Source organism: Amblyomma maculatum, chromosome 8 (assembly GCF_055883805.1).
Source record: "Amblyomma maculatum isolate TAMU_Amacu chromosome 8, ASM5588380v1, whole genome shotgun sequence".
Classification (NCBI taxonomy): Eukaryota; Metazoa; Arthropoda; class Arachnida; order Ixodida; family Ixodidae; genus Amblyomma; species Amblyomma maculatum.
The window spans coordinates 70,107,245-70,179,333 of NC_139351.1; the positions used below are offsets into that span (position 1 = coordinate 70,107,245).

The 72,089-nt window shown below is 45.8% G+C and overlaps 1 protein-coding gene across 1 annotated transcript; it reads right to left on the minus strand.

Moving 5' to 3' along the window:
- Window positions 1–1,501: 1,501 nt before the first annotated feature.
- On the minus strand, window positions 1,502–56,786 carry Cdc14 (cell division cycle protein 14). The gene is made up of 12 exons (XM_084576456.1): window positions 56,115–56,786; window positions 49,403–49,575; window positions 43,453–43,545; window positions 39,923–40,002; window positions 38,815–38,881; window positions 36,220–36,370; window positions 31,386–31,615; window positions 30,463–30,602; window positions 29,155–29,464; window positions 22,986–23,113; window positions 21,572–21,781; window positions 1,502–11,406 (listed from the first exon to the last, which is right to left on the minus strand). Exons 1-12 carry the CDS (start codon window positions 56,164–56,166, stop codon window positions 11,367–11,369), a joined length of 1,674 nt encoding a protein of 557 aa, XP_084432582.1. The 5' UTR covers window positions 56,167–56,786; the 3' UTR covers window positions 1,502–11,366.
- Between the last annotated feature and the right edge of the window lie 15,303 nt (window positions 56,787–72,089).

A 72,089-nucleotide genomic window follows, 5' to 3' on the forward strand; every position in this document is an offset into this window, starting at 1 on the left:
TGAAGACGGAAGCGGCGGTGGTGTGTGCGCTGTTTGCGGTCTCGCGAAATATATCACGAAATCGCCTCATGCCCGAACGTCGAGAATATGACCAAGAGTACGAGTACAAACGCGAATTAGTACGCTTCACTCTCGCAGTGATCTTTAACATATGTGCCCAACAACTACGGGCGCAGTAGGTCGATCGTGCACACGCGCGTTTGCGCTTTTGAATTTTCCCGCCTTGGAAGGAGGCAGAAGCGCAGCTGATTGGCTCAGTAGTTTTGCGACTTCAAGCGACTCCCTCAAACTACCCCAAACGGTCGCTGGCGACTCGTTCGCGTCTCCCCCTTCGTGACTAATCGCCCCGTCCGTGACGAATCGTGTCGCGCGACCTGCGCGAGTCGCCAGTGTGAACCAGCCTTTAGTGTAATTGGTTAAAAACGTCAAAAGTTTAGTGAAGAATGAAAAGCTCACTGATGCCAGCCTCAGAGCATGCGAGCCGCCCACCCCTCAAAAAGCCGAGCCAATCCGATCCAATATGGCTCCGCGCGCACGCGCGTTTAGGCAGCAAAACTCGCCGATCGCTTTCGCGCTGGTCGCTGCCAGCATTGTTATTACAGCCTTTTGTCGCGTACTGCTCTCAAGCAGCACTACTGCATATTTTCTGGAGTACCCACCCCACGTGCGTATTGGTTCTTGTATTTCGACAGATCAGCCATGCGTTGGCGTCAAACACAGCTTGCGGCGCGGCCACGCGCTGGCGAGACAGCACACACACAAAAATAAAAATGCTTGAAGAACATACTTTCTGTGTGTTAGCTAAAATGAAAATGCACTGCAGAATATACTGTGGCATTTTGCCTGACTTGGCGAAATGTTTTATGGTTTCCCTGACATTTCCCCGATTTTTCCAGGTGCAAAAATTTCCGACAATTCCCCAGTTGCTGGACACTCTGTAATGGCTGGCAATTTATTTTATAATCGATTTTTTGGTGGTCATTTCACAGACGTTGAGCTCAGCTAGGTTGCCAATGATTCTCTCAGGGTAGCTAGCAAAGTGGAAAGCTTTGGTGCTCTTCGCAGCTTTGTCAACGGGTGAGAAAATTTTCAACAGGTTTCAGTAAAAGCTTGCCTTTAGACAGTGAATAACACGTCATTTCATGCTGGCAAAAGAGCAGTAATAAAAGTAAATTCTGTGCTACATATCTTTCAGTCATGACCTTTTGAAGCCTGTTTTGGATAATACATTTCAATTTTCAGTTTCCATGAGAATTGAATCAATGAGATTCCGCTGTGTTTACTTGGGGAATATTGCAACAAACCATCCTAAACTGAGTGAGTGGCCTTTCAGATATATACTGTCACCGAGTGCCAATTTTTTCTTTTCCCGCATCCTTTAAATTTTTTCTTTCACGCAAGTCACCTACAGAGATGTATAAGCGCATATCAGTGCTGCCTTGGCATGGTGGCTTATGCCTTCACTAGCAATGGGCAGGAAAAAGCAGACAAAGCACACAAGTTGTGTTATTTAAAAAACTAAAATTTATTACACCGCTATACTTCTAGGACTTGGAATCTAAAATAGTACACTTTCTGTCGCCTGTCTCCGTATTGACAATATTACAACACAAAGTGCCTCATTACAAACATTGTACACGTATACGTACACGCATATATTTATAGTATAGCGAGAAGAATAAAACACATAAAACATGTAGCCGCAAAGAGAAGCGGACCAACTGCGGGCACTGAGTAAGTAGCTTGGCACACAACATAAATGAGGGGGAGTGGGCAAAGAAGGAAAGCTGCCCTCACAGAAGTATTTGTCAACATTCTTTAGACTTCCTATAGACTTTCAGCAGTCTTTTCACAAGAAATCGATAGAATGCTAAGAAAATTTTTGAAGGGTAGAGCCTGCATGGCCATGGGACTCTTGGCAGGAAGAACACTCCACTTGTTAACAGCAGGCGTTAAAGACCCAACACAAAAGCAGACCCACCATTACCGCACGGGGTGCAAGTATTATTAAATTCTTAAATACAACACCAAAAAAAAGAAGTCAATGTTCAACAGCAACCATGACAACCACCCTCTACTCTTGATCTCAGAAACCACTTTCCAGGTACGCCTTAGGGCAGACGTTACACACTCGTCATCTGCTGGCAATAGGAAAGCCATTAACACCCGGTGCGAATGAAATCAAGAGTAGCCAAGGAGGAGGATTCATGCTGATGGCCAACATGCAGATTTCAAAAAGCCACACTCTTTGGACTTCGGACTTCTTTGAGAAATAGTTGAACATTCATTAGGGAGGGGGAGGTACCTCAGAATATGCCATTCATTCCAACAGGCACACAAAGAAAATATAAGCCCATGTCAGAGACAGACTTTCTCCCAGAAACCAGAATGGATACCGGACACACTCAAAATAATAAAAATGCTTTCCTTTACCCATAGACAAATTCAGAGAGCGCTCTACATGGGTTCATTTGTCATCCCTGCCATGGGTGTGCATAGTGTTACTGACATAAGAAAAATAAACAGGATATGCATATAGATGTTACTAATGATGGGAAATAGACCCACACAGGGTCCTGTTAACACAGGCAAGTGCATCCAAATTAACGACCATGAAATTCATGATAACCATGTCGACAAACAATACCACCAGTTTTGAGAGTAATGCAAACGCCAGAGAGAACACCTGCTTCTCCTCCCCTTCCCCTCCCTTGCCACTCACCAAACGGGCCTCGTCAGAACAACACCATGCCTCTGATGTACCCCCCGTCAAAAAGTGCAATGGCATGACAGATACACCCCCTTGCATCTGTACCTTTTTGAATGTTAAAAAAAAAGAAACAACTTACACACAGGTGAATTGAGCAGTATAAAAAGTAGAAACTAAACCGGGAGACAAGTACAAAGAGGAGCAAATGTGTGAAAAAAAACTAATTCCACACTGGTAAATTGCAGTAGTACGAAAAGTAGAAACATAACCGAGACAAGGAATATAAAGAGAAGCAAAGCTAAAACCACTGGATACAAGATAGTAGAGATTAAGTGTGGATAATAAATCTGTCAGCACCCCAACCCTAGCTACTCTGCCACACCGATACACAATTCCAGTTATCTGCATTTGCGGCACAAAAGTATACACTACTTTTTTTCTCCCTTTCCACCAGTTTTCAAATGTGAAACAAGTCTTTGCTCACTTAAATAAGTTTTAATAAGGTTACCCTACATCAAAACCATTGCACCTTGTTTTTTAATCAAAACAAGAATGGGTGGTTAAGGCAGGAACAGAAAATTATGAAACTGTGAGCAACAATAACTCACTATTGCACTGAACTGGTTCAATTCATTACTGAACCAATAATACTAGTGCAGTACTGCACTGTATGGCTAAATTACCATTAGAAACTGCCCGACACAAACAGAGCATGGTTTGGTTTATAGGGTTTAATGTAAACCCTCTACTGCTGCATGATTAAGACAGATTCTAGAATTATGTTGCCCGTCGGTCACACTAAGTTTATGTTTGCAGACTAACACAGTAACTTTCTGCAAGGCTTTGTCCTTCGCAACAGTTCCATGATCTTTTAGAATGTCTGTACCTTTGCATTATTTATGTTTAGGCATATTAACTCAGTAGCGTGGTTTTTTGGGCTTGTTGGTACATGATTCCAATACACTATAGCGCAGCAAAAGACGAGGACACAAGAGCGAGAGACGAGTAGCGCTCGTGGTGTTCGTCTCTCGCTCTTGTGTCCTCGTCTTTTGCTGCGCTATAGTGTATTGGAATCATATTAACTCCTAGCTCTGTTATAGCCAAATAACATGCTTAGTAGTACCATTGACTAGGGAGAAAATAACTGCCTAATATCAAAGGCTTCCACCACCAGTCACTGTTCCTACAGCATGGATTAGTTGTAGCGTTTTATAATAAACAACAGTTTACTCCACATGCAGCTACAAGACTCTGTAGATGCTTTGTGTGAACCAACTGAACCAGCTACCTACAAATAGAGAACTGCTTTAACAAGTGACGGCCAATGAGGAATGAATGATTGATGGATGTGACAAGGCCTGTGGTGACAACGATACAAAAGTGTTAACCAGATGGGCATGCAATCCAAATGGAATCATTGCGTGAGTGATATGTACAGATGAGTGACAGTTAAAATAAGAAAGGTAGTATATCACTGGTGAAACTTAAAAAGGTAAATCACTGGTCAAGTTCAAATGTGCCCTCAGGGATGCGTAATATAAACAGAAGGAAGTGGCACCGACATCAAAAGTGATGAAAGCAATTACCAACCATGTTTCCATCCTTCAAGATGACAAAAAGTATGAACATTGAAGCCTGTGCTTTTAATTGTGATAATAATAGATCGAGCTGTAGTGAATGGTTGCTCTGCTATCCACTTTAACCCAGAACTGCCCCAGGATTGCACTCAGGTACTGATGCAGTGCTTCCCCTGAACTTGTGAAATACCATCTTGATACTCGGAGCAGCTCTAAGGTAGAGCTGGCGCAGAGTAATACCCCACCGTTGCTCCAATGTGCGTAGTGCTGTGGCAATGCACGCATGCAGTTATACACAGCAGTTATCCCTGCCCTCAGTGAAAAACTGCCGCACAAGTACAGAACTGTCTAAAAACCTAGCTACCTGCGCGTTCCAACACACAAGGAACTCTGTAAAAATTGTGACAGTACGACTCACACTTCCAAGGAGCCAAGAAAAAGTTTGTGCTGGCCTCAAGAAAATCCCTGTATGTTTCCAGTGTAATGTACTGCGGAGCTACGGATATGTCTTGGTAGGCTTGACTGTGACCAATACCGCCAACAGACAGCAAGCCTATCAGTTACGCCAAGAAACCTGTCCGATACAAAACGATCGCTGCAAAAATGGCTGTGCAAAAAAACACAGCTCGTGAACAAACCTTCACATTCTAGCAAAAGTATTTACAGTACTCACAACGTCCCACAATTCCAGGATTCCCCATTATTTCAAGTGAACTCAGTGTTCTCTATACGAAAGAAAAATTGTTAAATTACGACGACCACAACAGACATGCACCACGAACCGACCAAATCGTTGCGCAGGACCCCCATGACAACACCGAAGGCAAAACCACAACAGATTCTGACGAGGCCCGTCTAAGAGAGCGGCTGTTTGCTTGGCTTTCGTGTGCTGATAGCAGCCTTGTGCAATTCACATCTGAATCTCATGATTTAACCAGGAAAAAATCAAAAAGAACAAAACGCAAGTGTTCCACTTTTGCTCAAGGTGAAAAACAAGCACAATTGCAGTACAGACAGACAGGAAACACACACACCCAGCAAGAAAGGATACGGGAGCCATGGCATGTCACTTTGGCATAAATGAACAATGCTTCAGTAGTCAATCACAGCCGCCCTCGAGAGCGCAGTGTTATAATCGGGTGGTGGGGGGCACCGGTTGCACCTACGCAAGCCATGGCTCTCGGCACTTTGCCAAGCAGTTCCTCTCGCCCTTCAGTGGAACAACGTAGACGACAAGGACACGATTCACACACCAGAAGAACAAATGTGCGGGTATGCGGTCAACAAGTGACAGGTTAAACACGAAGAGAGAAAAAAAAATTCCAGAGGCAAAACTTCAAAAACACACCAATGATACATGTAGCCCGAGTCAACGTTTCCCAGCAACCTGGGAAGGAGGCATTCTGCTTAGGAGTCAGCTGTCAGGCACAGTTCATGTGACGTCTCCACTGCTTCAGTGGAACAAAAAAAAAGAAACCTTACACAAAGATGACGGAGGCAAGAGTGCAGACCAATGGTTGGTTCACACTACCGCCCGCCTTCAAAACGAAGTCCATGGCGCTCGCTCCATGGCGTCATTGCTGCCATCCCTCCCAGGTTGCAGGTTCAGACGGCCCTGTAGACATATTCGAGAAGCAGTCGAGATGGGTAAGGAAGGCATGATCTTCCCGCTGCAGAAACAACAGCGGCATGGTACTATACGAGAGTTGTATTGTGGCCCTGCTGCAGTGTGTACACCTGCATCAGGCACTGATGCACCATCAGTGTACACCGTAGTTGCTGTGCAGGGACAAAAATAAGTGGCAAGTGGCACATCAACGGCCTGCAGCACTGAATCTCGCCACGCCATTCCAAGGAGCGAAAATTCATCTGCCGTCTTTTAGTCACCTACTCTGCAGAGGTGGGCAGTAAAGGTGTGTTCACACTTGTGAAATGCGAAGGGTGCGCAGCCAGCTATGAATTTTTACCAGAGCGAATCAACAAAAGCTACGCTCTCACTATAATCTGGTACTGCTCGAGAATGGAGCAGCGAGTGCCTCTTTTTAAGGCGCTCCAGCCACTGGTGTCAAGTTATTGCAATCATGTTGTGGTTAACCACCATGCATTAGCAGACCCGCTAACTTGCAAAAGTGGCTGACCACAATTTCATTGCAATAGCTTGCTGGCATTGGCTGGAGGACCCTCTCTTAGGAGTACTTACTGCAATGTTGAGCTGTATCTGAAACTAGTAAGTGTAGCCCAGATATACAGCATGGTCCATTGTTAAAGGGAACGTCGATCGCATGGCATACCAGGGTGTCCAGCAAACCACTATTTTCAAAATCCCCGACTTTTCCAGGTTTTCTCTGACGAGTGAAGAGGTTTAGAAATGTAGCTGCTGATAAGAAAAAAAAGCTGTTTATTAATCATATTCAGCAATTTACATAGTCAAAAGGCTGTCATTAGTGTTAATGGCCGTTAAAACGTCGAAACTTTACTAAAAGTTAAAAGCGCACTGATGCCAGCCTCAGAGCCCACGCACGAAAGCTGCTCCGCCCGCAAATAGCAGAGCCAATCCAATCCAATAGGCTGCGCGCACACGCTTGCCGTTTTTAAGGGACCACAGCAGCTCCTTGATCGCTTTTGCACTGGCCGCTGCAGCTTCCGCATATTTTATTGAGTACTCCCCTCACGAGCGTATTGGTTCTTCTAGTGGCAGCTCAGCCACGCGTTGGAGTCAAAGTAAGATATCACACCTTGCAGTGCGGCCACTGTGGCAGCAACGCGCTCGCGAGGCAGTACAAAAAGAAAATATGCATGAAGAACATATTTGCTATGCACGAATTTAAAATGAAAATGCACTGCAGAATATATCGTGCCATTCTCCCAACTTGGCGAAATTTTTTATGGTTTCACTGATATTTCACTAATTTTTCCTGATGCATAAGATTTCCCTGACAGTTCCCGGTTGCTAGACGCCCTGCATATGCACTTCACAAAGCGCTGCCACAGACAACTGGCGAGAATGAACATCACTGTATGAATGCTGGAGAAAAAGATTGCTGGAGAAAAGTAGCCAGAGGTGGCTACTGCGCATGCACCATGTGCCATTGTTTGGCGCCAGCTCTCGCGGGGTATATTTGCAAAACGCTGCCACCACACAGTCTCATGTTCCCTTTAACAACGGACTGTACTATACGCCAAGCTTTGCGCTACTTCTGAGGGGCTGGTGGTCGATTTAGTGACTTAAAATTGAAAATGGCAAGGCCGAAAAGTTAGAGAGTGTGTGTGTGACCAAACCGGATCTGTCACTTTCAATCGATGCGACCATTTGTAACTGTTGCTTACCGACCGATGAAACGGTCACACAACCTTCGCAACTTCGAACCAAGTGTGACTGTGCTTAACACCAGTGACAAACACCGACAAAGTTTGAAGCACCTCTGACGCAGTTACTAGAAACATCCCTCAGGCCGGTTTAGAGATGGTGCCTCACTGCCAGCAGGCACACAGCTACGGTGGTGAACCTTGAGCGAACAAGTTTTCGCTGCCAAGCTAACAGGACGGGACGATGGTCACCAGGTTGATGGGAATGGGGGGGGTGAATATGAGTGACGAATCTGCAGCGCGAAGAATCAGGAGGAAGGTGTCAGTAGAAAGACACATTCAAGCAATGAGAAATGACGCTGCAGTCTCCTTGTACTTGAACGTGTCCCCACGCAATGTGAGGATGTCTGATGTAGGTAGGCCAACCACCTTCTAAAATGCCATAAGGACACCGCGGGAAGGTCAAACGGCAGTTGAACCAGTTGGCATGCCCGCACCCCTCGAGAATCAGCGAGGTTTCCGTGTTGCTGCGGCAATAGACTCCCAAAGACCCCTGGAGTTGTCCCGCGGGACAGCCTCAACTGATGCCTGTTCAGAAACAAGACGAGATTCAGTCTACCAAAGTTTGAGCTGCTGATGGCAGTCTCAGTGCAGTCGGCCCAATCCTGAAAACCAGCTGTCGTGATCATTTCAACGGTAATAGTATATTTGTGACAAGGCAAGCCATTTAACTCCCCATCAAACCATTTGGTTTGCCAACATTTGCACTGCAACTGCAAGTAAAAGCCATCATGGGTGACAGCTGACCAACTGCTCACAGAACTGATTTCCTAGCACTAATATCGTATTTTCCGGTTTATAAGACTTTGTATAAGACTTTTTGTTATTTGCATACGTTTGGTATTAAGACACACCCTTCAATAAGACGCTCCTCAATTTATTCAGGATAGGGTAATAGGACTTGACTATATATGCTTGCTCGACCATCGTGTGCAATGTGCCTGAAAGAAAATGTGTTGCGTACACATGCAAATGATAGAAAAAAAAAAAAGGCAAAGCTAATGAGCAAAAGAAGTCCCACTCAGTGAGAACAGGAACTTATTGCTCAAAGCATTGAAATGCTTCATCTTGGTTCGCAGTTACCGACTTCTCGTGACAGCGCTGAGGCATCCTCTTTGCACTCATAATCACTGCACTGACCGTCCCTGTGCGTGGGTGCTCTGATGCACGTGGCAAAACACATGCAGGAAGAAGAAACATACATGCAATGGCCACCAAACAATGTTGTAAATCTTAACTGGAAAAGAGAGTCGGCTCGATCTGGCTTGTCTTGGCAGCATGGAAAGGGCGAGGAGCATGGACATCACCACCTTTTAGCATTCTGCCAGTGAGACAGCTGTACAATTCTGGAACACTATAACGACTGTAAATATTGTAATCGCAGCCACCGCTACCGTTACCGTTTCACGATAACGTTTGCCTATGAACACTGTGCGAAACGGAAAAAAATAAAGCACATAAGACGCACCGTTGTATAGGACTCACTACCAAAACTTTGCCAAAAAAACCCCGTCTTATACACCGGAAAATACGGTAAATAGACTGCATGAACAATGGATGTTCTTCCCTACTACCTATCCTATGCCCTTCTCCAAGCTGTCTCGCTAAAAAGCAGACATGTTTACCAGCGTTTCTCTTGAAGCGACTCGCACAGAAGCCAAGTGACTATAAGACAGCCACAAAGAGTTTACAAATTACATTACCAATGCAAGGCACAACTTCTGCAATTGCAACAGTGCCTAATTTGTGATGGGCACTAATAAATAGAATCTGCTGCTAACACTGGGCTGAGAAGCCATTGCAAAAAACTCACAGCTCAAGAAGATTTGCACAGCACGAAGTTGTGTTAAGCTACCCAAGCAACCACAAATATTCACGAGACATCCACTAGAAAACTGTACATCAGCTTATGCAGATAGTGACACCGGTTGTTTGCATGCCCAACATTTTCACTTGTACAAATATAAAAATTTGCTTTTCAGGATGTTCATGTGAAAACATTACATAAACATATATATGCGCATAATCTGGATGCATATGAGAATCCATGTCTAGCGAATATCCACAGTACATCCACTAACTTGGTGTGGGCGTCAGCACAATCGATGTAATAAATAGAAAGCAACAATTAAGCCATGCCGAAATTAAAGGCCTTGGTCAAACTATTTCAACGGCAAAAGGTAGACCAAAATTGCGTGCAGAAATCATAATTGCTTTCTGATCAACTGGTTCTAGCAAATACTTAAATTTCAGCTCTATTGAAGCTGAACGAAATAAACATAGCTCAACACTGCAGCATTCAAACCAACACTGCAGCATTCAAACTGGCATGCATGAACGCATAAAGCAAAACCTGATAGTGCCAAAAATTTATGTAAGCAATTGAACGTGACAATGCGCAAATCACCGGGCTATTCATTTAGTACCTGGAACCAAGCACACACATAAAAATACTGGAAATATGCAAGTTCCTATTCTTAGTCCCCCCTACTGTCATCCACTGAACATCTGATGAATATTCACGGGCGCCAATATGCAGAGGGTGCGAAAACAGGTCTGCATGTCCCATGAATATGTGTAGCTACTTGGATACCACTCATGTTATTAAACTCGCATTGAAGGATCAGTCCAGAATAAGGAACCCCTTGTTTTGCATTTGACATAAAATGGAACTAGAGGTAACAGCAGCAGAGTGGTTTGACCACTGTGCCAAAGCCTGGGGCTTCCATTAGCTCACAGATTACATCGCACGAGCCCAGCCTTAGAATGCATCGCTCCAAGGTCTATCTGAAGTAGACTTTTCAAACAGTGCAAGCCCATTGAAAATGTGTTAAGCCTTCAACATTTAAAAAACGCGAGTTTAAAAGGCGCCGTGGCACACCTAAAGGTGCATCTGGGACTGCCGGTCATTCTGCCTTAGTTTTGACGCGCAGCAGCCATGACATCTGTGCCAAAGACATTTGAACCTTGCTATATACTACCAGAAGACTGGGTAAGAAGTGCAATGTTTAAGCAAGTGGAACATGTTACAGCTGCACACTACCAAAAAGAGATAAAACAGGCCTGTTCCAGGTAAAACTAAAATGAAAGCAGCGGTACGAGCTAGAGGCTCCAAATTTGTTAGAACGGCCTCTTCAAGAGAAAACACTAGTCACCATTTCCACTTAAGGTTAGGCCAAAGTGCAGCCTTGCTCAAAAGTTTTCAGGCTGCAAGGTTTGCCTTGAAATTGCACAATGCTGCACTTATGGGCATGCCCTGAAGACCAATGGCCTTTTAAAGCAGAGAAGCCAAGAAAGCAAGCGCTGCAGCTTCCAAAGACTTTTGGCATGTTGCCGCAGCAACAAAAACCGGGGAAAAGTTTGCTGATGGCTCAAGCGCCTGCCTGTGTCCCAAACACAGCATCCTGTTAACGCCCAGCCGACTTATGCGCACAACTTAGGTTGGAGTCTACAGACAAGAAACCACCTAGAATGGTGTCCACTTATCATCCTCCTACTAGCCCGTCTTGCCAGGATGGAAGTGGACGGGAGACACACATGCTGGTGGCCGAGGAGCAGGAGGAGAAGGAACGGGGGAGAGGGGTGTATAACAGTGGTCGTCAGCGGCAGGTGGCAGGTTGGGGGCATCTCTTGGGCCTCTTCCGGGGGGAGCGCCTGGTAGGGGGGCCGGGGGGCGCCTCCGTTGCCGCCCTCCGGAGGGCCGGCCCCCCTCGTCACCTGGGCATGCTGCCGGATGCCTGGCGGCCTGCAACACTGCAACACAGCCGCGCACCAGACACGCTTAATGTACGTGACCAACAACTATACATAAGGCCCGCTGCCTTAAGGAATGCAGAGAGGAAATTTCGGTTGTGGGTTCCCTCTTTGGATTGATATGCAGGGCATTAGTAAACATAAAATGTAGACCAAGTAAATAATTTATGGCTAAATATTTTACCTGTCACGCTGTTTTGGTTTCGACAGCAAAATGGCAACCGTGATGCAAAAGTTCAGTTAGGTTACATGACGCTAACAAAAAGAAAAATTTGGACACACTTAAGCTCCATCTTGATAGGTTTGACGCCAAGGGATAGCACAACTGAGATTTAGGAGTCTACATACACCTTCACCATCAAATTCCTGAAACCAAAACAATACAAGAGAGAAGAAATTCAGTTAATACATTACAGCTGCCATTTAGCTCTTCAACCCAAAGCCAAAACAAGGTGAAACAGAAAGATTCAGTTGGCAATAATTTGCAGCCATCACCAGGCTGCTGGAACAAAAACAATAAGAATAAATTCTCTAAGAATAATTTACAGCCGCCATTTGGCTGCAAAAACCACAACAATAAGAAGGAAGAAATTCAGCTAGGAATACAACAGATTCCCATTAGGATGAACTTGATTAAGACCAATTCTCAGATAAAATGAACAGTGCGAGGACGTGGAGAGGTTTCCCATAGAGTCAATCAAAACAAAATCCACTTTGATGAACAATTGATACACACAAGTCGGTTAAGATGAATAATCAAGGGAGACTGTGGTTCTCCGTTCTCCAGCATTTCACAAATCATGGCTGTCTTTTGCATTTCAAAGCGCTTAAAATGCACCTGCCACGGCCTGAATAGATCCGGTAACCTCATTCCTGGCAAATGAATGCTACTACTGCAGTGGGCTTCAGCTAGTTGCTCACGGCATCCATGTTATCACACTGACTGTCAGACCTCTGCATCACACGGTCAGAGGAGGCACTTAAAAGATCAATATTAATCATTTTGGGGGGATATTTAGGCCCTGCCTTTAAATGTATAACATGACAGTGTTAATGGCTCCTACCTTTGCTGGCTCCCTTTGCTGATGCTCATTGACATGCATGCATGCATACACTTTGCTGCTCGCATATCACTAATCTTTAATTTTTTTTCGTCTATTATGTCGTAGCCACTCTTTGCCCTTTCTTCCAGCAATCACTAGAGACTGGTACAGTTCCTGGCGAGTGGAAAGTAGAAAAAATCATCCTCGTGAACACCTTCCTCATCATGTAATAATTACCGAACCATATTGATCACTAGCATTTCCTCTGAATTAATGAAGCACGTAATTTACTCACACATCACAAGCTTTTTGCAGTCTGTCTTTTGTTTTTTCACCCCTGTCAACATGGATTCCTGAAAAGCCTATCCTGCTCTGCCCAGCTGGCTCCCTTTACTAACCACATCAGTTCCAGCATGGATACTAACACACCGGTAGAGGCAGTTTTCTTAAATTTTGAAAACCTTTCGCCAAAGTTGCCCACCAATGCCTCTTATTATATCTTTCTCTCCTAAACCTGGACCTACTGGTATTTCTTACTAATTGCAAACAGTTTGTACTGGCTAACAACAACACATCTTCCACGTCCCGTTACCTCAGGCGTGCCGCATGGTACCGTTTTGGTACCGTTTTAGGTCCTCTCTTATTCTTAATCTGTATTAATGATCTCCAAACTAATCTACCTCCTACTGTTCGTTTGTTCGCCGACTACTGCGTCATATACCAGATGATCACTAACAGCAGACACGCTTACCATCTGCAATGTGACCTAAACCTTGTGAAAAAGTGGTGCGCTAACTGGCTAATGTCTTTAAACGCTAATAAAACAACTGTAATCGTAATCTCATTTCATCGCCATCAGTCTTACCCTACCCCGAACTACACTATTTGAGGCAGATCGATATTTCATGCATTCACGCATAAATAGTTAGGAATCAGCCTAACACAGGATCCTTCTTGGAACACACATTATCGCACAGCACACGGACGCCACTTCGTTTCGTTTCGATGGAGGCGAAACGAAGTGGCGTCCGTGTGCTGTGCGATGTCAGCGCACGTTAAAGATCCCCAGGTGGTCGAAATTACTCCGTTGCCCTCCACTACGGCTCCTCTTTCTCTCTTTCCACTTTCATTCCCACCTTCCTCCCTTCCCTTAAGGCGCGGTTCGGGTGTCCACAGAGCAAGTGTGACAGTTACTGTGCCTTTCCCTTCCTGTGAACCAATTTAACTTAACTTAACACACATTATGAACATAACCGTGTTCTTGGTTTTTTAAAACGTAACTTCTGTCTGGCACCGGCTACAGTAAAACTTTCTGCGTATTTGACTCTTGTCTGTCCTACACTAGAATACTCAAGCTTTATCTGAGACCCCCAAAAATTACTTTTCTAAAACACACGAGTCCAAAATTGCACCATACGATTCGTATATTCTGATTACTTATATCGTACGAGCATAACATTGTTGAAAGCAAGAAATAACCTACGCAGCCTTCAATCCAGTTGTAAAATAGCCAGACTTTCGCTTTTCTACAGATTTCATCATTCCCCTTTCAGTCGTTCCACGATCAGCTCGTTTCACTTTGCACTAGTCACCCAAACGGCATCCATACACCTCGAACATCCACTTCTGCGCATCTCAAATCATTTTTTTTCCCAGACTGCAAGAGATTGGAATGACCTGCCAGCTGAAGCTTTTGCCCATCCTTTATCATTTATCACAGAACTTTATCATTTATCACGGTCATTTATCACAGAACTAATTAAATGATCTGTTAGCCCACCCTTGATGTAATGCCCCTAGTGAGCCTTTGAAGTCAACAAGGTTGACGACTGTGCAAGCTGGTAAGGGTTCATTTTTAACCAGTCAAAGGACGAGACACAGGGAAGAAGAGGACAGGACAAGGCTGGACTAACAACTGAATGTTTATTGAACGAAAGAAAACAAAGACTCGTTCTGAAAAGCACGCGCACAACCCAACTGATGAAATGGCAGGAAATTGAGAAGAGGAAGAAGAAGAAAATTCAAAGTCAAGGCCTAACTAACGACTTTTCTAATAGAGCGAATTCCTTACAGTGAAGGCTAAGCGATGCCTTAGCCGCACACTTGTCCTCAGCCTTAACAATGTAATACGCCTCAACCAACTCTCGACAGAACTAATTGCCCTTGCTATAAACTACACCCATATTACTGAAATCAGGCGTACAAAGAGGCGGGTCATCCTCCGATTTACACTCCCAGGATTGCACATGTAGCGCCAGATTAGAATTAGCCTTCCCTGCAAAATGACAGGCGCATGACATTTAGGAGACGCCACTTGCAATCTTGAAAAATGATACTGTATTTCTTGCGTAATCAACCCAGTCGCATAATGAACCTACCCTCCACTTTCGCCCCCGAGAATTTGAAAAAAAAAAAGCATTCGGAGGTGCGTCCCTGCGTTTCGACCATCACATCCACAGCTCAATTATTGGCAGCGCGTTAAGATGCTACACAGCGATAACGCCCTGGCGTGTTTATCTTTTGACTATACTTTTGATAGATCCTGCGGTGGCAGGTAGCGAACTTGGCAGTGCCCGTGATGGCTTGATTGCACAAGCCTGATTCGGTTTATCACGTCACACTTTGGGCGGGCGTAGTCCACTGCCACAAAATCATTGGAGTGTGATAGCTGCAAATGCCGTTAGAAGAAAATAATGCTAAAAGTCGGTGTCATGATCGCAGCTGACCGCGTGCTTTCGCCGATTCATAGATGTAAGAATGGACAACTCTCGCAGCGTAAGAAGCCGCCATGGCTTACGCTGCACCACAAGTTCAGCACGACAAGTAAAAACGACTCACAAAAGAAAGAAAAAAAAAAGACTGCAGCTTCTTAACGGCCGTAGCCGTCATAGCACACGCTACGCTGCACGTTCAGCACGACGGCAAAAATTAACGACTCCCGCTGCATCCGCAGCAACGACACGAGACGCACATCGCATGTCAGCCGCCGCACGCAGAGTGTTTACAACACACACTAGAGAAAGCATCTGCTACGTCTGCCACGGCTGAGCTGGCTTGTCCACGCATGCGTAGTGCGTACTGCTGCGAACAAAGACCGCTGAAGAGAGAGGAAGGGAGAGAGATAACACTCGCAGAAGAGTGGACACATCCTTGCGCTTCACTTTATCACGTTTTTCCCCTCTCCTGAACACCACGGCTGCATTGGCTCCCTCTCAATCCTTCACGCACATGGCTTGCAAACGTCACATGCTGGCGCGTGGCAGCGATCACCGCAGATGCGGGCGCCCTTGGGGAAAAGACGCGGCAGCACTGCCCCAGACCAGCCGTTGCCGAACAGTGCCCTCTCATTTCTTCCGCGCGTGGCTTAAAAACATCACACAGCAAATGGCCGAGGGTGATGCGATAGTCTTAGGGGAAGGCGCACTGTCCAATGCGTGGTGCGGAGTTCGATAGATCGAACGACTGGTGAAACTGAGTTCGATATACGACGCAACTTTCCTATACTTTTACATGGGATTTTCAAGGGGATATTCCACGAGTTCGATATAACCAAAATTCGAATTATCTAGGTTCGATGTATCCGGGTTCGACTGTAACGCGCCTCGCCTTGCGGCGCGACCACGGCCGAGACAGCACACACATACACACAAAAAGATCTGCACGAATAAAATACTTACTCTGCACACCAGCTTAAAATTAAAATGCACTGCAGAATATATCCCTGCATTTCCCCATTTTCCCTGACTTGGCGAAATTTTTGATGGTTTCCCTGATATTTCACAGATTTTTCCCAGTGCATGAAATTTCCCTGACAATTCTCGGTTTTCGTGGTTGCTAGACAGCCTTCCCTGCTAAACCAGCTGTGGTTTACTTGACGTTCACAGACAGCCATGGAGGAGTTAAACCACAGCAAATCGTGTCTAAGCATGCTTAACAGAGCTTCCACTCTCTATACTAGGTTCAGCTGGGTTGAGCCCTGGCTAATTTTCTGGGGACTCCGAGAGCGCCTAAATATCCGGCCATGCTTCAACCTGCCCCTTTTTCCATCACTTACTTTAGGGCTACCGAATTTTACTTTATATAAGCCGATATTTTCTTCAAACATCCTTTTAAACTGGAAGTTTAGATACACATGAAGCCTCACTATTTGAGAAGTTTAACACAGTGTTACGTATTAAGGCCAATTATGCATTACATAATTCCTTGTTTTCAATGCCCATTGCTGACCGCATGCACGGAACTCAGTGGGCGTAAAAAAAATTGGTACAGATAGGTATGATAGGTACAAATTGGTTCTGCTACGAAAAACTTGCGGGCACTTAAGCTCACAAGATTTGTGTCTCATCACATAGATGTCTTCACTTTACACGACACTTCTCTTTCTCTCCTTTTATCCCAATTTCTTTCCTCTTATCCCAATTATCAGTGCTTAATGTGTCCACCAAGTAGCGAGCGCGTGAATTTTTCATTTTATTTCGAGCATCTATGGGTGGTCCTACAATGCGCTCTGCTGGTTTCAAAGATGATGTAACAGCTCAAAGCGTCTCTTTCGCTGTAAGCCATGTTTGCCTACACCATGTGATGACATAATTCCTTGTTTTCATACTCCTAATTAATAATGAATGCAGAAATATGCCTCCAAGACAACTGGCGAGGTGCAAACCCCTTGCAAACCATTGTTCCTGAATTTGAATCCCACTGCAGCCCACCTTAAGCCCATTTTCCTTTCAGCTCAGTTACTTGACTCTGGTTACAGGAACCTCACTGAGAATTTCGCACAAACCAGAGCACACGTCCCCAAATTTCATTCATCCTTTGCTTCCACTGGTCTTTTTTGCTCATGGCCATCAACACCAACACCGACCCTACGATGGAGGCGTTTTTGTGACAAAGGATCCATAAAAATTAAGTTTGCGTGTTGTCTACGATTAGGTCATGCTGGTGTCTGCTTTCCCTGACAACCTGTCAGCTGCACGAGAGCAAATCTTCAGTAACTGCTAGAGCACACACATCGTGCAGGAATCCAAAATTAGAGGACAGTTGGCAGTTTGGTTTGTCATTAAGCCAGCCACATGGAAGTATAGAAACATCAGACGGCCTTTACATGGCCTCCGATCTCAACTTACATTCGCAACCAATCGAGTACATCGTTATGCAATTACGCTTTGAGCCACATATTTTCCCGCAAGTGGAAGGAGTATGAATAAATCAACTGAGATTCAGAGCTTTTTTTTTGTCAGCAAAGGCCAAGGGTTGGGAAGTTGACATATTCGGACTAGACTCATATGTCGCAATATCTAGTAATCATAATTCACTGAAGGCTTTTTTTCATCATAAAACCAGTTGTTCGTTAAATTTAGGCATTTTTGAGAAAAAGTCTTTTACATGCAAAAAAAAAGATGGAAGACGAGATATTCTACGTTCCTCAGCATTTTATAGAAAGCCACTGGACCTTCCAGAGGAAAGGAGAATTCTCGCACTGGCACTAATGCTTCAAGGTGCATTCTCATTTCGTGCAGCAAATGTCTTGCCTGCGACAGTTCCTGCAACATGAATTGATCGCTGTTTGCTTGCTATTAATCACACTCGGACTACTTGGCTATCCCTAGTAATGTTTTCTATATTGTGTATTCATCTCTACTCTGCAAACAGCTGTTATTCACAGGCCCACCTTGCAGCCATGTGCAACACAGGCAGTTTCTAAATGCCAGTTTTGCCACCTGTCACATTCGTCTTCCTTTGGCAGCCGTCCTCTGGTCTTTCCTTCCTATCCCTCTAAACGTGTAGAAGGATATTCTCCTCTCATCATTCTGCAACCTGCCACAGGTGGCAGGCGAAAAAATGACGAGAGGAGAATGTCCTTCTCCACTTTTAGAGGGAGAGGAGGGAAAGACTAGAAGACGGCTGCCAGAGGAAGACGAATGCTTGTACCCATTTTAAAAGATGTCTGATGATGCACTGTGTGTCATAATGCACAATGTTAATGCACTGGTTAGCACTCCACACCTTCAAGCCAAAGGAAAAAGAGAACTAAGCTCATTGGCTGCTGAGATGTCAGTTTTCTTATAATAATGCACAGCTTGCCAAGTTGATACGCCGCTTTTGCAAATAAAAGATCCCCAAGAGAACGGCCCAAAGGAACACAATGCTTGTTCTGGTCTGTTTGTCTACTTTCTTGTTTATTGGCACACTATATAAACCATCAAGATAAACAAAGTTTCAAGATACCTTGAGAAAACTGCTGCGACAAGGCACACGACGCAAGTTTTCTCAAGGCTGACAGCAAGCTAACAGCATTCCATAACATTACGACAATTACTGACCCGAACGCCAAGCTTTTACTGAAGCAAAAGTGCTCGTAACATTTACTTTGTTCAAACCTACCCCGAAAAGGTAAAAATAGAGCGTTCCATTACGACAAAAAATTTGGCTTTCAAACACATAGGTTTCTATTGGTAACGATTTATAATTAAAAGGCAAATAACTCAACTCACTGAAAAAATAATGAAGTCGCTACACGGTTCTCGAATATTCAGATACAATTTATGAACCTGTAGCCTTCAAAGCACGACATAGGCCTTGCCGTCCTCCCTGCCTGTGCTCGGAAAAAGTTGAAGTGAAGCATAACTGCTAGTACTTGCAGTTTTGTAACATCACGGAGACGGCAGCAAACTGAAGCTGCTCCGAACAAAAGTTGAACAGTTTTTGCAGTGCGTGCAAAACGTAACCTGCATTCACAAACAACTGAACGGTCTAAACAACTTCAGTTTCAACAACGTTACACTGCCTGCAACTTAAAACCTAAAACGGCTTTCAGTTGATTATCACTCCTGTGACCAGACATTCAGTGTGACGTGCAACATTTCGAATCAACTTTGACGGTTGGCTATTTGATGTAACTGCTCCTGAGCTAACATTAATTGAACAGCTCTCCATGTCATCTTGATGTCGCTGCAGAGAAGCAGAAAGCAAACAGAATGGGGGTAGCAAGCAGACTGGGCAGGCAACAGAGTCCACGTTTGCTTCCTCTCCATCTTCTTTTGTTCTTTTTCCTTTTTTTTTTTTTTTACTCTACAGGGCAATGCTGAAGAAAGCTTGCATTGCCCCAACGGCAAAGGGGTGTAGACAGGCAATTTAGGCAGGAAGAGGAGGAGACGGAGGAAGACGTGCAGCAGTCTGGCAGCAGGTTGAGGAGGAGGAGGATACAGAAGCCATGCATCACATGTGGCCGTGGCTGGGCAGAGACGAAAGGCAGAAAAAACTTCAGTCGGCACTGGTCTTTCAACCGACCTTTCGCCTGCATCCCCCCCCCACTGAGCAACAGTCATTGCAAATAAGCTGACGCAAGCCGTTTCTACGTGAAGAATGCATAGTTGCTACATGCAATAGAAGTAAGCATAAAAATACAGGAAGCTCAACAATTTTTTTTCATTTTTCACAGCACTAGGCTCATCATTACGGTGGGCTATTAATTCAAACAAACAGTATCAGCAGACGCTTTGGTCCTTTCAACATAGAACGTGTCACATAAATGAAATGCTCCAGTCCCTCTAGATTTCGATCTATTGAGTAGGTGACTGTGTTTCTCCCACCCTCACCGCACATGTTTACACATCAACAGGGCAAAGGCCCCTCCTACCATGGACCTTAAATTGTCCCTGTCCCGCATTGCTCACAAACTTCCTAACCTCCTCATTCCACATGTTCCTAGGCCACCGTTCGTTATGGTTGCTTTTGACATCGTTCATTACGCCCACACTATCCCGGTTAGCTGTTTTGCCCATACCACGTCTTGCCCGTTTATGAACCGTTGAAGGCCCCATTTTGCAGAACGTTGTCAGCACTGTGAGCGAGAAATCACAGACACGGCACAGCTCTGGTTGATCGGCGCTCCGTGTGAAGCTACGAGACTGCGTGATGTGGCCGAGTTAGACAGAGCTGCTGTCTCAAAGTAGCCCTAATCAGGCAACAAAGGCGAGATGGGAACTGAAACCGGATCCCTTAAATTCTGTGTCAAACAAGCTACCCCAGGATTTTCGTATGGGTTGGTTCAAGTGGGACTTCATATATGTGCCGGGTGGTCTTTTGCATAACTGAGTAGCTTGCGACTGCGTGCTAATGAATATGTGAGAGTTAATAGAGGCACAAATCAATGCAGTGGTGATTAAGTGAGTAGTAAAGTACATGTGCGCAAAAGATAATCTGGAAGAGGTTATGCTGTCGCAGTGAGTAGTAAAGTACATGTGCGCAAAAGATAATCTGGAAGAGGTTATGCTGTCACAGTGAGTAGTAAAGTACATGTGCGCAAAAGATAATCTGGTAGAGGTGATGCTGTCACGCCATGCCCTTAAACGCAGAGCTCAAAATTTTCTTTTCGCCCTTTTCTCAGTACCTACTTCCCTACCGTGAAGCAACAGAACGTGAACAAAACTGTTGACCTTTTCCTTCACCATAGCGGCAATCGGAAGTTTAGGTAAAGTTAATTTTCAGAAAAAATTTGATTTTCAGGACTGCAAAATTTTCCGGACATTTCGCGCTTCTTAAGTGAGTCCGAAATATTGGTCGCCGACTGTATGACACTCTCTCCACAGCACACCACACTGCCTTCAATGTCATAACAAGGCGTTAACAAATAGTGGCTATCCGGTTTGAAGCAAGTAAACAGCAATTTTCGTCAAATAATTTTGAGCAGCTTTTGCGCACGAGTCCAATACGTGAAAAGGAAAGAAAAAAGGCAAGTGCACTACTGAGGCTTTTTCGTTAAGCTATACTGTATTTACACGCAAAATTTTTCACTTTTTTCCTTTACAATAAGTCTTCAATATGCAAAGTGAAAATCATGCAGAAATTTTAAAATCTGCGTCCCAAACACTCTAATGATGGTCATGAATATGCCATGCATTGCCTCATGGACATCGATCCCCACACTTAGCACCCTTAGCTGACCAATTGAAAGCTGACTCCCAACATCACTTAACAACGAGGGGAAGAAGGGATTCCTTTAAGGTTGTTTTCTTTTTCTTTAAACATGACGCTGATGGCCTTTGTTTGGACATTTTGCTGTAACATGTTCTGCAACCTTCAACAGCCATGCACGCTTCATACCAGTTGGAAAAACCCACCTTCGAGCAGGCGGCGATGTGGGTGATCGGCGACGCCCCGTCGTGGCCACGGTCGTAGTTGGGCTGCGGTTTCCCGTGCGCAGAGACTTAACCGGAGACGCATAGCCCCCCGACGAAGGGAAGGGGCCTCCTCCTCCTGTGGGCGCCACTGCGGCACCCGCTTTCAGGGGTTGGGATGAAGCCCGCCGCTGCGGACGCCCATCATCCACCCTGCGGCAATAAAGCACAGCTAGAATTGCCATCATACCGACTTCCAATGTGGTGCCGAGGTAAGTTTGCAGAGAAAGTTAATAGAGAGCCAGGCAGACTTATATCGAAACAAGCACGGTGCGCTTTGAAAGATGACGCTCTGCTGTGCATAAAAATGGCTTTCCTTCTTTGCTAGAAATTAAAGATAAGGTTCACCTAAACTGAAAATCCAGTGATGTACAGAAGAACCTTGTTAGTTCAAAGCCCCACTGTGCCGAAAATAAATATTTCAATTCATAAGAGTTCTTGAATTATCGCTACACTCAACAAAGCTGCTGTCGACCTTTAGCAATCGCATTCCAGCAGTTTTAACGAACATGACCGCACTGCCTGGCGCATGATGGCCCTAGCTGCCTGCATGCCATAAAACGTGAAAGAATAGAATGTAACAACACTATGTCTGCAGTAAGAGAACTGCTCATAATAACAGTAACAACTGCAAGGCAGACTGGTTGCCGCCGTATGTTTACCTAGTGCATCATGTGATGAAAGGCTGTCGAGGCAGATAGCAGCTCATGGCATTCTGACCAAGAAATGATCCACCTTCAACGCTCTATCACGAAATATACACAGCCAGAACAGTCACGAATTTTATGGCAAACTCAAGTTCTCCCAATTTTATAGTAAGCTCAGCTGCTCCTGGGTAATGCCCCAGTCTTTTTAATTAACAGAGCCAAGGCAAGCTATTACTGGTTTGAAATACCCAATAAAAGGTGCACCCCAAATCATGATCGAAAAAATTCGATGAACTATCCCGGATTTAAAATTAACACAGTATGAATTATCAAGGTATTCTTGTACCTCCTTCCCCGCCAACATCCTCCTCGCCTATAGCCAACATGTATCCCAGCTTGCTAGAGGAAACAAGCACAGAGTCTCTGCCTCTTCTAGACCTGTAACTGTAACTAAACTGTAACTATTTTGGGTAAGTATTTCATTCTACAGAGTTGGAAATCACCCATCCAGCCATGAAGTCACCATGTCTTGCACGTGCACCCAAATTCTTACCCCTTTTCGAAGCTAGGTAACCAGAAAGCACCGCACCAGCTAGGCAGTTCGTCATGCGGGCGCACTGTACCAATCACACGTCAAAATAAAAGAGCACGAAAATGATGAAAATGAGGACGAGGGATCGTAGGTGGAGTAGCCGTGGCCGGTCACTCACCCGAGTGCGGCACCCGCGGTTAGCGAGCGTGGGTGTCTCCGCTGGGCCTTGATGCGCATCAGCTTGTCGCCCTGCGTGAGGTCCTCTTCCGACTCGCCCGCCACCGTGTTGTTGTTGGCACGGTCCACCTGCAAGACACCAGGGTGCGCATTGCTGCTATTGTGCATGGCATGTTACCGTATTTACTCGCATAATGATCGCACTCGCGTAATGATCGCACCCCTGAATTTCGAGGTCAAAATTCCATTTTTTAATTTCCCCGCGTAATGATCGCACCCCGAACATGGAGCCGCCTGGTGGTTGATCTGCAGTCATCCCGCAGCGAATGCATTCCGACGAGTTCCCAACCTAGTCTAGTAACGTTGGAGTTCCCATGATTCCATGCTTTGCGGCGTTCGCCATTTTGCAATTCGGCAGCGTCGTAGCGTGCTTTGTGTTTTTGTGCGAGTTTACGCGATTTCACCATGGGGCGGTATGCCAGTTACACCGCCGCGTTCAAGCTCAAGGCTGTCGACTATGCACTGGAGCATGGCAACCGCGCTGCTGGTAGGCATTTCGGCGTGGACGAAATGAGGATACGCTATTGGAAGAAGCAGCGCGAGAAGCTGATGGCTACGAACAAGACACGGCGGGCTTTCCGTGGACCCAAAACGGGCAAGTTCCCTCGTGTTGAGGAGGCGGTCCTAGAATACGTGAAGGACCTGCGCAAGGATGGTTGTGCAGTGTCATTAGAAATGATACAGACGCAGGCGCGCACAACTGCCAGGAAGCTGGGAATCGCCGCAAAGGATTTCCGCGCTAGCTCCGGTTGGACGACTCGCTTTATGCGACGGAATGGACTTTCCCTGAGGCGGCGGACGTCGTTGTGCCAGCGGCTCCCAGCCGCATATGAAAGCAAAGTGATAGACTTCCATCACTTCGTCACTAGGCTTCGCGAAAAATGCGGTTACCTCACGTCGCAAATTGGAAACGCCGATCAAACTCCACTGACGTTCGACATGCCCCGGAATACAACTGTGAACGAGAAGGGTGCTCGGAGCGTCCTCGTGAAGACGTCTGGCACAGAAAAACAGCGATGCACAGTCATGCTTGCTGTGACGGCCGACGGGCGGAAGCTGCCACCATACGTGATCTTCAAACGGAAGACTATTCCGAAGGGAAACTTGCCCCATGGCATCCATATACGTGCACAGATGAAAGGGTGGATGACTGCAGACCTGATGGTCGACTGGATCAAGACTGTTTGGGGAAGAAGACCAGGAGCATTTCTGCTTCCCTCGCTTCTGGTTTTGGACAGTTTTAGGGGTCACCTTGTGGACAGCGTGCGTGCCAAACTGAAAGAGCTGCGCACGGACATTGCAGTCATTCATGGCGGCCTGACTTCGCTGCTGCAGCCTCTCGACGTGTCTTTGAACAAACCGTTCAAGGACAACGTTGGACGACTTTATGCTGAGTGGATGGCGATGGGCCAGCATGATTTGACACCGAGCGGAAAGATTAGAAGGCCATCCGTGGAGATGCTGTGCTCGCGGATCACAGAAGCGTGGAGCAGTATCCCCGACGAGGTAGTGGCTAAGAGTTTTAAGAAGACAGGCATATCTAACGCTTTGGATGGAACGGAAGATGACTTCCTGTGGGATGACTTCCTGTGGAAGATGCTCCCAGCGACGACACTGCCGTTTCCGACGAGTCGTGCAGCAGTAAAAGCGAGGATGGCGAGGATTCAGACTTTGATTAGAGTACTGACGAAAAAAAATAAATGGGCATTGTGCACTCCATGTGATGCTTAATGTGCGTGTTTATTGCGAAGGTAAGCCTTACTCAGCTTTTATTTTTGGTTGTAATCGAGATATATGTTCTAGGACGTCTGACCTGCAACTTGTTTGCGTTTTCGGTGCTAAAAAATTTTTTGTAGACAATTTACCCCACGTAATGATCGCACCCCGAAATTTGCGTCAGTATTTTTAAAAAAAAGTGCGATCATTATGCGAGTAAATATACATAAAACGTACTTCTCAACTTAATTCAAACGAAAGATGAATTGCCGTTGCTGTCGCAGAGCACTGCCCTAGGCATATCCATTGTGGCATGCCGTCGTTCTACTCAATGCTTCGGTGACAGCTGACGGCTCTTGCAATGCCATCTTTATGGGTACCATCAAGTGTTGCCGATAATGCTAGATGGAGTTTGGGTAATCGAACTAGCCAGGCTTTCACCTTCGAAACTGATGAGGAAAGAGTCTTATTGAGCTCACAAGAGCGGAAATGTCTAATAAAATAGCGCCATCTTCACCTGCTAACATGCTGTACAGGTTTTGTTGTCATGTCTGCTGCAGTCTTGAGCACAAACAATGAAGCTGAATTTTTCTCGCATTACTGATAATTTTGGGTGCCCCCGTAAACAGGTTTTGGCGATTTCAAGCTAGGTGACTGGTTCTGCATCTTCGAGTTGTAAAATAAATGAAACGTTTGGAGGCAACTAACATTGAGAAGCATTCACGGTGCACATTAATTACAGCTTAAAGGAAAATTCTAGAGCATTGCAAAAACCCTTTTGAATGAGGAATTAATTTTGAATGAGACTCTTCAACGGCGCCACAGACACTCGTAGCCGTGCCCTAACTTCAGTCAAACTCGTAACTGCGCAGGAAGCACTCGCGCCCGCGCTCGTAACTTCGGTAACACTCGTAGCTGTGCACGTAGCATTCGCCTCCGTGCTCGTCACTAGCAGGGCGAGCCGAGTAGTCAAGAGGCACGCGTAGCAGATTACGCCGCTGCGGGGAGCCCCCACCGTCGCCGAGGAGAACTATTACGGAGCGCGCTGCTCTCATGTGATGCGGGCCGCCAATCAGGAATCGTCCAGCGACCCCAGAACTCTTGCTTGTTATGTGTTTGGTTCCGCTCGGAGGAGACCACTGAAGCGCAAAACTTGAAGCCAAAAGAAAGTGCTTTCCATAGAGACCAAGATGGCCGCGCTCCATTGCGTGGCTGCCGGGAAAACGGGACTTGAGAAACGCCGTTTTCTCGCTATTTGGAAGAAGTTTTCCGCTACCTTTGATCATATAAACAATGATTTGGAGTATTTTTGATGGTTTTCAACGGTGAAAATTTTCAATCACATAAAAGAAGAGCTGTGGAAGCAGAAAATAACAATTAAAAAAAATCAATTTTATTATTATAATTTTTTTTTACCATTTTTCACCTGTTGAAAGCCGCATGCCCCCTTAAGCGTCGTGAGAAGATCAAAGTTTTGATTGAAGTTCATGCCGGCTGGCTTTCACAAACTGAGATACAGTTGAACCCCTCTATAACGAAAGCCCTCAAGAACGAAATTCTCGCGACAACGAAAAATTCTGGCGCCCCCGGCGAACTCCCATAGGGTTCAATGCATTTGTCCCCTCTCAACAGCGAAGGGTTTTTAAAAAGCAGTCCCGAATTAACGAAAATTTGAGGTAGTGATCTGCAACATTTTTTCGGCACATCAGCCAGTCGGGAACATAGAATGGGCGAAACTGCAGCGGCACACTCATCCGACAAGTCGAGCCCGTTCATTTCACCTGCCAACAAGCACCGGCGCAGCCATTTTTGTTTACTTTCGGTTGGTTCGGTAATGATGATGATAGCAAAGCATTTTTTTTTTTTTTTTTGCCCGCTGAAAGCGGCTTTTTGCTAGCCTGTCTGTTGGCCACTACGCATGTATGTGACGTTTCACGCCACGTGACGACACCGCCGGCCAACCGGGGAAGAGCAAGGAACCTCCTTTTTTTTTCTTTTCGCTAGTGCGCCGACCACGCGACCACGCTATCTCGCCGATTTCGCCATCCGCCTTGTGCCGCTCGCGACTTGCCTGTGTACAGTGTTTTTTGTTGTTTTTTTTTTTTTTACTGTCGGAAACATGCCGCCTCCTGTAAAGAAGCGCAAGTTTTTGACGCTGCAGGAAAAGGCTGCAATTATCGCCGAAGCTGAAAAAGGCAGGAAGAAGACTGATATTGCGGAGGAGTTCGGTATCCCGTGCAGCTCGCTTTCTACGATTCTGAAATCAAGGAATGGCATCATGGCGGCACTCCAGAACGGCGCGCGCGCTCAGAACAAGACTTTGGCAGCGCCGGTCTACGAAGACGTGGACAAAGCCGTATTTCAGTGGTTCCTGGACAAGAGAGCGAACAAGGTGCCTTTGTCCGGAAGCCTCCTGCAGCAAAAGGCGATTGACTACGCGTGCATTCTGGGGCACGACAACTTTAAGGCGAGTGCCGGATGGCTAAGTCGATTTAAAGCGCGGCACTGCATCGTCGCCAAAGTGTTGTCGGGGGAGTGTGCGAGCGTAGACGCTGAAGCAGCATCTTCCTGGATGGAGAAAAGTTACGAAGGCATAATGGACGAGTACGAGCCCTCCGAAATTTATAATGCGGACGAAACGGGCTTCTTCTATGAAATGTTGCCTTCAAAAACGCTAGACCTGAAAGGAAAAAAATGCCATGGCGGCAAGCTGAGCAAAAAGCGGGTCACCATTCTTTTATGCTCAAACATGGATGGATCTGACAAGCGTCCCCTCCTCGTGATCGGCCGGAGCAAGACTCCACGGTGTTTTAAACGTAACCGAAAGCTTCCGGTCCAGTACACTGCAAACCAAAAAGCGTGGATGATGCGCGCAATATTCACAAGCTGGCTGGAAGCCTTTGATACGGACATGCGAAAGCAGGGCAGATCTTCTGCCTTTTTTTGGACAACTGCAGTGCGCACCACATTGAAGACGTTGCCCTGACGAGCATCCGCTTGATTTTTTTCCCCGCGAACTGCACATCCGTTATCCAGCCTCTTGATCAGGGGGTTATCAAAAGTGTGAAGTCTGCGTACCAAAGAAGGCTCATACAGCGGATGTTGCTAAACATCGAAATGAAGCGACCGACGGAAATTGACCTCTTCATGGCGCTGGAGATGCTTGCCGGCGCGTGGATTGCTACTTCGGCCACGCTTGTCCAGAACTGCTTCAGGCACGCCGGTTTCGCAGCTGGTCAGCACGCTTGGCAGAACCGGAAGCTACAAGCGGTGACGATCTGCAGTCACTAACCGAAGCATGGAACGCGCTTCGCAGTGTAGATACAATGGTGCCAGAGGCTGTTGAACTGGAGGACTTTTTGTGTGCGGACGCCGACTTGATCGTGCACGAGGAATTCAGCGACGACGCTATTATCGACAGTGTGCGCAAAGGAAATGAGGCGAGTGACGACGAAGATAGCGAAAACCAAGCACAAGGTAAGCAAGTAAGCTCGCGTGATGCATTCGATGTGATCCGGACTTTTCTCGGCGACCACGACGACGACGACGAAGCTATGCATAGCTTATCAAGCTGCGAAGCCAGAGTCGTCAAGCTCCTGCATAGCAATGTCAAGCAGAGCAAAATAAGCGACTTTTTTAATTAAATCTTGGTTCTGGAAGGTAATGGGTGTGCTTATTTGTCCATTTTCGCGACAGCGAAAAGGTTTTCCTTCCCCGGCGGTTTCGTTATTGCGGGGTTCGACTGTAGTACATAAATTTGGTATCACGAAAACCACTGCAAGCGGTATTGCAAAAGACGTAGTGCATATTGCCAATGCTTTAGAAGACGGTGAGTCTGAGCTGAAGCGAAAGACGATGCAGACAGCTATGCACAATGACTGAGAAGTCAATCTCTGTTTGCCTGGCTGACGAGAGTGAATGGAGTGACATTGAAACCAAAGGCGGAAGGAATAGCGCTGGGACTGAATGTTGAGTTTGTATGCAGCGATGGGTGGCTCGACTGTTTTTGGAAACTGTATGGACTGGTCTTTCATCGTGTTGTCAGTGAGGCCGCTGCAGTTGATTAAATGGACTGCAGTGATTGGAGAAAACAAGCTGAATGGCCTCATGGAGGAAAATATGACCCTCAAATAACTAGTTAAACCTCGATATAGTAACTATGTAGAATAATTGTTTTAATATTCAATTCCCATCGAGATTACACTGTACATGTGATCAGTCCCTTGTACAGGTGACCTGAACGTTTCTTGCGATGGTACCACCAATATCAGGGAGAAGGTAAGTGGAGGGGAGAAATGAGTCAGCCAAACAGGAGACTGCCAAACGCACACCAACCTAGGTAAGTGTGCTAAACGGACACTACATAGAGAAAGCCAAATGGGAAGAGCTCTCACCTGCTGCTGCTGCTGCGTCCTCTTGTCAGACAGGTGGAAGCGGCCCAGGATGTGGCTCACTGTGCCCTCAGTATCTACTGGCACAGCACGCCGTGGCGACACCCGCCGGTTGTTGCTGGTGGTGGCTGGTGGAGACACGCTGCGGTTATGTGGTGAGAGCGAGCGCCGTGTGACGCCACCCGCCCCGGTGGTCCCCGTGTTGCCAACAGCAGCCTGGTTGTTGTTCAGGTTGTTGGCGTGCTGCTGCTGCTGACTGCTGCTCAGCTGCGACCGGAAGAGGTCGCCCTGGAGCCACAGGTAGTGCTGCTTCCTGCAAGGGCACCATTTCTGAAGCCATCACAGGAAAGCCACCATACTGTCTGGCTGCACAACCCGGCACATTTTCACAGCTTCTGTGGCCTATACTACAAGCTCAACAGGCATCACAACTCCACTGGACGTTTTGTGGACGTCCAAGAGGCATTCCAACTCCAGTGGACACCCTGCGGATGTGTAGTGGATGTCCAAGGGAGTTTATTTCCGGTGCTTGTTGGGTTAAGGGACAATGATAATAAATTGATGTTGGCCAGTGCAGACAGGTTACTCATTTAACAAAAAATGAACGCGTTATATGCTACAAAAAAAAAAAAAGAAAATGAATTACAGGTAATAGCACCCCTGCTGCTTTTACAAGCTGACTGCAATGACGGCAATACAGATTTTCCTACATAAATCTCTGAGGGTGTCCTCCACCGCTATTCACTTCCAAATACTATTCATGCCTCCTCTTAGGTATCAAGCTGTGAGTTAATATAAAGCAAAGGAAGGGCAGATTTTTTCCATTTTAAAGGTAAATTATTCAGCAGTAAACGAGCCGCCCAAATAATATGCAAGCATCAAAAAAGCAGGAACCGGCAGGCCAACAATCAACTTCTGCTGAGAATAAAATCTGGATGAACTTGTTCTCAGTGTCCTTATTCAGAAACATGGAGACTGTTTGTTTTCTGAGTAACATAACCCACCCCTGAAGTTACTCTTCCACACTTTAAAATGGGGGGACTAAGCCAAATCTTAAACCACGGCTGCCAGGCACAGTTCACAGGTCAATGGGTACAGCTGGGTAGCCGGTTTTGAACCGCACCTAACCAGGAGATCACATCAGAACAGTACTTCTCAAAACACTATAGTGTGGTAGCACATCAAAACTGAAAAGCGATGCTATCAGCTTCGAGCGACGCCTCCACAATTGTGGTTCACCGCTAGATAGCAAAAATATAGAAGAGCATGCATACAGCTACCATGCTCAAGCCAATCTGCGGACAGACTCACTCCTCCAGCCAGTGCTGCTGGTGGCCAATGATGGAGCCCGGCCGACAGATGCGGATCCAGGCAATGGCCTCGGCTGCTGTGAACCGGAAGTGCTTCATGATGTAGCATGCAATGAGGGTGCCCGTGCGGCCAAGGCCCGCCTGCAACAAGGACACACCGCACGAATCGTTACCAACTGGCAATGATGAAGCTGCGTGCACTTGCACAAGCAACACGCTGGCAACCTTGGTGCACATGGCCCTGCTCTCACATGGCTAAAGGCCCGTTTACACTTGAGACTCACAGAGGTTTGTGTGACAATTTTGGTTGAAAATAGTCGCATCTGTCGAAAACTGACACTTGCATGCCAGGGGAGCACTGCTGGTCGCAAACCGGTGACCAATCAGCGAATGCAGATGAAGTGAACAAAGGTTAGCTTTACAACCATTTCTTACTGCTGGTGAACAGGTAAGACCGATAAGTCAGGTTCCAAACAAGACCAATTTGCTTTTGGAAGTATGAGCGTCAGACAAGCTAAGCAACTCCCTGGTCACATGAAAGAGCCAGTAGCACGACCTTCATGATTCAGAAGTGTGCATGGGTCCTAAAGCCAGACACTCGTAAAGAAAACACATGGAAGAACAGCTCCCAACAGTAGCAACAGGTGCCACCCCAAATGAACATAAAAAATCTAGAATAACTCTTAGAAAAAAAAAGCAAACATTTAATTCTGAGCAGTACAGACAAAGCCAGCCCATCAGTTTAGCGTAATGCATCCACCCTTGACATATATGCTCCACATTTGCAACCTTGATGAAAGCAAATGAAGAAACCATCACCGCATTTACACTTACATATACATAGTGTATGACAGCAATAGCTATTAGCAATAGAGGTAAAAAATTATTTCCGAATGATTGGCAGGTCTCCCTTCAACACCCTACCTTGCAATGGACAGCAATGGCACCGGGTGTGTTCTCGCTGATTTCGATGAACTCGCGCATAATGGCATCACTGGGCGTCGAGCCGTCCACAAAGAAGAGGTCCTTGTGCTCAAAGCCCTGGTCGGCGAAGCGGCGCGCATCGTATATCTTCTTGTTGAGCCGCACAACCGTGCTCACGTTGTGCTCGCGGAAGTAGGGGAAGTACGTCTCCGGCGAGTGGAACGGGTGGCCTGGAAAGAAGCGCATCTGTTAGAGTTCGCATTTTTGCATTCCAGTCTTCCCAGCCCAAGCTCTTTTCATAAAGTAAGAAAGGTGTCTTGAAGATGCAAGTTTGTTTTTTTTTATTCAGACGTGAGTTATTACATGAAGCACACCCTGAGCTGTCGCGTGTGTGAAGTCTAGCCACCAATCAAAGCAGTCAGGAAAGCAAGAAAAGAGAACAGACAGAAGCAGGTGGGGATAAGAGAAAGACTAAAACAAGTGGCGAGCAGGGAAATGGAGGGACGCTGTCACTGACAAAGAGGTAGAAGAGGAAAAAAAACAAAAAAGCAGCGGCTTTTCATTTTGTCGCCCTGAGCTCTCGTTACCAGAGCTCTGTCAGACCCGCGAGTGATGTTAATGTTGGCACAAGTGCCATTAAATTTATTTTCAACTCTTGCACCATTTTACTTTTACTTATTTACCAGGGTATCTAGCAAACCACTATTTCAGAAATCCCTTACTTTTCCAGGTTTTCCCTGATTATTTCAGTTAAAATTGCCTGATGAGTAAGTAGGCTCAAAAATGTAGCTGCTAATGATAATGAGCATAAACGAATAATTCACAACGAAATACTATTTATTAATCATATTTTGCAATTTAAAATAGTGAAAAGGCTGTCATTAGTGCTAATGGCCGTTAAGAACATCAGAAGTTTAATGAAAATTGAAAGCGCACTGACTTCAGCCTCGAAGCATGCAGCCGCCCACCCCACAAACGGCCGAGTCAATCCAATCCAATCCAATATGGCTGCGCCTGCGTTTGGCAGCACAACTTGCCGCTCGCTTTCGTGCTGGCCGCTGCCGGCGCGGTTATTCCTGCTTTTCGTTGCATACTACTCTCACACAGCGCTTGCGCATATTTCACTGAGTACCCACCTCACATGCGTATTGGTTTTTCTATTATGGCAGCTCAGCCATGCGCTGGCATCAAAGTATTAAATTGCGCCTCGCCTTGCGGCGCGGCGGCCGCGCGCTGGAGAGACATAAAAAAAAAATCGACATGATTGGCATACTTACTGTGCGCCAGCTTGAAATTAACATGCACTGCAAAATTCATCGTCCCATTTTCCCTGAAATTTCACTGATTTTTCCGGGTGCTTAAAATATCCTAGAGAATTCCCAGTTTTCCCAGTTGCTAGACATCCTGTTTACAATACTCACTCACTCAGCTCCATTTTGGTGCAATTTTTCCCTATAGAAATTAAGTTTGTCATTGCTACTTATGTTTTTTCATTAAACAGACCAATGGGGATGTTAAAAACATGAACACAGAAGTAATCGGGCAAACACACACAGCTATATTGGCGATACTTCTTTTCCCATTTTCAAAGCAGGTACGCACGCCCAGAAGTTCACTGCATGGAAACCCATTGGTAGCCCTATAAGCCTCCCATAAACAAATGTGCCAGTACCCTGTCTTAGTCCCGTCAAAGAAAAATTCCAACAGAGAAAGTAAGCACTAAACAAGGAACAGGCTTAAGTAAAACAGTGAGTGCCATTTATGTTTTTGAACACAAGCAACTTTTTTATATGACTGGGATGATTTCAGTTCGCACAACGTGCAAGCAAGTGCTATCTTCTACTAAATGAGCAGTGGAAAAAAGGCAATCACAACAGTTCCTGGGACTGCTACTCTTAATTGCAACAGCTCGCAGTATGGGTTGGATCGGATGAAAGCTTCTCTGCGCCAAAAAAAGAACTGTGGAGCCTTTCAAGTGCTAGATGCAGCAAATTTCGATCAGAGCTTCTCTTCTTCAGACAAAGACGAATACAGACAAAATTATTATCTAGGATGCATGCAAGTGAGGTTCTCTTCTGCAGCGGTCCGTTTGGCCCCAACGGCTGTCACACTCAGAGGGCCACCCCTCTCTATGGAAAGCATGCCGCGTTCATCACACCTCTCCATCTGCCAGCCACCTTACCATATTGGAGGGCTACAGAGTAATTTCAACCCCCTGGGGATCTTTAACATGCACAGACATCGCACAGCACACGGACACCTCTCCATTTTGCCTCCATCCAAACGCAGCCGCCAGCGGTCGGGTTCGAGCCCGGGTTCGAGCCTAGAATGCCGGTGAACTTCGATGCGTTCAACGGAACGCTGGTTGAGTCTGATGCAACGCTCGGTCGCCTGCAGCCACAGCTTTCGCTCAACGCGCTGCTCTTCAAATGTGCGTCGTGGGACGTCACTCGCTCCTCGCGCATGCGCGGTTGGAGCTCTCCGGGGCTCCGCGAAATCGCTCAGACCCAGCGTAGTGCTGCTTCCGCAACAAAAATGCGAGCACACATAAGCCACATCTAGGCTTAGCCTTGTAAATGAGGAGCCATTTTATTTTGCGAGCTAAACTACTATACTATTAGCGGGCAAAAAGCAGTTCTGGGTACTAGCACACACTGTGCAAGCTTAATACAAGACAATCAAGCTTTTGGAAAATTTAAACTAACGCCCATATTCACAAATGCGCCTCGGCTCGATGCGCCACCTCCACTCCGTGGAGTGGAGAAAACAGCCGCTCCACTCTAGGGCCGATCAGAATTCGTGAACACCCCTTGGTGTTTCCTCCAACAAGGTCTCCTCGAGAATACCTCCTCCACTCGAAGCAGTACAAACGGCGTATGGGGACGGGATTAAGGCGAACTTCTGGCCCGAGAACTGTGTGTAACACGCTCATTTTTTCATGTCGAGTCTTCTAAACAACCTTTGCAGGCATAATCGATGTTAACAGCATAGTGAAACTCGATTTGTGGGCTGGATAAACATGGCGGCTGTGAAAAATGGCCAAAAATAATTTTACATCTGGCAACAGTAACAGCTGGTGACGTAGAGTTTATGCAGAACATGATGTAGGCTGCGAGAAATGGTGTGAATACCGCGGTTAATTTTTTGGTGTGAGATCTATAATCGCCCTATGCCGCATTGCCTTTTTTTTTATTGCCAGGCTTTGACAGGCATCAAAATATACTGCAGGAAAAAAAAGTAAATAAAAGCTGCCAACTCCTACAATATGGCTCCTTTCATAGGGCTCAGGGGCGAGCGGTGAAAACATACGTGCTGCTATGCAGCTCATTGCAGCTCATGCACACTGAATTCGACTCTCCAGAAGCAAATGCCGCGTGCGGTTTCCAAGTTAGAAGCCCTAATTGAAAACGTGCTTTAAAAGCCGTGTATCTCGTCGGCCGCGAATATCCCTCCACAGGACGAGCACACAAATTCACCTTATTGACAGCACCGCACGTCCAAAGACGTACTATGTACCTTCGGGCGACGGGCAAGCCATTGATGTGTGGGGTGCAGCACAGATGTCCGCACAGGCCCACCGCACCTCCGGTGCCCCCTAGCTTACTGCATGCAACACGCGGAAGCCACAGCGCAGGGCGGGCCATGGAAGTGCGCCGCGCAGCCGCTCGACTCTCTGAGACCGGCAGCGGGAGAGCCACCATTAACGGTCAAATCGCACATCAATTCTGAGTCGGCAGGCTCCGAAAGGTTGCTCACTTATCCGGTGACGACTTGAAATGTGCCCGCACCACAGAAGCGTAATGTGATAATCCACTACAGCACTGGTGTCGGCGGCTGATCATGGTTATCCATACTCGGCGTGAGCAGCAGGAATAGCAGGACGCTAGCCACGACCGCACCCGTAAAGCGATAACGTGCCAGGAGTCCCGGGTCGCTGTCACTCGCAGCCAATGCTTTAGAGAAAGGTTCAGTGCATCCTCGTCATATCCGCTTTCGTAAAAGTTTGGTATACTCGTAGAACAAAGTCCGCACAGCTAGCAAGCGATGCGATGTCCGCCATGTTTACAAGTGGAGCTGCGGTCGAGGAGCGGCCAAGGTAGCGTCACCGCCGACTCGAGATTCTCGAGAAAACTCAAGTTTTCTCCGCCGCTGAGGGAGCCATTCGAGTGTAGGTTGCTTTCTGAAACGAAAACCAGGTCTCAAAGGCCACTTAGAGTAGAAGTTCGAGTGAAGGCATGTTCGTGAATACGGCGGTAAGCCTCGTCCCAACAGGATGCACAGAGCTCGGCGCGTGAAAAGAAATTCGTCAAGTGGAGCACGAATTCATTCTGCCAACAATATTTCGAACTGCATGCAATAAAAGCTGCTTACCTAGCGCGCTATCACTGCCAGTCACCTTCCCGGAAGAATGACAGGCAATGACAGGCAATGCGAGCACAAAATTATCACTCTCGATTTCCAGAGAAAGTGGCAGCACGCGTCATGAACATGTGTCGAGTGTATCATGAGAATCCAAACCACAGGAATCATGGCAGCAATTGGCTCTTTATCGGTTCGCTTTTCTGCTCACCATGATAATTACAGTAACCGACTGATTCTTCAAGCTCCAATCATTCGGACTTGTGCGATTATTCAGCCTTTGTACGGGAGCCGTGACGTGATGCACCTCACATGAACGTGTAACTATTCACGACTAATACTTCGGAGGTTCTGAAGCGTAAAAGAATGAAAAAACTGGACTCTGACGGAAGCCACATGGCTACATGAGGAAAAGCAAATGTGCAAATGCAAGACGCTTTCACTTTGGCCACTCTTCCGAGTGCCAAGCATGTACCGTTTTCAACCTTGCTCTTGGGATGGGGCCCACAGAAGGCGATGAATTTGTTGGGCACGATCCAGTTGAGGTCGCCATTCTCCACCCGCTCATAGTACTCGTATTCCTCCAGGTCAAAAGTGTCGAAATCGAGGAATTTATGAAGCACCGCCTGCACATGATGGCAGAACCAATGTTACTACTTGCAAAGTTAACGGGGAAAGAAGCAAGAAAAAGGAGAACATTGCAAAACCATTAGAGTGTGGCTTCCCAACCTTTTGCCTCCTTTCAGCCTTTGTCTGTTCCATATCAGTGAACTTTCTTGTTGCAATATGTCAGGAACCAAGAAAGAGTGCCTCCTCTTGACTGGGAAATCGAAATGTCCCCATTGTTTCAGTCACATAGGAATGTGATAACGGTAGCTGAAACAATGGGGACATTTTGATTTCCCAGTCAAGAGGAGGCACTCTTTATGGGAAATCGAAATGTCCCCATTGTTTCAGTCACACAGGAATGTGATAACGGTAGCTGAAACAATGGGGATATTTTTATTTCCCAGTCAAGAGGAGGCACTCTTTCTTGGTTCCTGACATATTGCAACAAGAAAGGACACTGATATGGAACAGAATTTAGATAAAGAAATCTAAACTGCCACACATACGAGTTGGTAAGAATTTTTGGTTACAAGAGACCTTGGTTACAAGAGACATCTTTTTTGGGTCCCTTGATCGTCTCTTGTAATCAGGTAAACAGAAATGACAAACTGGAGCAACAAGAAATTCTAAAATGAACATTACTAATACCCAAAACAAACCTCATCTTTCTGAAAGAGTGCTTCTCTTGACCCAGTACAACCAGCCCATGCCTAGAATGAACCATGCGTGCCATCCCTACAACCATGGAGGCACGCTCTTAAATAAAGCAGGTATATAAACAGAACAAATGCCCAGAAATCTCCAGTAAAAGATAGTTAATTTGAACTTCATGGCATCGAGAAAAACATTCGAATTATCCGAAGTATGAATTCTCGCATTGCCCTGAAAAACTGCCAAGAATCACTTGCATCACGGTAAATTTATTTGGTCAAAAAACTGGACAACGGCAGCTTGCTTATTAGCCTAGAACACCATGACGGAGAGGAGGCTGTTCACATTGCCAACAATATTTGTGTGCACATTACCGTGACAATTAAACCAAAACTGCTCGAAAACGATAACGGCCTCACCGACGTCTTTACAGGAGTAATGCAGTAGTGGTGGTAACCCCTCACAAGCAGCCTGTATCATGTTTGAAGAGGCATAAAACACTGAACAGGACATTTTAATGAAAGTCCAAAAAATGCACAGCGTCACCAATAAGCATCGGAAACGCAGCGCATTTGCAATCAGTCAACTGGCTGACGCTTGGTCAATAACCCCAGTCGTCGCAGGCTGGCACGAAGAGTGTGAAGCTCATAGCCCATAATTATGTAGCCGGCCTGTACTCGGGGATTCCATCCGTTTTTGATCATGCCCGCCATTCCGCGCATGTCAGGGCCACGTGGTCAACTCTGCAGCGTGCAGTTCAGGTTTGAGGAGTGCTAATATTTTGACGATCCCTTCCTTTGCCAATCATACCTGGGCATGGTCTAAGCAGTGCGAGACTCGTAGCGAATTATCCGTGGAATAACCAACTTGCATTCAAATTAATGAGCCTTTAAAGCATTAGCTCTTCTGCGTTCATTTGCAAGTTTTGCATTGTTCCTTCACCTAGTACTTAATGCATCCTACCGGTGGTGACACATACTCGCGCGCTGCAGGTAGTTTTATCTCTCGCTGTGCAACAAACGTCGTTGTAATAATGAAGTCCCATTTGCTCAGCTTGTTTACTTAAACTAGGTAAATACACTATACACATGAGCTACCTCGCTAAAGACCGAGACTGCAGAGAAGCCAGACAGGCTGGCGAGACCATCGACCAGCGATTGCCGAGAAGAGCTCTTACCAAGTGCAGAAGCGAGCTGATATCCACGCGGCGGCAGTGACAACGTCTGTTCCGATGTCTAATACTCGTGAAACATAGATCAGGGATAGCTGAACCTCTAAAATTTCTTTTTCATAGACTTCTACGAAGCTTCGCCAGACCGAGTAATAAAACTATAATTATATAAAAATCTGAATTACTGAGATTCGAAATTAACGACCTTTCACTAAACTTTACAGTGAATACCATTCATCCAAACCTCAGCTTCTAAGTAATTTTAACCTGGGAACCCCAAAGGCTTTGTTCCTTCCTGGCAAACATGGGAAGAGCAAGCTCAAATGACAAATAACAAATTAAATATATAGTGACAGAGATGGCAAAGAATTAGTGAGTGCTGTGCCACCAATCCTTAACTAGTACATACTACTTCACATCACGGGTGTTCTCTGTAATGATGACATAGAAGATCCAACTCCCTTGCACAGAACATAGCTTGCACAGATGCTGGCCGCAGCTTCAAACATCACGACAAGGTCAATTGCATGTTCACCTTCCTCTGCTAGGAGACGCACTATCACAGGTACACCAGTTAGGCTAGCCAACGACACATATAAAGTGATGATCCCCCCCCAGATTCCCACAAACTCTACCCACCTTGTCGATAGCCCGCAGACAGTTGAGCAGGCTCAGGTTGTACGTGCAAGGCCCAAAGGATGCATCCCTGGACAAGACGACACAACTGGGTGTCACAGACGCTCAGCTATGTCCAAACATTAAGGTTGTTTTTATGCAAAAGCCCTACCTCATGAGGTAAATCAGAAAGACAGGAGGAACATCTGAAGTCTCAGCCTTTGACCTTTGGCCAAGCAGCATTAACAACAGCAGGCAAGGAGATACCATCACCTACATCTACCATCTACTAACACCACTATGCCAAACTAATGCTTTCACCCTTTATATTAGGTTTAGCCTCGTTAAACTTCTACTGTTTTACTTTTATCATTGCCCTTTTTGTTCTTACCTTTCTGCAGCCCTCTTCACAAACTACATTTCATGATGGTCAAACACTTTCGAAGCACTCCATTCTGACTTTGTGTTTTGCCTGGTTATTTTTCAAACTCTGCTCAGCAACCATCATTATGAGCAAAAGAGAACTTGGGGACACTTAAGCTCTGCCTTTAGGACCATGACACGACAGCGTTAACGGCTTCCATCTACAGTCTCCCTCGTGAATCCTCTTTCACATACATGCACTTTGCTTCTTGCTTATCGCTAATCAGCGTCCCTAATTACTTCAATTTGTGTCTCTATCAGGTATCTCTTGCATGCTCATTAGCAACAGTCTTAAGCTACCGTATTATGTGAAAGACCACCTGACACAAATATAAAGCTCCTCTTGAACCAAGCCCTACAGGAGGGCTTGATACTTACCTCCCATGACATCACGCAACCCACTGCCCAATCAGTGCACAGCAGTGTCCACCTGCCAACTGCCACCTGCCACCTGCCAGAGGCATGGGTGTGAGTTTTCGCTCACAACGCTGCCAACAATGCCAACACCAATACCAAAGTCGAATTTCCTGAAAAATGGGGCTGCCGGATTATGGTAGCCACTCCTGCCATATGTCTCTACTATATGGGAGAATCCAGGAATATACGGGAAAATACAGGAAAAAAGATGGCACTGTAGTGCCCACAGTACTGAATTGCATCCTGTGTGTGCCCAAAAGCGGTGGTGCAAGTATAGCGGGCACTCGCTCACCTGAAGGAAATGTAGGGCGTGATGATGCCGGCGCACAGGGATTTGTAGGCCTGCTCAGCCGTCCGCTTCAAGTAGATAATCTGCACAGTACAAAAACAGCGGCAGCCACCTCAAGAGCGGCCCAAAAACCAGTTTTCTAACGCACAAGACCAACACAACAACCCACTGGCACATGACCGCAACTCAAAAGCACACGGCACCAAAGCTATGAGCAATTTCCAACCAGAAGATGCCTTTTCACAACAAGTAGGAAGGTGTGAATATGTATTCCAAATTTCAAATATGAATCAAATATCTTTTACCTGACCCGTATTCATATTTGAGAAACTAGCTGATATTAAGAAATTTCCGAATCAAAAATTTTCAAATACATTGAAAATTTTCGAATTCACCACAGTTTCACAGCACTGTGCCCTTCAACAACTCTGCAGTGAAGCATCCTCAAAACATGGCGGGCCTGTTTTGTGAAGAGAGACCTTTCCTTTTGTGAAAAGGGTCTTCCCGACAACAAACTCGCAAAGAAGCAGTTGACAGAACTGGGAAAAAACATCATTCTCATTTCGATTTCATTTTTGGTCTTTGGCAGTTTTTTTTTATTCAGGCCCATTCGATAAATCAAGCTTTGGGTTATTTTGAACATTTTTTCCGGCCTCTGAAGGCCGAATTAATGAGTGTTTACTGTATTCAGCACCACCTGGTTTCATGCAGGTCCTTCCTGCACAAAAAAAATGTGTACAAAACCCTGCATAAATTTTACATAAATTTTCCAGTAGGGTATACACTTCTATGCAATTCAAATGCAATTTCACTTTCAAATACCATGTGAATTCTGAAATAAAGAAAAAGAACAATGTCTGCTATATTTTAAGCTTCCATTTTATTTCCCTCCAATCAAATAATCGAAGGCATTTTTTTTTCTCCATATTCGTAATCAACATTCAAAAATGTCAATATTCACACACCCCAAATTTTTTTGCATTTCCAAAGGTAATAAAACTCATTTCAACGACTGCCACTACTAACTAGCCAATGATTATGCATCAATGTCACCTGCAGAACATATACCGTATTTACTCGAATCTAACGCGCACCTTTTTTCCGATATATCGTGTCCAAAAATTGGGTGCGCGTTAGAATCGAGTACGACCCTAAATCTCCGACATCATATCGCCATCGGCATTTCAAAATGGCCGCCTGGTATGCACTTCGAGCCTACTAGCTGGTCTAGCTGTCTATGCCTAGCTGCAGTAGCGTCCTTCGTGCTTCGTGTGCTTTGGTACATGTGCTTTGGTTAGCCTACCCGTTTTCTGCGATTGACCGACCAGTATGGACGTGCCGAAGATTCGTCGAGTTCATCATGATGCCGCATTTAAAAGGAAAGTCATCGTGTGTGCAGAGACGGACGGAAATCGGGCCGCATCACGCGCATTCGGAGTTCCGGAGACATGCGTGCGGGACTGGCGCAAGCAGAAGGAAAAGATTTTCGGCAGCAAGGCTACACGAAAAGGTTTCAGTGGACCGAAGCAGGGCCGGTTCACCGAAATAGAAGAGCGGCTCGCAGAATATGTTCTAGAGCAGCGAGCGGCGCAGCGGCCAGTGACGACGAACCTGCTCAAAGTCCGGGCGATGCAGCTAGCCCTACAAACAGGGCTAACGCGGAGCGACTTTAAAGCGAGCAGGTGCTGGCTGTCTAATTTTATGAAGAGAAAAGGCTTTTCTCTTCGAAGGCGGACAGGGATATGCCAGAAGTTGCCTGAAGAGTACGAAGAAAAGCTGCACAGTTTTCAGCGGTTCGTTCCAAGTTTGCGCCGCAAGTACGGCTACCACCTCGGCCAGATTGGAAATGCCGATCAGACACCGCTGTACTTTGACATGCCTGCCACCACAACCATTGAAAAGAAGGGGGCGAAGCAAGTGCACGTGTTGTCTTCCGGCCACGAAAAAACACGCGTCACCGCAATGCTTTGTTGCACCGCGGATGGACACAAGCTGCCCCCGTATCTCATATTCAGGCGCAAGACGCTCCCGAAAGGAATCGTGTTTCCGAGTGGCGTGATTGTGCGCGCCAATGAAAAAGGTTGGATGACAACGGACTTGGTCGCCGACTGGATCGATACCGTCTGGCGCAAGAGACCCGGCGGCAGTTTGGGCCTGCGTGCGATGCTTGTGCTCGACGCTTTCAAGTGCCATCTCGACCAACGCATCAAGGACAAGCTCACTGCGTGCAACACCGACCTTGTCGTGATACCAGGTGGCATGACATCGCAGCTCCAGCCGCTCGATGTTTGCTTGAACAAGCCAGTGAAAGATAGGATTCGGGCGCTCTACACCGAATGGCTTGTGAGTGGCTGCCATGAATTCACTCCCAGCAACAGAATGAAGCGTGCCTCGCTGCAAGAGTTCACTGGATGGGCGAAAGATGCGTGGTGCACGATACCGTCTGCCATGGTCATCAAGGCCTTTAAAAAATGTGGCATATTGAATGCCATGGACGGCACCGAGGATGAGATGCTTTGGTCCGTCAGCAGTGACAAGGAGTTGTCTGACAGCGACGACGAGTGAACCTTGTGCCGGCATAGTGACAATCTTGGCAAGATAAGCCGTTTCCTTTTGTGTGTGTGTTTTTTAGTGCACCGAGATTAAATCTTTGCTTTTCCAAACGAGACGAAGGTGTATTGCTGTATGAAAGCGTTAGGTGCGCGGTACTCTTTTTCGCGGAGAACGGGTGCGCGTTACAATCGGAGCTTTTTTTTTTTTCGGGGGTGGGGGTCACGAAAAACGGGTGCGCGTTACAATCGAGGGCGCGTTAGATTCGAGTAAATACGGTACTTTGACTAAGGAAGCAGTACTTGAGCTTCTGTAGTCTCTCTACAGTATCATCTTTTGAGTTACAGCTATGCTATACAAGGCAATCACTATCGCATCTCTCATGTCTGGGTATGCCAGTGCCACCAAACAAAAATGACTGTTGTCATGTAAACAAAAAATACTTTCTAAACTGGCCGCGCATGTTTCTCGGCTCTGCTGTTGCGCAGATGCTCAGATTCAGTAAGGCGCCTTTTATTTCTGTAAAGAAACTAGGTTCATCGAAAAATTTTGCGGGCTGGTCTTTCTCGACTGTGAAAACACTAAAATATCCAACACCTTTTATGTATTCACACTCCTATAGCATACATTTCAACCCCTGTCCCCAGCATTTCAAAATAGTGAAAACTTTAAAAGGAAAAGCAAATGATGAAGCAAAGAAAAAAAAAAACGAAGCATCCAGTGTTAAACCGTAAAGCAAGAATTTCTCGATGTCACTGTGCCCTCGTTATGCAAGTGTTATGCATCACTGAACGCTGTGAAGCTTCACGCTCTGCATCAGTGCTTCCCGCATGAAATCATCCAGCTTCCCTACGCTCTCTGACTGATGATTCATTCGTCGCCTAACAGGTTTACGGCTAACTTCTTGAATTCAGGCATGTTCACTAATAAATGAACCTGTTTTGGACGGTTCTCCGAAGTTGAGTGCTGAGATGCGCACTCACCGAATAGGAGCCCATCAGGAAGGCCGCATTGACGCGTTTCTTGGCATCACTCGTCGTGTAGTGGATGATCTTCTTCTGCGCCAGGGCATACGACTGCATGCATAAATAGAGAAAGAATACATTTTCAGGGAGTTTCCCAACAGCCAGACCAGACTCCAGCAAGACCTTGCACGCACAGCAAAAAAACTTTTCCAACACGGGGCCTCGTAGAAAGACTAGAATGCAATACCCATTGCGTTGCATGACACCCAAATATGAGCACACATGGTGAAACATATTATTAATGCGAAAGCATTACTTCGCTAAGTTCAGATTTCTGTCCGCAGACTGCGTCGGCAAAATCGTGTCCGCAGCAGTTGTAATTAAGAAGTGGTAGAGGTTAATGAGTGGTGTCAATCGATAGAGGGTGACATAATGTTGTGTCCGAAAAATTAATTAGGCCAATAAATTAATTAGGTAATTAATTAGAGGCAAAACACGCAAAATCACGTCCGCAGCAGTTGCGAGTAATTGAGAAATGGTAGAGGTTAATGAGTCATGTCAATCGATAGAGGGTGACATAATGTGTCCGAAAAAATAATTAGGCCAATAAGCTAATCAGATAATTTATTAGAGGCAAAAAATGTAAAAGTAAAGGAAAATGGTCTCAATAGCCAATGACTTGGTGCCACATTTGAATGTATCAAATACTAAAGTAGTTAATTGAGTCAGTCAATTAAGGTGACGTCATGCAATCTGAAGTCGAGCCAAAAAAAGGCATAGAAAGGGATTGGCGCGCAATTTGAAAGTATTAAAGACTAAAATGGGTAAACAAGAAGTGAAATAAGCAACTAGAAGCAACCAGAAGCAACCAACTGCAGTATCTGTGCTTTCGCATTACTCAAATGCAGATTCTGCAGTGCTCCAATTTTTCAGAGTATGGTCTCTTCAGGCATAAATAATAACCTTACAGACTTTACTCCAGCTCACCGGCATAAACCTTGCTTATGACACCAAGGATTAAATACCCCTCTGCTACAAGGCACCTTGGTAAGCATGTATTCAGCTACAAAAAAAATTTGCTCTATTCTTCTCACTGTACACATCAATGCCATAGTAATATTATAGCCCTCAAAAACTTAGTGAAGTGCCAGGATGTTTACAACGCATCATTTTTTTCCACCATGCATCCCTTACATAATGACTTCTTTTTTTCGTTTTCTTTAATCCACTGGCTAGGCTTTTGACTCAAGTCAGGCAAGAACAAAATGGACACTGTACAATGCACCTCTGCGAGCACAAAAGAATGCAAGAGCAATTCACTAACCCACACAGTAACAAAGGTATGTCCCTTCATTAGGGTATTATTTTGCTGTCAAAACGACAATTCCCGCGTTTCGTAGGACGTAGCAGATAGTGTACCGTTCTACACCATTTGGGGATCAAAACAAAACTGACACCATCCATGAAAGATATTGAAGCACACACTTCCATAATATGCAATGATATGCTTTCAGCATTTGAAGGGACCTGGCTTCAATAAGAATCATGGCAAGCTGATGGCGGAGTACAATGACAATGCTTCAGCTTATGAAATTGTCATCAAATTTCACGGATGGTTTCGGTGCAGCAGAATTAGCCTCGATGACCAAGAGTGGTGCAACTGACTGTCATTCATTGATAACCCACAAATCTCTATCACTGACCTGCGGATAACTGTTAAAGAAATGGTAGAATAGGTTGCTGTTAGTGCTGGCTCGGTGCATAACATCATTCACGACAACCTGCCCAGCACGTAACGAAGGCTGCCGCATGCTTACGAAAGCATATTGTCTGCTCCATGGCAACGCACTGGCCCGCTCAGAACTAGCGACTGATAAACACGGCCACCTCGCGTTGCTAAATTTTGTCCCAATCCGCATATTCACCCCAATTCACATCAAGCGACTAGTTTCTCTTTCCTGGTATGAAGAGCACACTGTAAGGGAACCATTTCCTGGACATCAAAGAAGTTACTGCACAAACACAGCTTTACCTAAACACTCAAAGTGGGAAGTATGCAGCGAAAAGTGCTTCCCTTATGAAGGCGATAGTAAAATCTCCTAAATTCAACCCTCCCCTTAATTCCGGAATACGGATAACTAGCAATGCAATCCTGACCAAAACCGATGTTGTCAACGGCTTTAGACACTCATCAATTCAGACATGGGCAGGCTCACTCTGGTTATTTAGGAGGGAGGACAGCGTGAAGGTAAACCCTTGTAGCCAAAGATCGCTGAATAGACAACCCGCATCATCAACTCCAGGGAACAGTGGTGTTTACACATTATGGCAGCCGTGACGGCAATCCCATGTTCCCCAATTTCCAAAATGTAGTTTAGTTGCATAGTGCTTCCCTTATGAAGGCGATAGTAAAAACTCGAAATTTCAGTTAATTCTAGCACTTTTTTTCAATTTACTGCATGTGGGTAAAGAAGGAGCTCCCCCTGCAGTCTAATTTATTTTCCTTTCATGCATTTTCATGACAAAGATATAAACTTTCCTTAAAACTGCACACCACCCCGCACCTGCATAAGGAACACACATAATACAGTCGCACCATTTCGAACACTGCTTGGCACATCACTGTCCACTTCTTTTATTTTGGGATGTCGTCACACGGTGTTCCAACATTTAACCATATGTCCTTCCTGTGCATCCGCAAACTGAAACTGCGCCATGCGCCGCCACTGTGTCGTGCTGTAAAAAGTGTAGTGAAGGCCCATGCATTTCTGGAGCACTTCAACGTTAACGACAAGTGTGCACGAAGCAAAGTATTTGAACAAAAAAGGCAAAAACTGCCATTCCCACTTGGGTTTCATATCAAATCAGCTAACCGTCGCACGTGTATTCATTGGATAAAACTACCGCGATGCAAACAGTTTTTGGCCGTTTCTTTTCCGGGTCGATTCAATAACTCGAAATTTCAGTTAATTCTAGCACTTTTTTTCAATTTACTGCATGTGGGTAAAGAAGGAGCTCCCCCTGCAGTCTAATTTATTTTCCTTTCATGCATTTTCATGACAAAGATATAAACTTTGTGAATGTCGCTAGTATAACATTAAAACCGCAAGAAACAGTGACTCTTAGAGGAAGATTTTTTGTTTTGTTTTTTTACCAGAACCCTCGTTCACAGACTGCATTTTTCCTTTCTGCTCTGCTTAGAAAAAAGGTAGCACGAGGGAACATGCTCCAGTTTACCAATATTTCATCCATTTCAGAAAAAAAAGAAAGAAGGACACGCATTGCTCGCGTACCTGAAACTGCAATGACTGCCACAGACTTTCCCAAATGCATGTCAAAGGCAGTTCAAAGGATATGATTGTACCTATGGTGGTACACTGCTTTCAATATAAAAAGGAAGAATGAGAAATATGAAAGAAGCCAGTCAACCTACATTTTTAAAAGCATTATGGATAAGCTAGAGACCAGCAATGGTGACAAGATGGCCCCATCATGCCACAGAGTCATTAGAAATTTTGGACTCAGTGGAAATAACATTTTTTAAGTAAAACCTTCGCTATGGCAGGTTTTCGGGTCATCAGCATCATGGAGATTTTCACCTTCGAGTGACCTTGACAGATACTGTGCCTTTCCTTTTTTACAAAGCAATTGCTTCACTAAGCTAGGATTAGCAGGTCGTCGTGTGACACTAAGTTTGCCCTTCAAGTGACCTTGACCTAATTAAGTGTGGGCGTCCACGATTTCCTGGTGTTCACCCAAATGTATACTACCCTTCATTTCCCCAAACTTAAATGGAGAGACAGCCCTCCGCATAAGTAAAAGGCCCAGAGGTGGCGGGACCTCTTTCTCTCCACTTCGACTCTCATCTTCCTTCTCTCAAGCCTGGCAGATACCGCGCCTTCCGTTTCTTATATATCAGTGTACAATACACAATAAAAAAATATGAAAACGTGATCTTGACCTGGTTAGATGCAGCTGTCCACAATTCCATGGGCTCCACTCAAAAGTATAATATGTCTTCCTTCCCGCAAAGCCTAATTTAAATATAAATTATGAAAAAAAAAACCTCAGATTGAAAAGCACAGAGGCTATTGCTGCAACACTCACAGCTTTCGCTCTATCACTAGACTCAAGCCATGCTTAAACCCCCCCAATTTTTTTCTGGTGGTGCTATCATGTTTCTATCGATGAATTCCTTCTGGCGCAGACTGAGAGGCCCCGCCTGCCTTCCTTCTTGAAGAAGAGAGTGAGTGTGCTGCGTGTGAACAACACCTTTTGGTTGGAAAGCATATCTGCTCAGAAGCTGACACATTACTTTACAAATTGTGCATTGCCTGCCCTAACTGGCAGCCCTTACCAATAAATGTCTAAAATGCTTTAAAATAATAAAAACCATTGCTTTCTTTTGCTTTTGCCGGAAGTTTCTTACACATATCAGACACCTTGAGAATTGTATTTTTCTCAACTAAAGGCAAAGAAAATATGTTTCCTTCAGGCGGTCTCCCAAATTTCATGGCTTAGTGATTACACGACAAACAAGAAGCCAGACTGTGGTTGCATGCCTTAAAGAAAATTATTATCACAGACCTTAATTGACAAAATTTCCCAGTCTCTAAATTTTTAAGCTAATAGGTGAATAACTAAACAGACATAAAAGCGTCTGAACAAAGCAGCACGTTAACAATGCGCATAAACTAGCACTGTCCTGACAGAGACACTTCGACGTGTAAGAGGTCCTCTTTTATAATACTCGCTACAAACAAGACAAATAATGGTTCTCATTGAAACAGCAGCCATGATAAGCCTGTTGCAGATGGTAGCAGGAAACATAAAGGGAAATATTTAACTGATCCCTAAGTTTTGGCTTCTGTCTGGAACATTTATGTAATATTAAACTTCTATTGAAAAAAATATAGGAAATTAAAAGTGACCATTCTGAATCACTGTTAACTTTAGAACTCTGTTTTCTACCTTCCTTTGCCCTGTACTACCAAACAACCATGTACATATGACTATGTCCCTTTATACTAGGTAGGCTGATGATTTATAAAGGCCTTTAAAAAGACTTTTTCAACAATTATTTATTTTTTCTTTCTACATTGGAACGCTCCATCCCCAAATTAACGAATACATAGCTGTGGAGCTGGAAAAAACGGCAGAAACATTTATAATTTAATATTTCTGTATGATAACCTCATTTTCTCCCAGGCCGTCTATGTCTGCAAACACTGACGTAATGAACACAACATGGAGTTAGTGCAGTAACTTTATGTAGCTCTATGAATGCAGCAAGTGCCACACTGCTTAAACCGCGTAAGAGACATCAATAACTAATATGCACAGGTTTAAACTATAGTCGGGATTACCAAGATAGCTTGAAAGAGAATAAAGTGAATAAATAAATTAAATAAGCATGGTGGGACATCTACCGCAGATACCTACAACCATTTTTGCCTATAGGAACGCTGCCAATGGCAGCACACTACGAGTATGGCGGCATCATTGGTTGAGTGGTTTTCTGTTTTTAACACATTTTAAAGGCAAATCAAGCAAGAGTAATGAATAAGAGTAGCTGTAATTTATTGAAAGAGAAGTTGATATGCACACAAATGCCTGTCTGCATGGCGCTGTGGCATAGTCACAAAACGAAAATTGCAGTATATTCACTTCAGATGCTCCAAACAGATGAAATGTTAGTAGCAATGAAAAGACACAGCATGGCACCACGATCTGGTAAAACCTGATTTTCCTGATCAATAATCCTGGTTAAACTACGAGCTCTTCCCACGATACTGCCATCAAGTGATAAGATCTACCAGAAGATGCCAATATTTTTATATTCCTCTATGGCAGTAGACTGCCCCTGTAAGCCAAAAATATTCTCACAACCATCGTTGAATACAGGTCATCTTCAAACTTCCTAGATATATATGAAAAAAAAACAAAATAAAAGGGGGAGAGCACCCACCTTGAGCTTCTTTTGCAGTTTGACGCAGTAGCGGAAGAGCATGGCCAGGTTGAGAGGCCCGAAGTCAGCGTAGAAGCTCTCGTAGACTAGCTCATCGTCGATGCTGAAGAAGTGATTTTGACCCCCCGAGACCGGCTTCACAGTGCTCCGCACCGTCGCAAAATACAGCCGGTCTGCAACGAGACGACAAACAATCTCTGAACAAAACTTCTCGGGAAATTATGGACGCTTTTCATTGCTTCAAAACACGGTTCCAAATTCCTGCTAACAAAAATGGCATTCAAGCTCATGTACATGTTTTACGCTACCAGGGAACACAGCAGATAACGAGGAGCAATGGAGATGAAGCCCTCAACCTGGATAAAATAAACTGGGTTTATCTACAGGTCTAATCGCACACACTTAATTCATTAACGCAAACCACTCACATAAAAAAAATAAATACTAGTCAAAATGCACATTTACTTTCAATGAAATAAAATCCAGGCTTCCGGTTTAAGCACCACCCCTCAGCAGAATTGAATGCAAAGATTGAATGCAAGAAGCCTTTCCCATCAGAAAGTGCATTAGAATTTAAGCCAAGGTTGCTCAGGTTAAAACTGTCAGTACTGTACTTTATGTAGACAAGAACGATGCTGTTTATTTTCATTTTACCACTACTGACATAGTTTGACTGAAAGAGCACTAGGCTAGTGCGTTTGCTCTACACAAGGCAAGGTGAAGACCTTTTCTTAAACATAGAGGTAAGAAAGATAAGGTGCATATTAACAGCCCAAACAACAAAAACCTCCAAGTTACAGTGTCCTCATTATTATTTGCAAACTTATTTCTATTTCTCTTTCTCCACAACTAGAAAGACACTCAAAGCCACCAAGAAAACCTGTCCAGGCACTTTTAACGTAATCATTATCTCTTGCTAGCAGGGCATAAAAATGTTTTCAAAGCTACCAATTTTTAATAATTTGGCTATCACCCCGCAGTCCAAAAGAAAAATCTGCTGAACTTTAGAAGTTCATGTAAGCACACACTTTGTTGCCAAAGAATATTGTCACGTAGTGGTGACAAGGCTGTAGGCACCAAAAGAGGTGACAGACTTGATAATACTGAAATTAGCACTTTATTGGGCTGACTTAGCGCCCGCAAAGAAACTAAGCAACTCGGCAGTGGTAGCAACAAACGTGTTCTATGGTCATCAAAGTGAGAATGCCGCTTTCACGCGTCAGCGCTCGATTTAAAAGCTGCAAAGAAAGATCGAGATAAAAACGAAAACGGTGACTAGCCCAACCTAGAACATTGCATAAATATACGCGAGTGGCCAGCACCTTCGAGAAACATCTCGGAGCATATTGCGTGACAAGGAAACTAAAAAAGCTACGTCTCGCGACAATGAGCATGATCAAACACAGAACACCGAATTGATACGCGTGCCAGAATCAGAGTGATAAAGTCGGAAGCCGGCAGCTGCCGAAAAAAAAAAAAAAAAAAAGAAAATACAGATTTTAATGAGTTGCGAAAATATGGCTGCCCCCTGTTCATGAAAGTTTCTTAAACATCTTTGCTATTCAGCAGCAGCCAGTTCTGCTCTTCTAGGATGGTATTTGTGCCACATAGGTACAAAAATAGCCCACATAGAGTCGGTAAGGTTCAAATGACACATGACTACACAAGCAGATTACACAAGAACACACTTCATACAATTACTATTACCCTAAAGGGCAGACAGCTACTGCAGAAAGCTTAGCGCGAAAGGCAACAATGCCATTTACTGTGTGCAATGCCTTCAGTTTGATCAAACTAAGACAAAGATCTCATGATGAGTGCCTTGAGTTTTACAAATGTCCCTGAACAAAGTAAGCATGCAAAATAAGATCACATCAAACAATGATTCCATAACTGAAATTTACTAAAGATAATCTAGTAAGAAACCGAAATAGTTAAATATCATACCCAAACCCTACCAAGTGAGCGATCTAATACCTTTTACGTGCCAGAAATCTACTGTGAGCTAACCACCATGAATAAGAGGCTGTAGATTAACAAATTATCAACACAGGTTCTCACATACACCAAAATCTCAGTATGTGCCCAATACTGCAACTCAGCTCCGTCAAATCCTCTTTGATGACAGTTATAACAAAGAAGCACGGTCCAAATAGCCCCAAAGATCCTCAAGCTAGGAAGCCAAGGACATCCAATTAATCCACAAATCCAAACGTTCACTTGGCTGGACTTTCATGCAGGCTTCATAGTGAAAGTACACGCATCCTCAGTATTTTTTTTTTTTTTTTTTTCAGATAGAAAACCAGAATTAGGTCACCAGGGTTACTCATTCACAGGCATTTAAAATACATGTATAGACATGAAGGGGTTCATTCAGATACGCCTGCCTTTCCCTAAAACTAATCAAGAAAATGAATGCACAGAAGTATCTAACAAGTAATCTACAATGCATGCCAAATGATCTATCCCCCACTAATTAGTGGTTTCACAAGCATAACACACTGAATAATCAAAACGTCTTAAAAATAAAGACATTGCAACAATTGCAGTGCCTTTCTAGAATGCTATGTACAGGTGCATGCAATAAGAATGTTTTTTTTTTTTTTTTCTGAAAATTTTTTATGAAACTTCACACACTGGTTTGGGGAAGTCAGGTGTGATAATAGGCTGAAATTTCACTGGTATATCAACTAATTTTAACATTTAACCTACAAAGTAATGTATTGTTACAATGTGTCTGACTGATCCTGTGAATGTGTGGTGGGCATTCGGTGTATACTGCAGGCCACCCCATCCAACCTGGAATAGCCTAAATGGATGTCCACTGAGCATCCTGTGAGATGTGGTTACTTCACTTATATTAGTGGTCATGTTACTAAAATCCATTCCAAAACACCAACCCACAGTAACAAACAAAAATGAGCGACAAGCAGTCATAGCCGCCACGTTCCAAAGCACATCACATTTTTCATGTTACCACCTCAGTTCTAAACTGAGAGCTACGCATTTTACAACCGTAATTCAGTATCATTTGAAGATGCAGTAGTTGCAGCTCACCAAAAATCCTAGAAGCAAATATCCATGATACACTTTAACTAGTGGTGCTTGAATAATAATAATAATAATAATAATAATAATAATAATAATAATAATAATAATAATAATAATAATAATAATAATAATAATAATAATAATAATAATAATAATAATAATAATAATAAATAATGTAGCTAAAGACCAGATTGAAAACAAATCTAATAGCAAGAGAACCAAATCAAACAGCCATAAAAAGTTTTATAAAAAATAAGCAGTTGCAAAAAACACTGAAGCACCAATGCTAGTACTGCAATATGGCACTGAAGTTGCGAGACTACAGTTGTTCAAAGACAACGCTAGCCCGACTAAGCCCAGAGGTTGCAACACAGTCAGTATATTAACACTGTGACCGCCACTATGTAAATGTAGGTAAAGCAGCTCTTGATGTTGACAATCAGAAACAATAAACTGGAGTCGCAACTAGGGGCACGAGACGGGTGACAGTCAGATTTGAGCAATATGACCTCTTGACATTGAACATAAAGGCAGGGATCGGTAAACAACCATGATCGCTGAAGACCATGTATGAGCGTCATGAAAACGCCACATGAGTGGACCATGCTCCAGCAGTGACCACTTTATCCCACACATGCTGACCTCGGCTGGAAGCTACGCAGTGTTGGTGTGTGCTCTGGTTTTGGAATAGTCATTAAAAAAAAATATGGCGGAGCATTTTTGAACCTCGAGCAAAAAACTCGAAAAGTTGAGCACACGTTCAATTCATTTCAAGATACAACATTTGAGCCGTTTGAATAATACTGATACGATCGAAGGACATTCGTTTGGCTACTCAGAAGTTTCAAATATTAGTGCACAGCCCTATTTTTAACCACTGCCTCCTATTTCAGTCCAACCAACTGTGAAAACAAAGGCAAGGCAAGGACCTCACATGCGATCAGGTGGTTACGTTTACCAAATACTAGAGACAGCCAGAGCTGTGTTTTGGCAACAAGGAAAAGTGTGCTTGGGCAGACTGCAGCTTCCTGTCTTCGGGACCAAATTCTTCCCTCTAGCGCAACAGACGTCATGCATTGCGCACATTTTCCACGTCAATAAACACCGGGATAAAAGCTGTCAAGTAGTGGGAAGTCTCAGAGCACAGTTCCAACAACAGTGCCACATCATTGCATACCTCCTGTCGTGACCTTACCAGTGGGCTACCATTTCGAAAAAGGAAGGGGGGGACAATTAGCAAGAATGATTTATTTTAACGAAAAATTAATACTTACAGAAAGCACAAATTCTTGCGGAATATGGAACTCTCACTAAATACCAAATAATAGTAAGGCATCCTGCTGCTTTCAAGCTTATGATGGCTGTAGCTAAGGAACAATTCCCAGCTTCCTGCTGGTAACAGTTTATTGGTTGCAGCTTTTTGGTGGTCACCAGGATGCAAATATGCAGTGAAAATAGCAACAGTTGCTAGACTGTATTTTGTGCACCTGAACTATGTGGCAATTAACCTTTGAAGTATCTTCGTGAAAAAAAGAAGAGTGCAATGCTCAGTGAACCCACCTTAAAAGAGCAGTGACAGTATGTATAATGATAATTAGAGAAGCAAGGATTTGGAAATAATTAGATCCCCCATAAAAAATATAGGACACATTCAGTGCATGTAACCAGTTATTAAAGGGGGAGTGGGGCAAGTGTACACACCCCTTGTTAAATTCTGTTACAAATTTTGCATTTTTACTGATGACTATACCAAAATTGACTACTGCTTTTCTTTACCACCTCTTGCACCACCTCTTCATTTTTATTGCTTGGAAACCCCACAATGCAGCTGACATCAACGAGCATCTTCAATGAATTTGTACATTCACACAGAAGTAGGAAGTGGCACTTATTTCTCCAGCTAAAAATGCTTCATCTAATTGAGCATTTGTGATGGCACCAATGGTAAATCTAAATATATACTTAATGTTGCTTTTTTCTTTGAGGAACCCTATATCTGCTTTGCAGACTATCATTTCATGATAAACTATTTTATTACTCAATATACCGACTCAATATGACTTGCAAAAGTGTATATAAGACCAATTGCTTCATTTGACTAGCATATCATCAACTATCAGTAAATACAATTGTATGAGGCACCAACAGCTATAAGCTGCTAAGTTATTGTAGATAATAACTTAAACAATCATTCTGAAACGATAATTTACAGCTGACCTCTACAAAACAAGCTTCATACACGTGACCTCAACAAACACACATTAAACCTGACTTCAAATAGTGCTCAAGAAGCCCTGCTATTTTCTATATCTAGTGTTAAGCATTAATTAAAATCTTTATTAATGCAACAGCAAACTGAACCCAATCGGTTGTTTAGAACAGGTCCAATTATTAGCAGCAAACATATGTAAACATAATTTTTCCTATAAACAGTTCTCCAGCAGCATGCAAAAGAGCATGACTCAGTTGTTACTCCTAAGCATGCTAATTTGACTGCACCATTTGTGCTAAATGCCCTCGATGGACACACTGCAAACATACATACTGATGACAGTGTGCCTGTCTTGATCTGCAACTTCTATATATGTTTAACCTTTATGCCACTATATGCTTTGTACCAAGGTGCACGTGCAGGCACCGTTACCACAATATATTCTGACCAAATTCAAGTGTATGCAGGTATGTTGCAATAAATATGTAAACAAGCTAAGAGCTATGAACCCTGAGCAGCCTACAGATGCATGATACATAAATAACTTATTCAAGGGAACGACGCTGCGACCTCGCTGTGAATACTCACACTAAAGCCTAGCAATGTGGCATACAGACCTCGACTTCACTCATGACCCAGATTGACCACATCCGCTTTCCGTCATTTAAAAATGCAAAACCTTTGCTCCACAGGCTGTTTTTCAGTAACGCTTTCCGATTTCCTAGCGTGCTTTAAGCATGTCGAAGACAGTACGACCATCTGTGAGCCTTGGAACTGCCAGCAACTTGTGGCAATACACAGAGCGCAACTTGACCATCCAGAGAGCGGAAGCCCCGACGGTCCCCGTAATAGCGGGGATCGCTGTCTCGTGCTGGCCGCACAAGTCCCCATCTTCCCATTGCCGGCCTTGGAGAAACATAATCGTGCACGCGGCAAGCGGATTCGTTGAACGAGGACTCCCGCCACGTCCTCGATGCGGGGTCTCACCGTGCAGCGCGCATCGAAGCGCGAGGTTCCCCACCGTTTTTCTTTGCATGCGTGCAGCTCTTACTGGGCGCGGAAATCGCTCCAGTGCACGGCTCCTACACAAGGTGACTTTTGAAAAGGAGAATAAACAAAAAATGCCACGCACAGAACATCCGTACACGGATCTGTACGCGGCATTCGTGAGTTGGGTGAAAGCTGTAAGACAACAAATAAGAAGCGCGTCGGCCGCGTTTCTTCACCGCCAGAACGCGATCCCTGGCGTCCCAGGCCGGCCAACGCGGCGCACTGTGATCCGCGAAACCTGAGCGCGGGCGTCCCAAAACGGCCTGCCCCTCCGCGACGCGCCGACCGATGGGGTGTGCGCGAGCCCCTATCTCGCAACCGCGTCACAAGCGCCGCCAAGTTTGACGCGTCCCAAGCGGCAGAGCGCGGCTAGCAGCGGGCCCCGGCTGCTCAACTCACCGGCAATGATCTCGGCGATGTGGAGGACTGCGTCGCTCTTGATGTCCTCCATGGCGCTCGGGGCCGTAACGGCGGCCGCGGCGGCGGGGTCGTCGTGATGTGCGTGCGCGCTCAGCTGACGGCTGCCTGGACACGCATCCCCCGGGGGCCTGGCGGGGTCGAGCTCGAGGGACGGCGGCGACGGCCGATTTTCGACGCGGCGCAAGCGGCGGCCGCCCACGCCGAGCAGCCAATTTGGGACGGCCTGTCACCCGCCGATGGTCGTCGCTGGCGGCTCAGCTGCTGGGCCCCTCAGCGCACGGCCATCTTTTCACCCGCCGTCATCAGAAAATTTTCAAAGGGCCCGTGAGCGGGTTCCAGCGGACGCCACGTGACCCGGCGTGGCCAATCGGGAGGCGCGCGCGCTCTTCCTTCTCCGAGCCGCCATTAGCCCCGACTGCACCACGGCAGAAAAGGAAGAAGCTGCGCAGGTGTGTGGTGGCAGCGGTGGCCGAGCGGCCGTACACGCGCCGGTGATTATGCGACAGCGGGGGTAGCCGCGGACGTAACTGCACGCTGGCCGCCGCTTGCGCAAGGGACCCCAGACGTCGGGACGTCGGCACGTAGGAGCGCAAACCGGTAGCGACCTTTGGCGGTTTCGGTTTCGGCGGCACGCCCTTCTGTTGCTCACGACGCGCGCTCCTGAAGCGACGAACGACGCAGGAGGAATGCGCATATGTCAAAGAGCTCTGTGAACGTCATCGCAGTTTCATTTCTTTTCTTGCTCTAATGAAGCGGAGGGAAAGGACGAAGGAACAAGCTCTGTTCCAGGAGTGCAGTGGCATTATAATACGATCGGCAGTCGAAATGAAAAATGACAATATTAATTTTGTTTGACAAAACTGGCGACAGCTGCTACATACAACTGGTACAACGATGAACAAAAATGAGAAAATGTGAGTACAGATGAGGCAACGAAATATTCGCAGAGGCAAAGTGTGTCGCGGTACGTAATCAAATGAAAGCCTTTGAATGTTGTCGGCACGTGTGACACCTCGCGCTCCCTCTCCGGTGGCTTCTCGCCGCTGAGATATGTGCGTGGGCGAGGATTGGTCATCGCTGCCGATGAGGCAGAGCGCGCAACGCTAGACGTGGGCGGGTGGGCGGGACGGGCCAACCGCGCGCGGCCGATGCGCGCAATCGCAGCCACAAACTTGTGCTCATCGCCGCTGTTTTCTCGTTACGCATCTCGGAGGCCGAACATGCATCACAGACTAGGTCCCGCTCCCTCCTTACACACAAAAAAAAAAGAAATGAAATTGGAATCATTTGTTTCTTCTTTGGCAAGCCAAATGGAAACAATTTACGGCAAATACCTTTGAAACAATGTATTTTTTGCAAAGCTTCTCATTGCTGTTTGGTTCATGATTTCTAATTATTTTGCCCAGAGGTATCGCTGTATCATGGGCAGCTGCTCGAGTCTTTCTGTCGCCTTGCTCGTTCGTTCAAGAAAAAGCAAATAATACTGCCACCAAAACGCGGCGAGGGAGGGAGGCACCTCGGTCAAAAAGCTAACTCGAATTTAAATGGAAAGAATTAACCATTGCAAGCAGAAAAGCAATGTTTCATGTCGCTCAGCAGTTTGCTGAGCAAAGCTGAGCAAAACTTCGAAAGAGAAGGGTAGTTATATTTGGTCTTCGCAGGTTTACATAGTTAAAACCAATGAAAAAGGCACTGGTGCGAACCGTGCGAATAGGGTTGTACAGCACATCGTTTATAGACTTTGCCACTGCAGGGCGGACATTTTGTACATGACATGATTAAACAATTAACGAAATAAAATAAAGCAATCTTTCTGTATTTCATTTCCAGAGACAATATTGCGAAATTGAAATCCTGCAAGGTAAAAGGTTCTGTTTAAACTTGCATATTTCCTGGATCGAAATATGAAACATCACAAACGCACACCTGAAAGCTGGTTGAGATTTTTTTCATGCATTAAACATTTATAACGTGACGTAGCTGCGCATGGTCAATTGTCTCCAAAATCTTGTTAGCTTATCCTACTGAAATGCAGGCTGTATTTAACGCATAAAGGAAGCAAGCGACAGCATTTTGCAAGTGTCCGAATGCATAAAACAATTCATTTTTAGACGCGTATTTTGGCAATCGAGATTCGAGCCAGCATTAACCGCGAAGAAAATATAAAATATGTGAGCCACCTTTGATATGTTTACCGCCCTAAATTCCTCGGTTAATATTGGCCCTTAAAATGAAAATATAAATTTGTTTACTAACCTTTTGTTACTTATTCGTATCAGTTAGCTCTGTCACCAACATAATGTCCACCTTGGAGCACAAGCCACTTCCACATACAGCACCGACATGTGCTTTGTTTAGAACGCAGCTCTTTGGCGCCCGTTCCTGCGTGTCGCGTCATCGTCGCCGTTGTCCTTCGTAACCAGCTCCGCAGCGCGGGCAGCGCACGCTCCCGCCGCCACCGTTCGCCGCTCTGTGTACCCCCCCCCCCCCCCCCCCCCTCTCTTCCTGAGTGGTGGCGACGGTGTTCTCCGGTTGCCGAAGCGCCAGCTCTACACCAGCGGATCATGGTGCGTGCATCCCAAGCCGAAACGCAGAGCCACGTTGACTTGACTCGCTAGCGGCGTCAGCGGCATCAGTCCAGCCGTTGCTATCTCTTCTCCGAGCAACGTTCCTGTGGGCCCACGCGCTGCCTCCCGATAACTTAAAAGCTCTCTTTGCTCCTGCTTCAATGCCACCCCTGTGCGGCGGTAATCAGAGCGCCGGATCGGTGGCGGCGGATCTCGATATGTGCACCGCCCGAGCCGAAACGTATAGCCGCCGCCGTTCGCCACTGAATTAACCGCCTGACTAAAAGTTGTCTGTAATTGTGCATACATGTTTTGCTCGAATTCTTTGCCTCAATCCATCGAAAAGCTCAAGTAGCTGATGAGCTGCACTCAAATTTCGCATTAGGGAGTAACGTAATCGTCGGCCATTTTTTTTTCCTTCAAATCTGTGAACTCTAAATGAAAAACACCCGGTATAAAAGAACATGAGGGAACATTAGAAGAGAAGCAATTAAAAACAATAAGACATTGTCATGGCGCAACGATAATGAATTGGCCCTGTAGTTATAAAGGTTTCATTTTTTTTTTTCGTTTTTATTTCAAGGGTGAATTAGAGGACGCAAAATTTCTCTTATATTTGATACCACTCACTGAACGTGTTTTTGTCTGGCCCGGCTAACGTGCATCCAAAGCCAAAGTTCACGGGGTATAATTAGCGATAACTTCATTACAGGCACCCGTTTGGAAGTAACGTTTCTCGGATCCAAACAAATTAAATTTCATTGTCAACGTCTTCGTTGACTTCATAATTGTGGCGGCTCTACATCGTTTGCATAAAATCGGATCAAAAAAGATCTTTGCGCGAGCCAGAAAGCCCAATTCGCAGAGACGTACCGTAAATTTCAACATAGTAGGCGACACCTGAAGAGCAGCAATTACTTCTGCAAAAAGACACTCCGCTAAAAGGTCCGAATGCACCCATTCGCCCTTGCCGGCAATGAGGGAGGACGCTACGGCTTGATTACAGCTTTAAGTGCGATAACACTCAAGACTTTGTACGTTCTCTCCAATTGCTCTATAGCAGCGATTTGATGGGCCCGCTAAAAAACTGGTTTACTACAAGCCCCCCTAGATGACGCCACAGACTCCAAAGGAGAACGCAGGGGAGCATGAGATGTGGCAAGTTTGAATCGCTAAAGCGGCAAAAAGAAGGGGCTTCTGCATCGACGGCAATAAAGTTATCTTGAACTCTACGCTAAAATTTGTAGGCCATCGATCCTCATCTGAGGTCTACGCTGCAAACTCTGAGCTCCCGCGGTCGCGCACCCAATTAAGTGGCCGTCCTCGCGGCAGCAAAATGGTCATGCGAAATACGACAAAACAAAAAACAGGATTTTGCTCAGGACCAGACGTTTATTGATCGGGTGCTTCACCAAAATCATTGGTGATGATACCGATGAAACACCTAACTTTTGGATGGGGCCGCTGTCCCCCCTGCTACTTGCTTGGGTATTTATGTTGTCTGTATACGAACCTTGAGAGTGTTCACAACATAAATACCCAAGCAAGTAGCAGGGGGGACAGCGGCCGATGTAGCTCAGTTGGAAGAGCACCGCACCGGACGCGATATTCGGAGGTCGTGGGTTCGGTTCCCACCATCGGCACGTTGTTTTTTCTTCTACTTTGTGTTTAATTATCTTTCCCCTAAACAGATTACATTACTAATTTCTGTGATTATCTAAGCAAACATTAAAAAAAAAAAGACATAAAAGTACCATCCCCAACGCTTTCCTTGGCCTCGCCGACTGTTGGCTTCTTTCCTTCATGTATTATAACGAGCACCCTCATTTCCCCTGAATTGATCTGCTTGTAGCTTACGGGGGTCTCGGTGTTCTGGCAGTCTTGAAGCCATAGGTAGCGTAAGAGGGTTCTAGCACAGCTTTCGCCCTCGCTCTTGATCACGTTCTACGTGACGCTGGCGGTAACAAAGGACGTTCTACGTCCGCCGCTATGGCTGAGGGTGGCGCTGGTGAACACTCTCAAGGTTCGTATACAGACAACATAAATACCCAAGCAAGTAGCAGGGGGGACAGCGGCCGATGTAGCTCAGTTGGAAGAGCACCGGACGCGATATTCGGAGGTCGTGGGTTCGGTTCCCACCATCGGCACGTTGTTTTTTCTTCTACTTTGTGTTTAATTATCTTTCCCCTAAACAGATTACATTACTAATTTCTGTGATTATCTAAGCAAACATTTAAAAAAAGAAGACATAAAAGTACCATCCCCAACGCTTTCCTTGGCCTCGCCGACTGTTGGCTTCTTTCCTTCATATATATATATATATATATATTGTAGTGTGGTAAGCTTCATTGTTATAGCCACTAACATGCGTCGCGTGCTGGCGCTCTCAAGAACGAAGTTGGTCGTTGTCTTTGTGATTCATCCTGAGCAGCTGAATCCATCTGCGTCGACTGAATAAACACACGTACCCTACAATTGGTGGAGGTGCTGCTGGGTACGTTCCGCACATTGCCATCTGCCTCAACCATGCCGGACGATATATATACTGCCTCGACATCGCCGCCCCTCCCAACCACGGTCCTGTGTTCTGGAGCTCTACGGCAGCGTAACCCATGCCTCTTCAGTGGCACGGCCGATCAAGACGTCGACGATTGGTTGTCGACGTACGAGCGTGTCAGTAGTTACAACCGATGTGACGACACTATCAAATTAAGTAACGTAATCTTTTACCTGACTGACGTAGCGAACCTCTGGTTTCGCAACCATGAGGCAGACCTGCCATCTTCGCCTGCATTTAAGAAGAATTTTGCGGAAGTGTTCGCCCGTCCTGCAGTTCGCAAGCTCCGAGCAGAACAACGCTTGCGCGAGTGCGCTCAGCAGGCCGAAGAGTCGTTCACCAGTTACACAGAAGGCATCGTTGACCTGTGCAAGCGTGTCGACCCCTTAATAAGCGGATAAGATCGAAAGCATTTTGAAAGGCATCTCTGAAGACGCGTGCCAGATGCTCTGGGTGAAAAGTCCTGCCGCGGTCAGTGACTGATCAAACTTTGGCAGAGTTACGACGAGAATCGTAAAAAGCGCGCTTCTACCCGGCGGTCCGGTGTTAGAGACGACTCTATCTCTACACTAGCGCTGGGCTGTTCTACTCCATCACAGGACAGCACTTTGCTTCAATAAATCAAAGCCTTCGTTCTAGAAGAGGTCGCCCGCCAGCTTTTACTGGTCCCTCAGTTACAGGATACTGGCCGCCTTGCTCCTGACATGGCTCCGTCTTTGGCCCCTACCATACGGCGTGCCGTGCAAGATCACATCGCTGATGTCCTTCCGCCTAGCTCCATGCTCCCGCCCAGCCCTGTACTGCCGCCCAGCCCCGTGCTGGCACAAGTAATGGCACCACTGACTTACGCCCAAGTTGCGGCCAGGCCGCTAATGCCATCAGCATCTCTTTCCTACCAGGCCGCTCCTTCCAACCTTCCTTCGCATTTGTCTGGGTCTGCAATCCATGTCCCTATTCCAAGGGCACGCCAACGCCCTACGAACCCTTGGCGTACCGCGGACAATTGGCCAATCTGCTACTCTTGCGGGCTGCCGGGCCATGTCGCACGCCTTTGCAGCCAACGCCTTCCACCTTCACGACCTGACCTCTGGAACTACTCCTGCGATACGGCCCAGCCCTCGCCGAGAACTCCGTCCGGTTCCGGCTTTGTATCTCGCGACAATCAAGCGTATACCACTCGCCGATCATCGATCATCTTCCCCTCGTCGCCGTTCCCCGTCTCCGCTTCTCCGACGTTCTACCGGCGCTGTTGAGAGAACAATTGCAGTTCCCGGGGCAAGAACTACGCTTGGTTCGAACTCTTCAAGTCCTCCGTGTTCTCCCGCTAACGTAATACAAGTGTTTGTCGACGGCGTCACACGGGCGCTGCCGTATCCGTCATCAGTGAAGCTCTTTGCCGTCGTCTTCGTAAGGTGACCACCGCGCTTTCCGACTTTTCGCTTCGCACCGCCTCATCACAGCGCATTCATCCCTCAGCGTCATGCACGGCCCGTGTTCTCATCGAAGACGTCTTATACACCATCGAGTTTATTGTACTGTCCCACTGCTCACACGACATCATCCTGGGCTACGACGCCACTCATCTCCATGGATTCTCTCCCTTCTTCCTTCTTTATGGGCGCGAGCCAACCTGAACAATGGACGCGCTTTTTCCCTACCGCCCTGATGTTTCTGAATCGACGCCACTCTCGGACGCCGCCTAGTACGCAGAAGAATGCCGTCAGCTCGCTCATTCGCTTACAAAGGAAAACCAGTGGCAACAAAAGCACCATCGTGACACTGGAGAAACGCCTTCATATGCACCCAACTCCCTGGTCTGGCCATGGGTTCCTGCCACAACCGCCGGCCTTTCAAGGAAGCTTCTTGCTCGGTATCATGGTCCATACCGAGTACTTCAAAAAACATCTCCTGTCAACTACGTAGTTGAGCCCGTTACGCCCTCTGCGGACTTGCGTCGCCGTGGACGCGAAATAGTTCATGTGGACCGACTCAAGCCCTACTATGGTGGCTAGTAGGCTTCTAGCCCCATAGCCCTTTCTAGCCACCATAGCCCTACTACGATCCGTCTGTCCTTTCGGCTCCATGAGTCGCCAGGATAGCTCCTTTTCTACCCGGGGGGAAACTGTAGTGTGGTAATCTTCATCGTTATAGCCACTAACATGCGTAGCGTGCTGGCGCTCTCAAGAACGAAGAAGTTGGTCGTTGTCTTTGTGATTCGGTACGCCTGACGCTCCGCTGCAAATTCATCGTGAGCAGCTGAATCCATCGGTGTCGACTGAATAAACACACCCCTACAATATATATTGTTGGTTTGTCGACCGGGGCTAGCCTGCCACCGAATTTTTATCTGTTGCAGGCCATCATTGCACCCGCCACCGCTGCGGTGGTGGACGAAGGCTGTTGTTGCGGCGCGCGTCTTTCTCTCCCACTCCCTCTTCTTATCTTTTTCTCGTCTGTCTGCACGAGGCAGCGAAGGTGGCTCAGCTACAGAGACAGTAGCAGGCCCGTGCATTTTCTTTTCCTTCTTCCTACAGCCACAACAACAACCACAACATGTGTTAAGATTTCCAGCCACCATCACATTGGGGCCCCACGGACCATGAGATTATATCGCAAACTAGGCTAACAAGTTCATGCAAGTTACGCAGCGAAATGGCATGACAAGCCGCAGAGTTGCAAGAAAAATGGCTGCACCAAATGAGGGTAAATCTGGCGTCCCATGAAGGTCCTCTAGTGGTGCCTTAAGAGCAAATGGCGTGCCAGACGTGAGAAAGGGGCGAAGGACTCTATCACTGACCCATGATCTCTGTTCTAACGTGAGGTTCCCGAGACAAAGTCGACTCTCGATGCTAACTTTCAGATGTTTGCGTTGGGGCGTCTCAGGTGCCTCGCTGCGGCGCATATATATATATATATATATATATATATATATATATATATATATATATATATATATATATATATATATATATATATATATATATATATATATATATATATATATATATATATATATATGCACAGGTGCGGAATGCAAATAAAGAGGGGAGATAGAGAGAAGGCGGTTGGTGGCCTACTTGGCGGAAACAATATATAAGAAATGTTCTCAAAACCAATGTCAAAAGTAAAAAAAAAGTGACAGCCTGCTTCGTATTTGAGTTGTTGTTGTGGCAGTAGGAAGAAGGAAAAGAAAATGCACGGGCCTGCTACTGGCTCTGTAACTGAGCCACCTCCGCTGCCTCGTGCAGACAGAAGAGAAAATAGAGAAGAAAGAAAAGGAAAAGGGAAAGAAGACGTGCGCCGCAACAACAGCCGTCGTCCACCACCGAAGCGGTGGCGGGTGCAATGACGGCCTATAACACATAAAAATTCGGTGGCAGGCTAGCCCCCGCCGCAAGCGGCGGTTACCTACCTGCCCCGGAACCTCGGGACTATCCCTCTTTCCGAAACGCTCGTGATTTTAAGCCTTGCCCTTTGGTCAGAATGGTGTCAGTTGGCGTATTTAGTTCCCCCCCCCCCCCCCCGAACATTACCAAGGCAGATGTAAATTCTGAGCAGCGATTCTCCCTTGTTCTAGTCCAGGGGTGATCGCGTCGAGGTACTCGTATCACAGTCGTTGTGTGGCCGGGCATATGCCCGAATACAGCACTGCATGGACTCGAGCTTACTCGATAGACCTTGTCAGGGGCGTGCCGGGCTGGGTCGGATAAAACGCTTTATTGGCGGCCCTGTACCGGGCACGGGCTTTAAGCCGTGGCCGGCTTGGGACTGGCCTGTAAAAATATGGGCCGGGCTCGGGACTGCAAATGAGTGCCCATCTTACTGAATGCCCACTGCTTAGGATTTATGGGGTTAACATGTGAAGGCAGTATGAGATGAAGGTATAGTTCACTTCATGACTATTGTCATACGAAACGTTTTTAATACACGGTGATGCCATATTTATTTATTTATTTATTAGCTCAATACTGCAGGCCTAAGCCCAAGCAGGAGGGGCATGCAAGTCAAAAATAAGTTGAAAGCAATCATTTACAAACATGCAAAAAAGCGCTGCTCTCGAATGAAATATGGAGTATAGAGAACTTATGACATGTTAGGGATATAAAGAAAAAATTAAAACAATGTGAGAACTAAATGAACATCCAAATATAAAACATTACGTACATATGTGAAATTCGCTGAGCTTTTCGGGATGCCATTCGGTCCTCTGGAAGGTGTGCATGACACGAGATATCCGATATGAGATTTCTCGGTACGCCTGTGGTCAATGTTTAAACTCTGACTCCATCGGAGAGGGTTCCGTAACGGACCATGCTGCGTATGCGAGCCAGTGCTTGAATCGCTATAGTGATTCAAACACTGGTATAGGAAGAGAAATAAAGAGGAAAAATGAGAAAGCGGCTGGTGGCCTGTTTTTCAAATTGTTGTTTACAAAGGGAAGAAGTCGATCTCGATGTCGGGCTTTAGAAAAAGTGTTAATGGTTCCTATTATTCTCACCGCGAAACTGTCGAAACGATAGAGAAGAAATCTTCCAATTACCATTGTCAAGAATAAAACAGGGTTGCCTGCGTCATATTCATGCAGTCCTTATATTTCAAGAGCTGGGTGGGGTCTCAGTCTACTCTTTATTATTGAGGGGGGGGGGGGGGGGGGTCTCCGACCTTCCGAGACCCCCTGATTTTAAGTTTCGTGCTGATGTACAACTAAAATAAAATATGCCTGCTGTACTTTAAATTGCTTTTCTATTTTATTGCTTCGTGGGAGCGAAAAAAGGATGCATGCAGCATATATGCGAATATCCGAGAAAGATCCGGGAACGAACGTCCAAAATGGACGTTCGGTGGCCAGACAAACATGTCCCTTTGGACGCCCATCTGACGGCCGACGGACGTCCATTGGCTGTTCGCCGACGTCCATCAGCCGTCCGGAACATCTGAAACGGATGGCCTTTGGCCGTCCGATGAATATCGGTGGTTGCTTTTGCTGGTCGCGGCCATCACCAAACCTCTGGAAGCCCTTATCGTCAAGGGCCATGCGTTTGCCGTCCGTTTTGAAGAGGCGGGTCTGCGGTGGGCCACCCTGTATAAACAATGCTTGATGACATCGAAAGTACCGGAATCGTGGAAGAACGCTAGCATTATCTTAATTCATAACAGAGGGGACGCTATGAACTTGAAAAATTACAAACCAATCAGCTTACTAGGGTTCCGTACAAGGTATTTACCAATGCAATCGCTAATAGGAACAGGACAGCCTTAGGCTTTAATCAACCAAAGGATAAAGCAGGATTTCGGAAAAGTTACTATCATCTATAACATACACACTATCAACCAGGTAATAGAAAAGTGCTATAAATATAGCCAGCCCCTATACGTAGCATTCATTTACTGCGAGAAAGCATTTGACTCGGTCGAAACCCCAGCGGTCATGCAGGCATTGCGAGATCAGGGTGCAAGGTGAGTCATATGTGAAAGCACTAGAACATATCTATAGTCGCTGCACAGTAACAATAATTCTGAATTAAGCTAAGGATGAAACTCCAAATAAGAAAGGCCTTAGGCAAGGAGACACGATCTCCCCAGTGGTATTTACAGCTTGCTTAGAGGGTGTATTAAAAGACGTGGAATTGGAGCAGTTAGGCATCAGGGTTGAGGGAGAATATCTCCTGATGACATTGCCTTGTTATGTAACTCAGGGGACCAACTACATCTAATGATTAATGATCTAGACAGGAGAAGCAGAAAGGTAGGCCCAAAGACTAATATGCAGGAAACTAAGGTAATGTTGAACAGCCTGGGGAAGGAACAACAGCTTAAAATAGGTAGCGAACCGTTGGAAGTGGTACGCGAGTATATGTCTACTTAAGACAGGTAGTGTCAGCAGGTCCGGACCACGAAAGGGGAATAACTAGGAGAATAAGACTGAGATGGAGCGCATTTGGAAGGTACTCAAACATTATGACTAGCAGCTTACCGGTATCACTCAAGGGGAAAGTGTATAACAGTTGCATCCTACCGGTAGTGACCTATGGGGCTGAAACATGGAGATTACCGAAAAGGGTTCTATTTAAGTGTAGGACAACGCAGAGGGCAATAGAACGGAAAATGGTATACGTGTAACATTACGAAGCGTGCAGAGTGGGTAAGAAAAATAACTCAAGTTACTGACATCTTAGTTGAAATTAAGAAGAAGAAATGGGCATGGGCAGGACATGTAGTGCGAAAAGAGGATAACCGATGATCGCTTAGGGTAAGAAACTGGATTCCAAGGGAAGGAAAGCGTAGCGAATTAGGTGAATGGATGAGGTTAAGACATTTGCAGGGGTCAAGTGGATGAAGCTATCACAGGACCGGATCAATTGGAGGAAAATAGGAGAGGCGTTCGTTCCGCAGTGGGTATAGTCCGACTGATGATGATAATGATCCCTAAATACAACTGTGGCAGAGAATGTACTTCAGCTTAACTCAAATGACAGCTCTCCAGCAGAGTGCAGCAGACGTGCGGAAGAGACCTTTGAAAATAATAAACGTTACTTTTGCCCGATTTTCCAACTTCGTTTGGCTGCAGTGTATTATGTAAGGTCAAGTCACTGCGAACCTTAGATACAACGAATGTGATCCCCGTTACCATCAGGTTCGTTCTATGTGGCCTCGACCTAGTGTGTGGCGTCCGTTGTGCGTCTTTGTCTGCAATATTTGGGTTTTTTTTCGTGCATGCTCTCTGAGTCGCTCAATAATGGATCTTCAGGATTGCCATGCGAGCCGTTCTGCGTAATAGAGGAGATGCATACACCATTAGGGAGGATCACAACATGCCTGGTTCCTTATTCGGCAGCCACGCCTATCGCCGCAAGTGCGGGAGAAGCAAAGTACTAAAAGGGCGTGCGTACGCCTGCTTGCCACTGTCTTAACTAAGTGTATAGATAAAGCACCACTGCGGTCCTCAATGTTTCAAGCTCAGCTACTATTTTCTTATTTGCTATTCAAGTAGTCCTCCTCTGTTTAAGGCCTTCGGCAGCAGGTGTTGAGCGTGACACAGATATGGTGCAACCTGCTGCCAAAAGCCAGCGCACGTGGGTGTCGGAGCTACACTGAATTTCATGTAGAAACGATTTTAAAACGCTTTTCACCATTTTTGGAATGCTCAGAATCAAAGGCATGAGTACTTCGTAGATTTCATCACGCTAGATCTCACCGGTTCCTGTAAAAGCCACGCACCAACAAGCTTAACGTAAAGTCACACGTACAGCGGACAACTTCTAAGCGGCTCTGTCAGAGGTATCGCTGTCAGGCTGCGCACGATTACACATCGGTGGCACTGGCACTTATTCAAAGCAGGCAGACAAATCAGTCACGTGTTCAACGTAGCAGCCGCGCTCGGTTGCGCCAGAGCGGTGCTTGCATTTATACATGTTTACGACGGGTCCTTGAAAATACGTCGTGCCTTTATGCTGACCCTTCGTGACGAGCGAAATGGCCAATTTCGAATGCGGGAGAGCGTTTGGAGTATGGAAGCACGTAGGTGACCTTGTCTACATGTTTTGTGTAGGAAAAATGTATAGATACGAAACATAATACAAAACGCCCGAAGCTCAGTAATACACAACAGCCATGCAATATCGGCGCCTACGAACATATGGCGGTTTTTTGATGAACTTGTCTTGAACTGTTTCAAAAGGTTTTGAGGCTGTGTGCTATATTCTCTCGCAGCAGTCATCATAAGTGTGGCGGGCTTATGATAATATTAAGATTAGAATTTGCTGCTAATATATCATGCAAATGCAGCCTTGGGAAAACCAGCTCAGTCACCACAAACAGAAGTCCAGAACGCAGGAGCATAGAGCCGTGAAAGGAGTGAGTGTTTTTATGTTTGTTGCTTCTCTGCCAATCCTGCCAGCCTGCCGGTTGTGGTGGTGGAAAGCATTTATTACAAAAGGAGAGGTTGCTTAGAGAGCCACACCTAGTGGGCCGCTCCCCTTACAATACTAGGTGGAGTCCCTTATTCCGGGACTCCATTGGTCTGGGCCGCCACACGAGCTCGCTGGACCAGTGCTTGTTGTGCCCCTAGATCCAGGCAGCCGAGCAGGGCCGCCTCCCTGTCCTCTCGGGTAGGGGAAGGGGTTATGGGTAAAAGAAAAGAATTTAGCTGCCATGCCCAGACCATGTGAAAGGTGTCAGCCACCTCTCGACAGAAAGGGCAGAGGCCAGAAAAGGAAGAATCGAAATGTTTTGAGTACTGCCGGGCACAGTAGAGTATTAGTAAAAGGTCTAAGAAGTATTCTTTCGCCCGCTTTCCCTAGCCCCTTGAGAAGAGCCTACCGGCCGGCTTGAGACCGACCTCGTTCAACGTTGCCCTCAAGCACCTGCCGTAACAACTTAATGTCATAAGGGGAATCCGCCACGCCCTTTATGTGGTTTACATAAACATATGGACACCGGAGGGCAACTTGAGACAGATGCCGGAGGCCCTCTAATAGGCTGTCATTAAGTTGAAAAGTATTTAAAAGAATGTGGACAGGGCTGTTCCCCAAAGAAATCGTAGCGCCTCGTATTGCGCGGGAAAGAGGATACTGCACCGCTAGAATTCTTCGTTCACGATACACCTATTACCGCGGTAGAGAGATAGGGTTTTTTAAGGTGCCTATTAACAAGGTCGAGAACGCATCAGCGATCACCAAGCTCCGAGCGGCGTGCGAGAAAGAATCGCTTACACATTCTTCTGTCAGGCTCTCATTTTTTTTGTGTGTGTGTTCTACGACTTCGCGTGTCAGTTCTTTATTTCTGCTTATGGTTTGCAGTCTTTGAAAATGGGATGGCATCCAGAAAGCTGGCATTTTAAACAGGGCTCGACAATACCACCCTTTTTTGTTCTCAAGATTTTTGTTGGGTTCTCCCACCTCCCGGTCTGCCCTGCGTACACCTTACCACAAGACAAGGGCGAGGAATACACAACGCCCTCAGTACACTGTACATGTTTTTCCTTGTGTTTTTTGTGCAGCCTTGTTTCTCGAGAGCAAACAGATCGATCATCTTACATAGTTTCTCTATTTTATCAGGTGCTAAAACCACAACTTGTACACCTGCTCATTGACAAATTTTCTTCCGATTGTGCGATATCCTGTGAAGATAGGGTAGTGCAGCTACTGTTTTGTACTTTTCTGCCTGGCCATGAACTGGCGACTGTTTTTTTACGTACATTGGTGTCTGCGCCAGCTGAATATTGGCAGCACGGCGTTGAGTTGAGATCCCTCCAGCCACTGGGTGATGTGGCAGCTTTGCGCGATTCACTGCAGCACTGTGGTGCCAGGTTTCGTGAGTCCTGGTTGAGGTCTGTGGACCAGAGATGTGCTTTCGGAGAACAGCAGCGTAGAAGTTAGCTGGGAACCCGACCACAGACTTCACGTGAGTACACTCTTATGACCAAGGCTAGGTTCCTAGGTTTCTTACGATGCCTATGACATCAAGGCTGCCATCAAAGCCTTCTCCAAGCTAATTGGAGGAAAAAGGTGCAGGTGCAGGTGCAGGTCTTCACTTTATTTTAGTGCAGTAGGCTTACTACCGGCATCTTAAGCAAAACCCGATATATCTCTGACACATCCAGGACAACTCCAGGTTCTTTAAACGGATCATCTTTGTCAGCGACTTATGCGGCGTCACGATTGCACATATCGTGGCAAATTGGCAGTAGCTGCAAACCTAGGCAAGACTTTTGATATGGAAATCGAACAGATCGATGGGGAAGAATCAATACATCGGCGTAATGTGTCTGAAACCGCGGCAAAGAGAAACAGAGACCGTTTTTGTAGTAGAACGGCAGTTTGGCGAGTTGCATTTTTTGTATAAAACAGCGCGAAGGCACGGGACAAAGCAAATGAAAAAGACACACACGGCGCTGAACTTGCAACTGTGTTTATTGAAAAAAAAAAAAAAGAACACTGTCTTATAAAGGCAAATATCAAGTATGCGCGAATTCGCCATGTCAAACATGCTCTTGTCACATAATTAAAACGAGTCAATCCGCACGTGCGATCATTTTCGATAATTAAGAACGGGATGGTAACCGGATGCCAGCATATGGCCTTAAAAAAGTTGCTTTCACAAAATGAGCGATAGCATCACAGCCAAGGTACACCGCTGTAGGCAGGCTGGTTTCTCCGATTCTGTTCTTGTTTCTTGTGCAGGCAACATCCTCAAAAAACTGAAACCCTCTCAAAGTGACTCGCAGAAGCGCTCCAGTCTTAATGGTAGAAGAAAAAAATATAGTTGTGATGCTATAAGTTCATAAAGCTTCACACAGATTTAAGAAAGGGGGAAAAAAATATGGTGTCAACGCTTTGTTTTCGGCTCCTAATAAGGTCCGCAAGGTTGGAGCAGCAGTACAAAGGAAAAAAAGATAGAATGGGCAGGAGAAGCGGTTGTAAATTAATCATAAAATCAAGTTCGTCCCGTGTAAGCTTGCTGTGCTCTACCAGATTCCTATGTCCTGTGGCCGCACATACATTGGCCAGACAGGCCGGCAAATGTTCAACAAATTTAGCTAAGCATTGTCTAGAGTGTCAGTGCTTTCCGTTCCTCGACGAGACCGAAGTCCTGTTCGTTCATAATGATCGTGTCACAAGGGAAGTAGCCGAGGCATACCATATCGTGAGGAAGGGAAATCGTTGCGTCAGCCAGGAATCAGTAGCCTTATCTCATGTTAAACAGGAGGGAACGATGATGATCGCACGTGCTGATGACTCATTTTAATTATGTGACCAGAGCATGTTTGACAAGGCGCATTCGTGCACGCTTGATGTTTGCCTTTGTAAGGCAGTTTTTTTTCTAATAAAC

What these genes read in the sequence shown, in the direction of transcription:
- Cdc14 (XM_084576456.1), bottom strand. Translation starts at nt 56,166, where the DNA reads ATGGAGGACATCAAGAGCGACGCAGTCCTCCACATCGCCGAGATCATT. An exon ending in CAGCAGCACTGGCTGGAGGA is followed by an intron (nt 29,465 to 30,462) that starts GTGAGTCTGTCC and finishes GTGCCCTTGCAG; the next exon opens with GAAGCAGCACTACCTGTGGC. An exon ending in ACATCGCCGCCTGCTCGAAG is followed by an intron (nt 11,407 to 21,571) that starts GTGGGTTTTTCC and finishes GCTGTGTTGCAG; the next exon opens with TGTTGCAGGCCGCCAGGCAT.